The sequence below is a fragment of the Lissotriton vulgaris genome, chromosome 1_1, assembly GCF_964263255.1.
Source record: "Lissotriton vulgaris chromosome 1_1, aLisVul1.2, whole genome shotgun sequence".
In the NCBI taxonomy this organism is placed as follows: Eukaryota; Metazoa; Chordata; class Amphibia; order Caudata; family Salamandridae; genus Lissotriton; species Lissotriton vulgaris.
The window spans coordinates 1,368,411,946-1,368,484,034 of NC_141685.1; the positions used below are offsets into that span (position 1 = coordinate 1,368,411,946).

The window sequence follows — 72,089 nt, forward strand, 5'->3', positions numbered from 1 at the left end:
GGTAGATCCGTGCACATTTTTTTCCCCCGGTGGTAAGCGATAGAACAATTGGAGAATGATCAGAGATTCCCCTGGGCAGGACGTCCACCTTATCAACCATTTCCAGCCCCAACCCCAGGGCCATGAAGTAGTCTATACGGGATAAACTATTATGTACAGCTGAGTAATAAGTGTATTGAGTAGCCTCGGTATGCAATTGTCGCCAGATGTCTACAAGGCCCAGGGCTTCTACAAAATCCGAGAGTGGTGCAGTTCCTCGTGGTCAGGCCCTAGAGGGAAAGGTGTCCTTAAGTGGATCCATGATTGCATTAAAGTCCCCCCCAACAATCGTATCCCCCTCGGGGAGGTCAAGGAGGAATTTGCCTAGTGCAGGTAGGGCCACGGAGTGTAGTGCTGGGGGGATAAATACCGATATTACATTAAGAGATCTGCCCTCCCATTGACCATGAACTGCAGCAAAACGACCCTGGTCGTCCGCCACGCGACGTGTTATGATAAAGGGGGATGATTTTTTCACCAGTATTCCCGTTCCCCTGGAGCCGGTAGTGAATTCTGCGTGTATTGCCATGGTATAGCCGCGCCTATCAAGTGCTTTGCAGGTGGACCCCGTGAGGTGGGTTTCCTGTAGGAGGACCAAATCCGGGCTATGTCGCGTTATGGCCTGCAGTACCAAGCCTCGTTTAATTTTGTCGCCCAGGCCTCTGACATTCCAGGTTAGCATGCGCAGTGGGGGTATCCCCGTAGTTACAGGGGAGCCCTCAGCGGGCGTTTTGTTAAGTGGCCTGGCCATTGAGTCGGTGAGAGAGCCTTGCACTCAGCGTGTCCTTAGGACTAACACATGTGTCGCTTCGTGCCATGCTGTGTAGGAGACATACAAATGTCGGGGTGGCAGTACAATGTAAGTGCTGAATGATGACTATGAACAAAAACATGAATTCTAACAAGAAAACTTCAGTTCCATCCCCCCACCCTGCTACCCTGCTCCACGGACCAACCCCCGCCCGTTTCCCCAACTTTGCAGAGTGCTTTAGTCCTTCCCCAGTCATCTTACTTGCTCGTGGGGTTGGTGAGTCCCTTACGGGCACTGCCTGTGCCCACCTTACTCAGCCACGCCAGATCCATGGCCCTTGCGGCACATTCAGTCCCATACGAATATAGTCCGGCTTCAGACCGGAGCCAATTGTCCAGAGTCCAGCGGGTCCCTTTCAAGATCTGATTCCGTTTCTTCCGCGCCTTCCTGACGGGGTGATTGGGAGTTCTGATTGCTCACTCTCTTTTCGGTACGATGTGTCGGCCGGTCTCGATGCGGGCGATGTCGCTGTCCCACTGGTCTCCAGCCCTCCAGCCATTCCTGTGCCACCTCCGGCGTGTCAAAAAACCAAGTCTTTCCTTCGGCCACAATTCGCAGTTTAGCGGGGAATAGCATGGAGTACGGCAATTCCCTATCCCGTAGTGCTTTTTTTACCTCCGTGAAGGACTTACGACGCCTGGCCACCTCTGCCGTGTAGTCTGGGAAGAAGGCTAAGGTTGCATTTTGGATCCGCACCGGCGGTGAGGTTCTTGCCGCCTGTAGGATCGCATCCCTGTCCCTGAAATTGAAGAGCCGGGCCAGCACAGGCCTTGGTGCCGCTCCAGTCTTGGGCGGGCCTCCCGGGACTCTGTGCGCCCTCTCCACAGAGAAGAAGTGGGACAGGCCTTTGGGCTGCAGTTTGTTTTTGATGAGATCTTCCACATAGAGGTCCAGGGCCCCCTTCCCCTCCATCTCTGGAAGTCCAAGGATGCGCACGGTGTTGCGTCGCGAACGCCCTTCTGGGTCGTCCAGCTTGTCGTGTAGGAGCTTGGTTACTTTCTGCATTCTTTCCATGGCCACTTGTAGTTCCGAGGTGTCTTCCATAAGCGATTTCGTGACCACCTCTACCTGCGACACCCTCTCTGCCATTTTGTGAAAGTCCGCTCGCAGCAAGGAGACTTCAGAGGAGATGGCGCCCACTGTTGTTTTTACCTCTGAGAGTGTTTTCATAATGTCTTCCAGCGTTATTTTCTTCGTTCCTTCTGCGTCTTGAGTGTTACCCGTGGAGGTTCGTCCTACATTTTGAGGCTGACCTTGTTGTCCGTATGCAAATTTGTCTAATTTGGCCTGTGTGGATCCACTCCTAGTGCCTTTGCCCGCCATGGTGCTGGGGCTCGCGAAATCCGGAGTCTTGCCTTGTTTAGTCGCGATCAGCGCCTCGACCTGTTTCGCAGTTTGTAGGCACCAGCCAGGGAGCAGTAGGCTGGTGTGCGTTAGACAGAGTATCACCTTCCGCCCTCTGTGCAGGCCTCACTGGCCGTTGTGGTGGTGCAGGAGAGTCCCGGCGGTTGCTGTATGAGTTTCAGGTTGAGTCGCTGTAGGTCGCACCCCGTGATCTGTGCTCTCGCCCCTCGATAATCCCACTTTGAGCAGGAACGGTCCCAGCGGCCTCCAGTTGGGGTCCTCTGGGCAAGCCTACCACACTCGGGTACTCCGGATGGCGCAGGGTCTGGTTCCGGGCAGCTGTACCCCATAGGCCATGCAGGCCTCAAGCTCACCCGCTCAGTGCACCGGATCTATGTCTCTACTATGCCAGGGCTGCTGATGCTACCGGGCAGTATGTGGGCCCCGAGGCCCCTTCGCTAGTTCCTGCGTGGATCCTCAGTATGACGCCGTCCCCCGGGGGCACCGATGTCTCTCACCTCTGATCGGGGCTAATGTGTGCTTCCACTTCGACCCTGCGGCCAAGCGAGGCGCGAAGATCGCCTCAACCGTTCCCCGCAGCCCGCCAGGCCCCCGAGGGGGGGGGGGGAGTGTCGAGATCTCAGCGCCGCTCAGCGCGCCCAAGGCCAGATCGGCACGTTTCTGAGTGTTGCGCCAGTCCCGTACAGGGGGCGTGTTTGTACGTGTGCCGTAGGGCGATGCCACTAAATGTTCCAGGCAGGTTGTGTGTTGTCAGGCGGGTGCCGGGATGCGTCCACCCCTCCCGGCCGGCTTGGTCGCACTTCCGCCGGGGCCTGGGTGCTACGCAAGGCCGGTGCTGTTCTTCCGCTGGTAGGCCCAGACTTGTCGCCTGGAATTCGCTTGGCTCCGCTCCTCCGAATTGCTTGAAAGTCGGACCGGTGACACCGCTTCCGTCCCGGACCCGAACGCCGCCGCTTCAGGTGAGCAGGGTAGCGGATAAGTGTGTCGGATTTAGAATAAGGCCACAGTGCCCTCAGGAGCTCTCACGCTATGCGGCCGCCATGCTTGGCTGCTAGCCACGCCCCCCTGCAATGCACTTTTTAAAAATAATGTTTTTTTCAGCAGGCACATTCTCTCCTAAAAACAAAAATTGCATGTGTATATCTCTAGTTTGGAATACCATAGGCTTGCATGCATACTCTCATGGGTCACTCAAGTTTTTAGGACCCTATTGCACTCTGTTTTCGTGCTGCTTTTAGTATATGGCCCATATTACAGAAGTCTACCATCTTTGAGTATTTGAGGCTCCTTTGTAAGTGCTTTATATTTTTTCCTTGAAGAGCTATATAATAAAGGGGTCCGGGAAAGATTGCATTTATGGAAGATAAAAGAAGGCCCACTTGTCTCACCAAATGCTGTAGAGAAACCTGATGTTTTACTCATGTTATCCTTAGTTCGTTTTTGTTAGACCTTGAATTCTTAAGGAGGTCCGAACCCCACCTTATTGCTTTTCACCTCCGCATTTTGCTGTATCTTTTTGTTGGCCTTAGGACTCTGATCACTTTATCGCTACTAATCAGTGCTGAAGTGCACATGCTTCTTCCCTAATCATGTGTATAATTGGAGTATACCTGACTGACAGATTTAATTTACTTGAAAGCCCCTTGTAAAGTGGTATACCATATACCCAGGGACTGATTGTGCCGCCCAAAGAAATAGCATTTCAAACCTGTCTCAAGCCTGCTACTGCAGTGCCTGTGCTGCAGTGTACTGCTACTACGACTTGGCATTTAAAACTACTTGCCAAGCCTTAAACTTCAATTTTATTACATATCAGTAACCCCTAAGGTAGGCCCTAGGTAGTCCTAGGGGCATCATGCTATGTAAGTAAAAGGTAAGACATGTACCTTGGTAGTTTGGATGTCCTAGTAGTATCAAACAGTCTATTACATTTTTCACTACTGTGAGGTCTGCCCCTCTCATAGGTTAGCATTGGGTATTCCCTTATACTTTTTGGGGGGTAATTCCATATCAGAGAGGAGAAGCTTTATTTATTTATTGATAAATCCTATCTACTGGTGAGGTTGGATTTAATCTTACTATTGTATAAATGCCATTTTTAGAGAGTGAGCATTTCTCTGCACTTACTGCTCTATTTGCATTGAAACCTGTCTTCAATTGACGTCTGGATTGGGCTGCGAGACAGCTGCATATGTGTATTCCCTGTAGACAGCCAAAACACAGCTCACTCAACTGCAACTGCATTCATCTGCATTCTGATTGGCCTGGGGGAGAGCTCCACTCCCTTTACCGCAAATATGTTCAAGAACGATAATTTATGTCAGTAAGTACAGTATACCTACATCTTATAATCATGTGTGTTTAAATAATTTGTCTTTAGATCGTTTAAATATTGAAAAGGATCTGTTTTTAATAGACATTTTACAAAAACAACTGGTACATTTGGGAATTCTGTAAAGGAAAAACCCAACTGCCCTGACATTGCCAACCACAATGCCGTGACTCGGATTCGAACCGAGGTTGCTGCGGCCACAACGCAGAGTACTAACCACTATACGATCACGGCGAGATACTTGGGCTCAATAACGTACAGTGACATGAAGAAATTATAATTCGGAACACTCATGGCTACTCCTGTGATAGGCTGAATGTGTTCATTGCTTCCTCATTCCTTATACAAAGGCTTTATCTCCTCAGTGGTTGATAGGCTGAAACCGTTTCCTGGCCGCCTGCTTGTGAACTGGCAGGAGTCAAAGATCACACATACACTGGTGGGCCTGTGATGGGACACCAATGCAGAGAAACACACCTGGCGCAGATATTCTATTCTGTTTATTAGACCTGCATCTCCCCTGTACCTCCTCAAGCCATCTGTATGTGAAGCAAGAAAGAGTTAAGGAACGGTCCATCTACACTTTTATTGGGAGGATGCTGCCGTGAGCTCCTCCCAGCTAATCACACAAACAGCAGTAAAGCAAGATAACTACACAGTTAGGGGGGACTGCATGGTTAGGTTTTTGAGGAATTATTGAAACTGACCTCAGTGACCCATAATCAGAGCTGTGGCTAATGACTGCATGCCTAATTATGATGAAGGAAGCACCATGGCTCGTAGGGGCCCCACAAGACACTTTTCTTAGCTCATTGAATTAAAGTATAAACTCCTGCCATGTGTGAGTGGTAAAGGCTTGTTAATTTTGTTGCTTTTCAAATTCACGTCTGACAACAAGACGAAGGAACATTGGGGCATCAGACGCTTTGGAAAGTAGCCACCAACTGCAGAGAAAGAGAGAAAGAGGGAAAAGGCAGTATGAGGTGTGGAGAAAACAGCAGCAGGTACAAGGAGCTCAAATGAGATTAATGGCGCCTAAATAGAGCACGTAAAGGAACAGTTACAAATCTAAGAAAAGGGAAAGAAAAGACTAGGAAAAATACAGAAAGAGCTTGTAGATGAAATTCTCTTCCAGGAACAGCAGGTTAAGAGAAATTACACAGGGAGCAGTTAAGCTTGTAACACGGGGGAGAATAAAAAAGAAAATGCAGTTTTATGAAGTGTGTTTGCCTAATCCAGCTAGCACTTTTATTTTATTTCTCTATTTGCTTCTTTTATTGGTAAAGTAAGTTTCAAGTGCATGCACAAGTACGACCGAGAGAGCCAGGGTATAATAATTTGAAGCGTTTGCCCCAGCGCTAATGAAGGACGAGAGTTATAGATAAGATATGAAACGGGGAGCGATAATAAATATGTGATATGGCAATAGTGACACCAAAATAAGCCACCTATTTATAAAACTGACATGGAAGAAATACTAAAGGTTAACTTCTGAAATTGTAGCCGATGTTAAAAAGATTCTCGTTGTCGGCAGGATTCGAACCTGCGCGGGGAGACCCCAATGGATTTCTAGTCCATCGCCTTAACCACTCGGCCACAACAACTGACTGTAAGGTGTGTGCACATAATCTGTATGCAAGTTTTCAAGGTGTCCCACAGCCAATTCCTGATATTCTGCAATGGACTTTTTAAAAAAAATGTTTTTTTCAGCAGGCACATTCTCTCCTAAAAACAAAAATTGCATGCGTGTATCTCTAGTTTGGAATACCATAGGCTTGCATGCATACTCTCATGGGTCACTCAAGTTTTTTGGACCCTATTGCACTCTGTTTTCGTGCTGCTTTTAGTATATGGCCCATATTACAGAAGTCTACCATCTTTGAGTATTTGAGGCTCCTTTGTAGGTGCTTTATATTTTTTCCTTGAAGAGCTATATAATAAAGGGGTCCGGGAAAGATTGCATTTATGGAAGATAAAAGAAGGCCCACTTGTCTCACCAAATGCTGTAGAGAAATCTGATGTTTTACTCATGTTATCCTTAGTTCGTTTTTGTTAGACCTTGCATTCTTAAGGTGGTCCCAACCCCACCTTATTGCTTTTCACCTCCGCATTTTGCTGTATCTTTTTGTTGGCCTTAGGACTCTGATCACTTTATCCCTACTAATAAGTGCTGAAGTGCACGTGCTTCTTCCCTAATCATGTGTATAATTGGAGTATACCTGACTGACAGATTTAATTTACTTGAAAGCCCCTTGTAAAGTGGTATACGATATACCCAGGGACTGATTGTGCCGCCCAAAGAAATAGCATTTCAAACCTGTCTCAAGCCTGCTACTGCAGTGCCAGTGCTGCAGTGTACTGCCACTTCGACTTGGCATTTAAAACTACTTGCCAAGCCTTAAACTCCAATTTTATTACATATCAGTAACCCCTAAGGTAGGCCCTAAGTAGTCCTAGGGGCCTCATGCTATGTAAGTAAAAGGTAAGACATGTACTGTGGTAGTTTGTATGTCCTAGTAGTATCAAACAGTCTATTACATTTTTCACTACTGTGAGGTCTGCCCCTCTCATAGGTTAGAATTGGGTATTCCCTTATACTTTTTGGGGGGTAATTCCATATCAGAGAGGAGAAGCCTTATTTATTTATTGATAAATCCTGTCTACTGGTGAGGTTGGATTTAATCTTACTATTGTATAAATGCCATTTTTAGAGAGTGAGCATTTCTCTGCACTTACTGCTCTATTTGCATGAAAACCTGTCTTCAATTGACGTCTGGATTGGGCTGCGAGACAGCTACATATATGCATTCCCTGTAGACAGCCACAACACAGGTCACTCAACTGCAACTGCATTCATCTGCATTCTGATTGGCCTGGGGGAGAGCTCCGCTCCCCTTACCGCAAATATGTTCAAGAACGATAATTTATGTCAGTAAGTACAGTATACCTACATCTTATAATCATGTGTGTTTAAATAATTTGTCGTTAGATCGTTTAAATATTGAAAAGGATCTGTTTTTAATAGACATTTTACAAAAACAACTGGTACATTTGGGAATTCTGTAAAGGAAAAACCCAACTGCAGTGACATTGCCAACCACAATGCCGTGACTCGGATTCGAACCGAGGTTGCTGCGGCGACAACGCAGAGTACTAACCACTATACGATCACTGCGAGCTACTTGGGCTCAATAACGTACAGTGACATGAAGAAATTATAATTCGGAACACTCAGGGCTACTCCTGTGATAGGCTGAATGTGTTAATTGCTTCCTCATTCCTTATACAAAGGCTTTATCTCCTCAGTGGTTGATAGGCTGAAACCGTTTCCTGGCCGCCTGCTTGTGAACTGGCAGGAGTCAAAGATCACACATACACTGGTGGGCCTGTGATGGGACACCAATGCAGAGAAACACACCTGGCGCAGATATTCTATTCTGTTTATTAGACCTGCATCTCCCCTGTACCTCCTCAAGCCATCTGTATGTGAAGCAAGAAAGAGTTAAGGAACGGTCCATCTACACTTTTATTGGGAGGATGCTGCCGTGAGCTCCTCCCAGCTAATCACACAAACAGCAGTAAAGCAAGATAACTACAAAGTTAGGGGGGACTGCATGGTTAGGTTTTTGAGGAATTATTGAAACTGACCTCAGTGACCCATAATCAGAGCTGTGGCTAATGACTGCATGCCTAATTATGATGAAGCAAGCACCATGGCTCGTAGGGGCCCCACAACACACTTTTCTTAGCTCATTGAATTAAAGTATAAACTTCTGCCATGTGTGAGTGGTAAAGGCTTGTTAATTTTGTTGCTTTTCAAATTCACGTCTGACAACAAGACGAAGGAACATTGGGGCATCAGACGCTTTGGAAAGTAGCCACCAACCGCAGAGAAAGAGAGAAAGAGGGAAAAGGCAGTATGAGGTGTGGAGAAAACAGCAGCAGGTACAAGGAGCTCAAATGAGATTAATGGCGCCTAAATAGAGCACGTAAAGGAACAGTTACAAATCTAAGAAAAGGGAAAGAAAAGACTAGGAAAAAATACAGAAAGAGCTTGTAGATGAAATTCTCTTCCAGGAACAACAGGTTAAGAGAAATTACACAGGGAGCAGTTAAGCTTGTAACACGGGGGAGAATAGAAAAGAAAATGCAGTTTTATGAAGTGTGTTTGCCTAATCCAGCTAGCACTTTTATTTTATTTCTCTATTTGCTTCTTTTATTGGTAAAGTAAGTTTCAAGTGCATGCACAGGTACGACCGAGAGAGCCAGGGTATAATAATTTGAAGCGTTTGCACCAGCGCTAATGAAGGACGAGAGTTATAGCAAAGATATGAAAGGGGGAGCGATAATAAATATGTGATATGGCAATAGTGACACCAAAATAAGCCACCTATTTATAAAACTGACATGGAAGAAATACTAAAGGTTAACTTCTGAAATTGTAGCCGATGTTAAAAAGATTCTCGTTGTCGGCAGGATTCGAACCTGCGCGGGGAGACCCCAATGGATTTCTAGTCCATCGCCTTAACCACTCGGCCACAACAACTGACTGTAAGGCGTGTGCACATAATCTGTATGCAAGTTTTCAAGGTGTCCCACAGCAAATTCCTGATATTCTGCAATGGACTTTTTAAAAAAAATGTTTTTTTCAGCAGGCACATTCACTCCTAAAAACAAAAATTGCATGCGTGTATCTCTAGTTTGGAATACCATAGGCTTGCATGCATACTCTCATGGGTCACTCAAGTTTTTTGGACCCTATTGCACTCTGTTTTCGTGCTGCTTTTAGTATATGGCCCATATTACAGAAGTCTACCATCTTTGAATATTTGAGGCTCCTTTGTAAGTGCTTTATATTTTTTCCTTGAAGAGCTATATAATAAAGGGGTCCGGTAAAGATTGCATTTATGGAAGATAAAAGAAGGCCCACTTGTCTCACCAAATGCTGTAGAGAAACCTGATGTTTTACTCATGTTATCCTTAATTCGTTTTTGTTAGACCTTGCATTCTTAAGGTGGTCCCAACCCCACCTTATTGCTTTTCACCTCCGCATTTTGCTGTATCTTTTTGTTGGCCTTAGGACTCTGATCACTTTATTGCTACTAATCAGTGCTGAAGTGCACATGCTTCTTCCCTAATCATGTGTATAATTGGAGTATACCTGACTGACAGATTTAATTTACTTGAAAGCCCCTTGTAAAGTGGTATACCATATACCCAGGGACTGATTGTGCCGCCCAAAGAAATAGCATTTCAAACATGTCTCAAGCCTGCTACTGCAGTGCCTGTGCTGCAGTGTACTGCCACTTCGACTTGGCATTTAAAACTACTTGCCAAGCCTTAAACTTCAATTTTATTACATATCAGTAACCCCTAAGGTAGGCCCTAGGTAGTCCTAGGGGCATCATGCTATGTAAGTAAAAGGTAAGACATGTACCTTGGTAGTTTGGATGTCCTAGTAGTATCAAACAGTCTATTACATTTTTCACTACTGTGAGGTCTGCCCCTCTCATAGGTTAGCATTGGGTATTCCCTTATACTTTTTGGGGGGTAATTCCATATCAGAGAGGAGAAGCTTTATTTATTTATTGATAAATCCTATCTACTGGTGAGGTTGGATTTAATCTTACTATTGTATAAATGCCATTTTTAGAGAGTGAGCATTTCTCTGCACTTACTGCTCTATTTGCATTGAAACCTGTCTTCAATTGACGTCTGGATTGGGCTGCGAGACAGCTGCATATGTGTATTCCCTGTAGACAGCCAAAACACAGGTCACTCAACTGCAACTGCATTCATCTTCATTCTGATTGGCCTGGGGGAGAGCTCCACTCCCTTTACCGCAAATATGTTCAAGAACGATAATTTATGTCAGTAAGTACAGTATACCTACATCTTATAATCATGTGTGTTTAAATAATTTGTCGTTAGATCGTTTAAATATTGAAAAGGATCTGTTTTTAATAGACATTTTACAAAAACAACTGGTACATTTGGGAATTCTGTAAAGGAAAAACCCAACTGCCCTGACATTGCCAACCACAATGCCGTGACTCGGATTCGAACCGAGGTTGCTGCGGCCACAACGCAGAGTACTAACCACTATACGATCACGGCGAGATACTTGGGCTCAATAACGTACAGTGACATGAAGAAATTATAATTCGGAACACTCATGGCTACTCCTGTGATAGGCTGAATGTGTTCATTGCTTCCTCATTCCTTATACAAAGGCTTTATCTCCTCAGTGGTTGATAGGCTGAAACCGTTTCCTGGCCGCCTGCTTGTGAACTGGCAGGAGTCAAAGATCACACATACACTGGTGGGCCTGTGATGGGACACCAATGCAGAGAAACACACCTGGCGCAGATATTCTATTCTGTTTATTAGACCTGCATCTCCCCTGTACCTCCTCAAGCAATCTGTATGTGAAGCAAGAAAGAGTTAAGGAACGGTCCATCTACACTTTTATTGGGAGGATGCTGCCGTGAGCTCCTCCCAGCTAATCACACAAACAGCAGTAAAGCAAGATAACTACAAAGTTAGGGGGGACTGCATGGTTAGGTTTTTGAGGAATTATTGAAACTGACCTCAGTGGCCCATAATCAGAGCTGTGGCTAATGACTGCATGCCTAATTATGATGAAGCAAGCACCATGGCTCGTAGGGGCCCCACAACACACTTTTCTTAGCTCATTGAATTAAAGTATAAACTCCTGCCATGTGTGAGTGGTAAAGGCTTGTTAATTTTGTTGCTTTTCAAATTCACATCTGACAACAAGACGAAGGAACATTGGGGCATCAGACGCTTTGGAAAGTAGCCACCAACTGCAGAGAAAGAGAGAAAAGAGGGAAAAGGCAGTATGAGGTGTGGAGAAAACAGCAGCAGGTACAAGGAGCTCAAATGAGATTAATGGCGCCTAAATAGAGCACGTAAAGGAACAGTTACAAATCTAAGAAAAGGGAAAGAAAAGACTAGGAAAAAATACAGAAAGAGCTTGTAGATGAAATTCTCTTACAGGAACAGCAGGTTAAGAGAAATTACACAGGGAGCAGTTAAGCTTGTAACACGGGGGAGAATAGAAAAGAAAATGCAGGGTTATGAAGTGTGTTTGCCTAATCCAGCTAGCACTTTTATTTTATTTCTCTATTTGCTTCTTTTATTGGTAAAGTAAGTTTCAAGTGCATGCACAGGTACGACCGAGAGAGCCAGGGTATAATAATTTGAAGCGTTTGCCCCAGCGCTAATGAAGGACGAGAGTTATAGCAAAGATATGAAACGGGGAGCGATAATAAATATGTGATATGGCAATAGTGACACCAAAATAAGCCACCTATTTATAAAACTGACATGGAAGAAATACTAAAGGTTAACTTCTGAAATTGTAGCCGATGTTAAAAAGATTCTCGTTGTCGGCAGGATTCGAACCTGCGCGGGGAGACCCCAATGGATTTCTAGTCCATTGCCTTAACCACTCGGCCACAACAACTGACTGTAAGGTGTGTGCACATAATCTGTATGCAAGTTTTCAAGGTGTCCCACAGCAAATTCCTGATATTCTGCAATGGACTTTTTAAAAAAAATGTTTTTTTCAGCAGGCACATTCTCTCCTAAAAACAAAAATTGCATGCGTGTATCTCTAGTTTGGAATACCATAGGCTTGCATGCATACTCTCATGGGTCACTCAAGTTTTTTGGACCCTATTGCACTCTGTTTTCGTGCTGCTTTTAGTATATGGCCCATATAACAGAAGTCTACCATCTTTGAGTATTTGAGGCTCCTTTGTAGGTGCTTTATATTTTTTCCTTGAAGAGCTATATAATAAAGGGGTCCGGGAAAGATTGCATTTATGGAAGATAAAAGAAGGCCCACTTGTCTCACCAAATGCTGTAGAGAAATCTGATGTTTTACTCATGTTATCCTTAGTTCGTTTTTGTTAGACCTTGCATTCTTAAGGTGGTCCCAATCCCACCTTATTGCTTTTCACCTCCGCATTTTGCTGTATCTTTTTGTTGGCCTTAGGACTCTGATCACTTTATTGCTACTAATCAGTGCTGAAGTGCACGTGCTTCTTCCTTAATCATGTGTATAATTGGAGTATACCTGACTGACAGATTTAATTTACTTGAAAGCCCCTTGTAAAGTGGTATACCATATACCCAGGGACTGATTGTGCCGCCCAAAGAAATAGCATTTCAAACCTGTCTCAAGCCTGCTACTGCAGTGCCTGTGCTGCAGTGTACTGCCACTTCGACTTGGCATTTAAAACTACTTGCCAAGCCTTAAACTCCAATTTTATTACATATCAGTAACCCTTAAGGTAGGCCCTAGGTAGTCCTAGGGGCATCATGCTATGTAAGTAAAAGGTAAGACATGTACTGTGGTAGTTTGTATGTCCTAGTAGTATCAAACAGTCTATTACATTTTTCACTACTGTGAGGTCTGCCCCTCTCATAGGTTAGAATTGGGTATTCCCTTATACTTTTTGGGGGGTAATTCCATATCAGAGAGGAGAAGCCTTATTTATTTATTGATAAATCCTGTCGACTGGTGAGGTTGGATTTAATCTTACTATTGTATAAATGCCATTTTTAGAGAGTGAGCATTTCTCTGCACTTACTGCTCTATTTGCATGAAAACCTGTCTTCAATTGACGTCTGGATTGGGCTGCGAGACAGCTACATATGTGCATTTCCTGTAGACAGCCACAACACAGGTCACTCAACTGCAACTGCATTCATCTGCATTCTGATTGGCCTGGGGGAGAGCTCCGCTCCCCTTACCGCAAATATGTTCAAGAACGATAATTTATGTCAGTAAGTACAGTATACCTACATCTTATAATCATGTGTGTTTAAATAATTTGTCGTTAGATCGTTTAAATATTGAAAAGGATCTGTTTTTAATAGACATTTTACAAAAACAAACTGGTACATTTGGGAATTCTGTAAAGGAAAAACCCAACTGCAGTGACATTGCCAACCACAATGCCGTGACTCGGATTCGAACCGAGGTTGCTGCGGCCACAACGCAGAGTACTAACCACTATACGATCACGGCGATCTACTTGGGCTCAATTACTTACAGTGACATGAAGAAATTATAATTCGGAACACTCAGGGCTACTCCTGAGATAGGCTGAATGTGTTCATTGCTTCCTCATTCCTTATACAAAGGCTTTATCTCCTCAGTGGTTGATAGGCTGAAACCGTTTCCTGGCCGCCTGCTTGTGAACTGGCAGGAGTCAAAGATCACACATACACTGGTGGGCCTGTGATGGGACACCAATGCAGAGAAACACACCTGGCGCAGATATTCTATTCTGTTTATTAGACCTGCATCTCCCCTGTACCTCCTCAAGCCATCTGTATGTGAAGCAAGAAAGAGTTAAGGAACGGTCCATCTACACTTTTATTGGGAGGATGCTGCCGTGAGCTCCTCCCAGCTAATCACACAAACAGCAGTAAAGCAAGATAACTACAAAGTTAGGGGGGACTGCATGGTTAGGTTTTTGAGGAATTATTGAAACTGACCTCAGTGACCCATAATCAGAGCTGTGGCTAATGACTGCATGCCTAATTATGATGAAGCAAGCACCATGGCTCGTAGGGACCCCACAACACACTTTTCTTAGCTCATTGAATTAAAGTATAAACTCCTGCCATGTGTGAGTGGTAAAGGCTTGTTAATTTTGTTGCTTTTCAAATTCACGTCTGACAACAAGACGAAGGAACATTGGGGCATCAGACGCTTTGGAAAGTAGCCACCAACCGCAGAGAAAGAGAGAAAGAGGGAAAAGGCAGTATGAGGTGTGGAGAAAACAGCAGCAGGTACAAGGAGCTCAAATGAGATTAATGGCGCCTAAATAGAGCACGTAAAGGAACAGTTACAAATCTAAGAAAAGGGAAAGAAAAGACTAGGAAAAAATACAGAAAGAGCTTGTAGATGAAATTCTCTTCCAGGAACAACAGGTTAAGAGAAATTACACAGGGAGCAGTTAAGCTTGTAACACGGGGGAGAATAGAAAAGAAAATGCAGTTTTATGAAGTGTGTTTGCCTAATCCAGCTAGCACTTTTATTTTATTTCTTTATTTGCTTCTTTTATTGGTAAAGTAAGTTTCAAGTGCATGCACAGGTACGACCGAGAGAGCCAGGGTATAATAATTTGAAGCGTTTGCACCAGCGCTAATGAAAGACGAGAGTTATAGCAAAGATATGAAAGGGGGAGCGATAATAAATATGTGATATGGCAATAGTGACACCAAAATAAGCCACCTATTTATAAAACTGACATGGAAGAAATACTAAAGGTTAACTTCTGAAATTGTAGCCGATGTTAAAAAGATTCTCGTTGTCGGCAGGATTCGAACCTGCGCGGGTAGACCCCAATGGATTTCTAGTCCATCGCCTTAACCACTCGGCCACAACAACTGACTGTAAGGCGTATGCACATAATCTGTATGCAAGTTTTCAAGGTGTCCCACAGCAAATTCCTGATATTCTGCAATGGACTTTTTAAAAAAAATGTTTTTTTCAGCAGGCACATTCACTCCTAAAAACAAAAATTGCATGTGTGTATCTCTAGTTTGGAATACCATAGGCTTGCATGCATACTCTCATGGGTCACTCAAGTTTTTTGGACCCTATTGCACTCTGTTTTCGTGCTGCTTTTAGTATATGGCCCATATTACAGAAGTCTACCATCTTTGAGTATTTGAGGCTCCTTTGTAAGTGCTTTATATTTTTTCCTTGAAGAGCTATATAATAAAGGGGTCCGGGAAAGATTGCATTTATGGAAGATAAAAGAAGGCCCACTTGTCTCACCAAATGCTGTAGCGAAACCTGATGTTTTACTCATGTTATCCTTAGTTCGTTTTTGTTAGACCTTGCATTCTTAAGGTGGTCCCAACCCCACCTTATTGCTTTTCACCTCCGCATTTTGCTGTATCTTTTTGTTGGCCTTAGGACTCTGATCACTTTATTGCTACTAATCAGTGCTGAAGTGCACGTGCTTCTTCCTTAATCATGTGTATAATTGGAGTATACCTGACTGACAGATTTAATTTACTTGAAAGCCCCTTGTAAAGTGGTATACCATATACCCAGGGACTGATTGTGCAGCCCAAAGAAATAGCATTTCAAACCTGTCTCAAGCCTGCTACTGCAGTGCCTGTGCTGCAGTGTACTGCCACTTCGACTTGGCATTTAAAACTACTTGCCAAGCCTTAAACTCCAATTTTATTACATATCAGTAACCCCTAAGGTGGGCCCTAAGTAGTCCTAGGGGCATCATGCTATGTAAGTAAAAGGTAAGACATGTACTGTGGTAGTTTGTATGTCCTAGTAGTATCAAACAGTCTATTACATTTTTCACTACTGTGAGGTCTGCCCCTCTCGTAGGTTAGCATTGGGTATTCCCTTATACTTTATGGGGGGTAATTCCATATCAGAGAGGAGAAGCTTTATTTATTTATTGATAAATCCTATCTACTGGTGAGGTTGAATTTAATCTTACTATTGTATAAATGCCATTTTTAGAGAGTGAGCATTTCTCTGGACTTACTGCTCTATTTGCATGAAAACCTGTCTTCAATTGACGTCTGGATTGGGCTGCGAGACAGCTACATATGTGCATTCCCTGTAGACAGCCACAACACAGGTCACTCAACTGAAACTGCATTCATATGCATTCTGATTGGCCTGGGGGAGAGCCCAGCTCCCCTTACCGCAAATATGTTCAAGAACGATAATTTATGTCAGTAAGTACAGTATACCTACATCTTATAATCATTTGTTTTTAAATAATTTGTCGTTAGATCGTTTGAATATTGAAAAGGATCTGTTTTTAATAAACATTTTACAAAAACAACTGGTACATTTGGGAATTCTGTAAAGGAAAAACCCAACTGCCGTGACATTGCCAACCACAATGCCGTGACTCGGATTCGAACCGAGGTTGCTGCGGCCACAACGCAGAGTACTAACCACTATACGATCACGGCGAGCTTCTTGGGCTCAATAACGTACAGTGACATGAAGAAATTATAATTCGGAACACTCAGGGCTACTCCTGTGATAGGCTGAATGTGTTCATTGCTTCCTCATTCCTTATACAAAGGCTTTATCTCCTCAGTGGTTGATAGGCTGAAACCGTTTCCTGGCCGCCTGCTTGTGAACTGGCAGGAGTCAAAGATCACACATACACTGGTGGGCCTGTGATGGGACACCAATGCAGAGAAACACACCTGGCGCAGATATTCTATTCTGTTTATTAGACCTGCATCTCCCCTGTACCTCCTCAAGCCATCTGTATGTGAAGCAAGAAAGAGTTAAGGAACGGTCCATCTACACTTTTATTGGGAGGATGCTGCCGTGAGCTCCTCCCAGCTAATCACACAAACAGCAGTAAAGCAAGATAACTACAAAGTTAGGGGGGACTGCATGGTTAGGTTTTTGAGGAATTATTGAAACTGACCTCAGTGACCCATAATCAGAGCTGTGGCTAATGACTGCATGCCTAATTATGATGAAGCAAGCACCATGGCTCGTAGGGGCCCCACAACACACTTTTCTTAGCTCATTGAATTAAAGTATAAACTCCTGCCATGTGTGAGTGGTAAAGGCTTGTTAATTTTGTTGCTTTTCAAATTCACGTCTGACAACAAGACGAAGGAACATTGGGGAGTCAGACGCTTTAGAAAGTAGCCACCAACTGCAGAGAAAGAGAGAAAGAGGGAAAAGGCAGTATGAGGTGTGGAGAAAACAGCAGTAGGTACAAGGAGCTCAAATGAGATTAATGGCGCCTAAATAGAGCACGTAAAGGAACAGTTACAAATCTAAGAAAAGGGAAAGAAAAGACTAGGAAAAAATACAGAAAGAGCTTGTAGATGAAATTCTCTTCCAGGAACAGCAGGTTAAGAAAAATTACACAGGGAGCAGTTAAGCTTGTAACACGGGGGAGAATAGAAAAGAAAATGCAGTTTTATGAAGTGTGTTTGACTAATCCAGCAAGCACTTTTATTTTATTTCTCTATTTGCTTCTTTTATTGGTAAAGTAAGTTTCAAGTGCATGCACAGGTACGACCGAGAGAGCCAGTGTATAATAATTTGAAGCGTTTGCCCCAGCGCTAATGAAGGACGAGAGTTATAGCAAAGATATGAAACGGGGAGCGATAATAAATATGTGATATGGCAATAGTGACACCAAAATAAGCCACCTATTTATAAAACTGACATGGAAGAAATACTAAAGGTTAACTTCTGAAATTGTAGCCGATGTTAAAAAGATTCTTGTTGTCGGCAGGATTCGAACCTGCCCCGGGAGACCCCAATGGATTTCTTTGTCCATCGCCTTAACCACTCGGCCACAACAATTGACTGTAAGGTGTGTGCACATAATCTGTATGCAAGTTTTCAAGGTGTCCCACAGCAAATTCCTGATATTCTGCAATGGACCTTTTAAAAAAAATGTTTTTTTCAGCAGGCACATTCTCTCCTAAAAACAAAAATTGCATGCGTGTATCTCTAGTTTGGAATACCATAGGCTTGCATGCATACTCTCATGGGTCACTCAAGTTTTTTGGACCCTATTGCACTCTGTTTTCGTGCTGCTTTTAGTATATGGCCCATATTACAGAAGTCTACCATCTTTGAGTATTTGAGGCTCCTTTGTAGGTGCTTTATATTTTTTCCTTGAAGAGCTATATAATAAAGGGGTCCGGGAAAGATTGCATTTATGGAAGATAAAAGAAGGCCCACTTGTCTCACCAAATGCTGTAGAGAAATCTGATGTTTTACTCATGTTATCCTTAGTTCGTTTTTGTTACACCTTGCATTCTTAAGGTGGTCCCAACCCCACCTTATTGCTTTTCACCTCCGCATTTTGCTGTATCTTTTTGTTGGCCTTAGGACTCTGATCACTTTATTGCTACTAATCAGTGCTGAAGTGCACGTGCTTCTTCCTTAATCATGTGTATAATTGGAGTATACCTGACTGACAGATTTAATTTACTTGAAAGCCCCTTGTAAAGTGGTATACCATATACCCAGGGACTGATTGTGCCGCCCAAAGAAATAGCATTTCAAACCTGTCTCAAGCCTGCTACTGCAGTGCCTGTGCTGCAGTGTACTGCCACTTCGACTTGGCATTTAAAACTACTTGCCAAGCCTTAAACTCCAATTTTATTACATATCAGTAACCCCTAAGGTAGGCCCTAAGTAGTCCTAGGGGCATCATGCTATGTAAGTAAAAGGTAAGACATGTACTTTGGTAGTTTGTATGTCCTAGTAGTATCAAACAGTCTATTACATTTTTCACTACTGTGAGGTCTGCCCCTCTCATAGGTTAGCATTGGGTATTCCCTTATACTTTTTGGGGGGTAATTCCATATCAGAGAGGAGAAGCCTTATTTATTTATTGATAAATCCTGTCTACTGGTGAGGTTGGATTTAATCTTACTATTGTATAAATGCCATTTTTAGAGAGTGAGCATTTCTCTGCACTTACTGCTCTATTTGCATGAAAACCTGTCTTCAATTGACGTCTGGATTGGGCTGCGAGACAGCTACATATGTGCATTCCCTGTAGACAGCCACAACACAGGTCACTCAACTGCAACTGCATTCATCTGCATTGTGATTGGCCTGGGGGAGAGCTCCGCTCCCCTTACCGCAAATATGTTCAAGAACGATAATTTATGTCAGTAAGTACAGTATACCTACATCTTATAATCATGTGTGTTTAAATAATTTGTCGTTAGATCGTTTGAATATTGAAAAGGATCTGTTTTTAATAGACATTTTACAAAAACAACTGGTACATTTGGGAATTCTGTAAAGGAAAAACCCAACTGCCGTGACATTGCCAACCACAATGCCGTGACTCGGATTCGAACCGAGGTTGCTGCGGCCACAACGCAGAGTACTAACCACTATACGATCACGGCGAGATACTTGGGCTCAATAACGTACGGTGACATGAATAAATTATAATTCGGAACACTCAGGGCTACTCCTGTGATAGGCTGAATGTGTTCATTGCTTCCTCATTCCTTATACAAAGGCTTTATCTCCTCAGTGGTTGATAGGCTGAAACCGTTTCCTGGCCGCCTGCTTGTGAACTGGCAGGAGTCAAAGATCACACATACACTGGTGGGCCTGTGATGGGACACCAATGCAGAGAAACACACCTGGCGCAGATATTCTATTCTGTTTATTAGACCTGCATCTCCCCTGTACCTCCTCAAGCCATCTGTATGTGAAGCAAGAAAGAGTTAAGGAACGGTCCATCTACACTTTTATTGGGAGGATGCTGCTGTGAGCTCCTCCCAGCTAATCACACAAACAGCAGTAAAGCAAGATAACTACAAAGTTAGGGGGGACTGCATGGTTAGGTTTTTGAGGAATTATTGAAACTGACCTCAGTGACCCATAATCAGAGCTGTGGCTAATGACTGCATGCCTAATTATGATGAAGCAAGCACCATGGCTCGTAGGGGCCCCACAACATACTTTTCTTAGCTCATTGAATTAAAGTATAAACTCCTGCCATGTGTGAGTGGTAAAGGCTTGTTAATTTTGTTGCTTTTCAAATTCACGTCTGACAACAAGACGAAGGAACATTGGGGCATCAGACGCTTTGGAAATAGCCACCAACTGCAGAGAAAGAGAGAAAGAGGGAAAAGGCAGTATGAGGTGTGGAGAAAACAGCAGCAGGTACAAGGAGCTCAAATGAGATTAATGGCGCCTAAATAGAGCACGTAAAGGAACAGTTACAAATCTAAGAAAAGGGAAAGAAAAGACTAGGAAAAAGTACAGAAAGAGCTTGTAGATGAAATTCTCTTCCAGGAACAGCAGTGGAGTTCTGGACTTTTTGGTTCCGTCCAGAGGTGTCAGGGGACAACACCCGAAGACCCCGGAGTTCTACCTGCCTCGGTGCACGAATAAACAGAAACACGGGCTTCTCGATGGTGGCGTCAAAGACCAAAGGTTTATTACTGCAGGGAAACAGAAGTCACAGAAACTACACACGGGCAGTATCTAGGAGCCTGTTCAATTTGTACAAAGAGGGTTGCTCCTTATATACTAACATTTGAGCTTGAGGCAAATTCTTTACATGAAATACATTCCCAGAACCTTTGTGTCCTAAACAATAAATATTTGGCGTTACACAGGAATCGTCGATAATATCTGATGCCAAACATTACGAAGAGGGGTTCCCACTAGTTCATCACAATCCCTTGTCAATATTGCATTCAAGAGCCGGACCGCCTCATCGTAAATTTCGTTACCTCCCCCTAATAAAGATTCAGAAAGAAAGGAACGGAGCCAGGTGTGGAAGATAGGAAAGTAGGATAAGGGATGTTTGTGGGTTGTAAATGGGCAAGGCTACCAGCTTCGGCCGCCTAATCGTGATCAGGCCAACGGACACGAGAACCAGTATAGCAGGACTGGCCTCGGGCAGAAGAGGCAGCTTTTGTCGAGTCATGCAGCTACAGCGTGTTCTGGTCTAAGGTGCACATGTCACTAGAGAGGTGAATCTCCGGCTAAGCCTACGTGTCCTTAATTGAAATGGAGAAATCAGAGGTTATTGCGTATGTGAGGGCAAGAAACACAAAATGGCTGCCATGATCTAAGATGGATGCCATGGGTAGATCGGAAATGTGTTTGTAACAGGAGTACTCTTACTCGTAGCATAGCGAAAACACCAGGATATGCTAAATGGATCATTTGCGGTTCGCTGATACCAATATGATGTATTTCCGACAATATTGAAAACACGGGTTCAAATTGTCACGGAACCTCAGACCCTCCTTTTGCCCTTACATAGGCAATTACTCAGTCTATGTCAGAGTCTAATTCTATGCTCATCAAGTCAGTGACATGCTGTTGTATCATCATCCTCTCTCGTGCCTTTTCTCCAAACGCAGGTGGTTTTCTAAAACAGGTTGCAGCACAAAGACTACACAGAGCTGGACCACACTGGATAATCAGGCAACACGAGAACAGGAATACTAAGATGACACCAATGACCATCAGAACCTTCCATCCCCACGCTGATATCAGAGTCCACAACCACTCCATGAAGGACCAGTTTCCCTTGTCTACATGAATAGAGTCGGAAATCTTGTGTAGCTTAGAGATCGCCTCATAGACTGTTGGAGCATTATTGGGAATAAAGACACAGCAGCTCGATTGGATCATTCTGCATACCCCACCTCGATCTGCAAGAATTACGTCTAGAACCATACGGTTCTACAACATCATGAGTCTATCCGCCTGAAGCTCAGCTGTCAAGTTGCTAAGGGCACCAGCAGTTTCGGTAATAGTAGATTCAACTATCCGTGTTAGCTGACGTATGTTTCTACTATTGGCCATAGGCCCCCAGAACGGAAGGAAACCTTTGAAGAAGTCTCCAGCTTCCTGACCAGCGGTATCTTCCTTGCTGAAGACACCTCTTGCTACTCTGGTCTTGTGATAATCAGATGAAGCAGTGTATGTTGGAGGCAATAATCGAGCAATATAACATGATCCTGAAAAGTCAGCAGGCAACCATGTATACGCTCTTTCTTGACAGATGAAGTAGGTACCCCTAGCAGTAAGAAAAGCAGGGGAAGAGTTAGACGGAAACACGTAAGTCTCTACGCACTCACTCCTCCCTAGCTGAGCTCTTGGATTTCTCCCATTACCTTGCAAACAGACCTGACCTCGGTGAGGTACGACCCAGATTGGAGTTGAGCTTTTACGCTTGCTTTCTCCCAAACTAAGGCGATACTCTGAAGAATTCCAACTCAAATATACTCTTAATTCGTCTCTAGGGTAAGATGGAGTGTTATTGACGTCCTTGATCATATCAATAATACCCTGAACTAGAGCTTTGTTGGCAGAGTTATATTTAGTGGAACGTGGTGGACGCGGAGGATAGGTTTCAAGGGCATAAGCAAAAATGGTCTGAAGGGCCTGAAATGATCCATTATAGCTGAAAGGCAAAACCAGATAGGGAATACCTTTATCCATAGTGTGGGGTATCAAGCCACACACCCAGCAGTCTGTAGTGTTAACTACCAGTTGGTGTTGGTGCAAGAGCTGTACAAAAGTGTTATTGATGAATTATGAGCGTCGAGCTTGCTCATGTTCAGGAAACGAGTGAAAAGAGTGTATAGAAGAAACAGTAGAAGTAGCAGGATCAAGGGGAGGTACTGTAGTTACTGGCATAAAAATCAAATTCACACCAAAGATGATTCCACCCACCAACGTTATCAAAACAATCAAAAATGTAATGGCACATTGCATCAGAAAGCATTTGCCGTGAAGAATTCTGTAAAGTCTGTTTCTGCGAATATAAATCACATTTTCTCGTTGCAGCGCAGGAAGCTCCATCTTCTACAATCCGCTCGCGGCCACTGATGATGTGTACGTAGATGAAAATGCCTCTATTAGCTCTGGGAGTTCCCAGAACCAACAGAAAGATCGACCTTGTGTATGACCCCTGCAGATTCAACTAGGCACACAGCCACGACCCTACGGCTACCCAGACGGCAAGGCAATTTTTTAAAACAATAAAACAATAGCAAACTTCCTGGCTGATGGCAAAAGTTTCAAAATTCAAAATATCACAATAGGCAGTTTCCTGCTTTATTTGTCCATATTACGAGATCGTAAGTTGTATCTTAGTTTTGCAGGAACTGTTTGATCGGAAAATAACGTATCATTAGTAGCTGTTGCAGTGTGCAGGTTCGCAGATGACAGAGTTTTTTCTGATGCAGAGGACAAATGTTCAGAGTTCAAAGGAATCTTTTCAGGAGGAGAGTCAGAGTTTGAAGTGTCAGTTATCAATTCAGCATCACTAAAAGGGGCAAACTTGGGTGTTTGCTCGAATTCAGAGGCACCAATTCCCTTCTTAACCCAGTCGTCATAAGGAAGTGGCAGAGGTACACATTTGACGTGTGTCGCATGGATCCAATGCTTGCGACCAGCCACACGAACGGCAGTTCTTGTTGCAAGCAGCACCTGGAAGGGGCCAACAAATCTGGGTTGAAGGTTCTTCGTCCTTGCGAAATTTCGTACCACAACGTGGTCACCTGGTTTCAGTTGATGACCTGGACTCTCCGGTGGCTTTGGCAATGCATCAAAAACCTGTTGGTGAATAAGACTCAATTTAGCAGTCAAGTCGTAAAGGTAATCAATCAACATTGGATATTCTAGAGAACAAAACTCCTTTGGCCTCGGTACTCCCCAAATATTAGCGGGACGGCGAAAGACAATTTCATATGGACTAAGCCCTACTCTAGAATGTACAGTCGCTCTCGTTGATAACAAAGCCAAAGGTAGTGCGTCTGGCCAGGATAAACCCGTGGATGCCTGTATTTTAGCTAGTTTTAGTTTGAGGGTGCCATTGTAACCCTCAACCAAACCAGCAGACTGGGTATGGTTTGCACTGTGGAACTTCTGTTTAATGCCCAAACCGGCACACACACTCTGCATAACTTTCCCTATAAACTCACTTCCGTTATCTGACCATACAATCCGTGGCATTCCATATGCTTTTCGTACTGCACTAGGGCAGAACCTTGAGGAAGTATAAAAGAATCTAACTGACTTTTTAATGCCTGACTGTAAATGGACGGACTCTCACAATAGCCTTGTGGAGCGCGTTTAAACCTGAAGCTTCGACCTCCTAGACAGAAGCCGAAAATATCTCTGCTTTCTTCGGCTATCGGAATGCTGAAAAAGGCATTCTTCAAGTCGATGACTGAAAACCATGTGGCTGTAGCAGGAATCAATGTTAACAAGGCAGTAATGTCTGGAACTACAGGGAACTGCGGAACCACAATCTTATTAACCTCTCTGAGATCGATAACAAACCTATATACTGGAGGCTTTGTCGGATCAGTACGTTTCAAAATCGGTAATACAGGACTGTTACAGACATTTCCTCTAGTTTCTTCAACCACACCTTTCTTAATCAAATCTTGTACAATCAATAAAAGTGCACGTTCACCTTCACTAGATATTTTGTATTGAGGAATTCGTGGAAATTTGACATTTGCTTTCAAAGTGACTACATATGGTGGTATTTCCAAAAGGCCTACATCGTTAGGACCAGTCGCCCAAAGAGTATCAGGGAGTGAACGCAGCTCTGGCGGGAGTGCATCCATTGACAAGTACATCGGAGAGGTGATTCTTTTGCCCAATGTAAGCTGTACTCCTTCCGGAGAACAGTACAATGTCGCATATAGGCGTTTTAACAAGTCTAAACCAAGCAGATTTTCATTACAACCTGTCGTCAAAATCAAGGGTGCTTTCAATTGACACGGTCCAACAGAAATAGACAAAGGACCAGATATGGGGTTGTAAACAGGGGCGCCTGAAAAACCTACAGAAACATTTGTTAAGCCGGACAAAGGTGCGCCAGGGAGTTTCGCATGAATGATAGAACTTTTTGCCGCACCAGTATCCAACAGAAACGGTTCGACTACACCTGATGTTGCTACTGCGACATAAGGCCCACTCTGATCCACTGGAACTGATACTACTCCCTCTCTCTGTCCATGGCTGTCCTAGTACCCATTTTGCTGAAATCCCTCATCCACTTCACAATAGTCTTCAACATGATACTGTTGAGATCTATTTTGCTGGGCAGACTGTCCATTTCGTTGATCAAAGTGATTGGAAGGGCGATCATTCGTCTGTGGAGGCATAGCACCTCGTCCTCGACCTCTAGAATTCTGCACAAAACCACCACGACCTCTCTGAGCTGCTGCTGCATTATTTTGCGCTAAGACTGGACAGTCATTTTTGTAGTGACCCTCTTTCTTACAGTACGCACACTGGTTCCACTGATATTGAGGCCTCGGTGAACTATAATCTGTCCTTTGATATGACCCTTGCTGCGTATTAGTCTGATTCATGCGAGGCGGATACGCCTGTTGCAAGAGAACTTTAGTCTTTAAATCTTTCGTTTTCTTATCTGATTTCTCTTTCTCCTCTTTATCCCTATTTTCATAATACTGCGCAGTTGCAAGTATTTGCGCAGTTGTAGAGACAGCCCACGCACTCTCGGAATCTTTCAATTTGTTGCAGAGCTCTGGTAGCAAATTGTGTACAAATTTATCGACAAACAATCTCTGTCCTCCTTCTGTACTCATATCCTGACCACTATGATCTACAAAAGTCTCTTCGAACCTCGTAAAGAAGTCGGAGACACTTTCGTCTTTCTTCTGCCTGCATGCGGACAACTTGTCCCAGTTAACACGCAATGCTGGCATCAGAGTCTTCATTAAGTCAATTATCCTACCTGGAAGATTAGCAATTAGAGGTTCGGGTTTGGAACCACCTATTTGCTGACCATCTGCTGCAATGATAGCTGCCCAATCACCACCTAGGGCAACTGGATGATTCTCTTTACGTATTTTAGCCCAAATTGGTTGTGGTACTACATTTCCAAATAACATGTCGATGTCCGCTAGATTCATTACACAAGCCTCTACTGTCTGCGCTAACTCCTTATAGTATCCAGCAGGATTCTTACGCGGATCTGGCAAGGCCTGTTTCACTGCTAACACTTCGGCTCGCTTCCATGGAATGTGTATCCATACTCTCTGGAATTGCGCCGGAGCGGCTACAATACCATTAATGGCATCAGCTTGCACAGCTTCGCGCCAAATTGGAGGAACCTCCCTCATTGGATATTGGCCAGTCTGCTTCATACTACTTTTCTCTAAGTCTCTCGGTGAACGAAGTGATGGATCATTTCTATAACTTAAAATCAGTTCCATCGCTTCTTTTATATTCGGACCTACTATCATTCCTGTAGTAAACTCTTTCTGAACTTTAATTAAGTCTTCTAAATTCGATTCAGAGTCATCTTCTTCTAGTTCCTCACGTAAAAGAGAGCACATCTCGTCAAAAACATATCGTTGCGTTGGTTCATTCCATTGCATAAATGTATCTAGTACATCTCTCGTACTATATCTCCTACTCTTCGAAATCCATCTAAGAGCTGTGGAATCCAAGATTCCCCGTTCCTCAGTACTTGGAAGCTGACTGCGTCTCTGTACAGAGCCAGAGGCAGGAGTCTTAATTAAGGTTTTATAGAAAGGAGACAGAATATTAGAGACGGAATCAGTGATTCTTCGACGAACAGTAAGCGGAGTCATAATACTAGCAGATGTAGAGAACACAGAAGCAGTAGGAATAGATAGCACAGGAATAGTAGGAGTATCAGGCAAGGCAGCTTGTGAAACAGTAGGTGTAAGCGATACAGGTATAGGTAAAGAAGCCGGCAACCCAGGAAGAGGAGGTGCCGAAGGAATATTCACATTAATTATAGGAGGTACAGGAGCTTGATTCTGGGGGACAGGAGCAGGAATACCAGGTTGTACAGCAACCGGCAATTGAACATTCGGTACAGGTGGAGCCGTAGCACCTTGTGCATACGGTGGAGGTGACTGTAACAGGTAAGACAATAGAGGATCGTTTTCGGGGTCCTCCAGTATCTTAGTTGTTTTCGATGGCAAGGCAGGATAGCACTTGTCGATCGCTAAATTATGCTCTCTAATGGCCACCTCTATGGCCTTCTCAGACTCGTTGACTTGCAGCTGCTTAACAGCCTGTTCTAAAGTCAACTCTTGCTCTTTCTGTTCTTTCTTCAACCTTTTAATTTCTCTCTGTTTGGATTCTTTTCGCCAGTAACGGAAAGAATCAAACATTGCCGGCCGGGCTTTTTTCCTAAATAATTTCGCTTCTAAATTATCAAGGATTTCGGGTTCAAAACTACCTTGCAGTGGCCAACTAAGGACACCATCCTTTTCCGTATAGCGGATCCATACCTCATTATAAGATATAGGACCCACGCCATGTTTACAATACAGATCATATAGAGGAGTCCCAATCGGAGGAACCAGACATGAGTCCTCCAATCGTGAATCACTGTTGCAACCAAAACAAGACAACATACAATTTTTCCGACTTACCATTTTGCAATCCGGAACACAGAACGAACAAAACAAGAAACAGATATGTGCACCTGAACCAAGAACTTAGGCCTACCAAAAGCGAACTGATGTATCGATACCCAAACTAAACCAATAGATTATCGTAACCAGAACAACAACCAGTGATAATCTCACAAAACCAAACCAAACCAAGAACCAAAAAGGATTTTAACAACCCTCACGAAGTAACCAACTAGCAACCACTAAAAACTGAGGTACTGAAGACGTCACCAAGGAGAAACCCGTCTTGTCTCGCCGTACTAAGGACTGCACCTCGGGTCCAAGACAGGGCGACGGTCAAGGCAACGGCCCACTGCAGCCGTCTTGAACGGGAATCCTCGTGGAAGAGAACTTCGGGCCACTTTTGCGATATGCCGGGATCGATGAAGTGGGGCGCCTCCCTCAGGAATCTTCACACGAAGCTCCTCGAACTCTTCAGGCTTTTGGACCGGTACCGAATGATGTCGCCCTACGTTGGGCGCCAATTGGAGTTCTGGACTTTTGGGTTCCGTCCAGAGGTGTCAGGGGACAACACCCGAAGACCCCGGAGTTCTACCTGTCTCGGTGCACGAATAAACAGAAACACGGGCTTCTCGATGGTGGCGTCAAAGACCAAAGGTTTATTACTGCAGGGACACAGAAGTCACAGAAACTAAACACGGGCAGTATCTAGGAGCCTGTTCAATTTGTACAAAGAGGGCTGCTCCTTATATACAAAAATTTGAGCTTGAGGCAAATTCTTTACATGAAATACATTCCCAGAACCTTTGTGTCCTAAACAATAAATATTTGGCGTTACACAGGAATCGTCGATAATATCTGATGCCAAACATTACGAAGAGGGGTTCCCACTAGTTCATCACAATCCCTTGTCAATATTGCATTCAAGAGCCGGACCGCCTCATCGTAAATTTCGTTACCTCCCCCTAATAAAGATTCAGAAAGAAAGGAACGGAGCCAGGTGTGGAAGATAGGAAAGTAAGATAAGGGATGTTTGTGGGTTGTAAATGGGCAAGGCTACCAGCTTCGGCCGCCTAATCGTGATCAGGCCAACGGACACGAGAACCAGTATAGCAGGACTGGCCTCGGGCAGAAGAGGCAGCTTTTGTCGAGTCATGCAGCTACAGCGTGTTCTGGTCTAAGGTGCACGTGTCACTAGAGAGGTGAATCTCCGGCTAAGCCTACGTGTCCTTAATTGAAATGGAGAAATCAGAGGTTATTGCGTATGTGAGGGCAAGAAACACAAAATGGCTGCCATGATCTAAGATGGATGCCATGGGTAGATCGGAAATGTGTTTGTAACAGGAGTACTCTTACTCGTAGCATAGCGAAAACACCAGGATATGCTAAATGGATCATTTGCGGTTCGCTGATACCAATATGATGTATTTCCGACAATATTGAAAACACGGGTTCAAATTGTCACGGAACCTCAGCAGGTTAAGAGAAATCACACAGGGAGCAGTTAAGCTTGTAACACGGGGGAGAATAGAAAAGAAAATTCAGTTTTATGAAGTGTGTTTGCCTAATCCAGCTAGCACTTTTATTTTATTTCTCTATTTGCTTCTTTTATTGGTAAAGTAAGTTTCAAGTGCATGCACAGGTACGACCGAGAGAGCCAGGGTATAATAATTTGAAGCGTTTGCCCCAGCGCTAATGAAGGACGAGAGTTATAGCAAAGATATGAAACGGGGAGCGATAATAAATATGTGATATGGCAATAGTGACACCAAAATAAGCCACCTATTTATAAAACTGACATGGAAGAAATACTAAAGGTTAACTTCTGAAATTGTAGCCGATGTTAAAAAGATTCTCGTTGTCGGCAGGATTCGAACCTGCGCGGGGAGACCCCAATGGATTTCTAGTCCATCGCCTTAACCACTCGGCCACAACAACTGACTGTAAGGTGTGTGCACATAATCTGTATGCAAGTTTTCAAGGTGTCCCACAGCAAATTCCTGATATTCTGCAATGGACTTTTTAAAAAAAATGTTTTTTTCAGCAGGCACATTCTCTCCTAAAAACAAAAATTGCATGCATGTATCTCTAGTTTGGAATACCATAGGCTTGCATGCATACTCTCATGGGTCACTCAAGTTTTTTGGACCCTATTGCACTCTGTTTTCGTGCTGCTTTTAGTATATGGCCCATATTACAGAAGTCTACCATCTTTGAGTATTTGAGGCTCCTTTGTAGGTGCTTTATATTTTTTCCTTGAAGAGCTATAGAATAAAGGGGTCCGGGAAAGATTGCATTTATGGAAGATAAAAGAAGGCCCACTTGTCTCACCAAATGCTGTAGAGAAATCTGATGTTTTACTCATGTTATCCTTAGTTCGTTTTTGTTAGACCTTGCATTCTTAAGGTGGTCCCAACCCCACCTTATTGCTTTTCACCTCCGCATTTTGCTGTATCTTTTTGTTGGCCTTAGGACTCTGATCACTTTATTGCTACTAATCAGTGCTGAAGTGCACGTGCTTCTTCCTTAATCATGTGTATAATTGGAGTATACCTGACTGACAGATTTAATTTACTTGAAAGCCCCTTGTAAAGTGGTATACCATATACCCAGGGACTGATTGTGCCGCCCAAAGAAATAGCATTTCAAACCTGTCTCAAGCCTGCTACTGCAGTGCCTGTGCTGCAGTGTACTGCCACTTCGACTTGGCATTTAAAACTACTTGCCAAGCCTTAAACTCCAATTTTATTACATATCAGTAACCCCTAAGGTAGGCCCTAAGTAGTCCTAGGGGCATCATGCTATGTAAGTAAAAGGTAAGACATGTACTGTGGTAGTTTGTATGTCCTAGTAGTATCAAACAGTCTATTACATTTTTCACTACTGTGAGGTCTGCCCCTCTCATAGGTTAGAATTGGGTATTCCCTTATACTTTTTGGGGGGTAATTCCATATCAGAGAGGAGAAGCCTTATTTATTTATTGATAAATCCTGTCTACTGGTGAGGTTGGATTTAATCTTACTATTGTATAAATGCCATTTTTAGAGAGTGAGCATTTCTCTGCACTTACTGCTCTATTTGCATGAAAACCTGTCTTCAATTGACGTCTGGATTGGGCTGCGAGACAGCTACATATGTGCATTCCCTGTAGACAGCCACAACACAGGTCACTCAACTGCAACTGCATTCATCTGCATTCTGATTGGCCTGGGGGAGAGCTCCGCTCCCCTTACCGCAAATATGTTCAAGAACGATAATTTATGTCAGTAAGTACAGTATACCTACATCTTATAATCATGTGTGTTTAAATAATTTGTCGTTAGATCGTTTAAATATTGAAAAGGATCTGTTTTTAATAGACATTTTACAAAAAAAAACTGGTACATTTGGAAATTCTGTAAAGGAAAAACCCAACTGCAGTGACATTGCCAACCACAATGCCGTGACTCGGATTCGAACCGAGGTTGCTGCGGCCACAACGCAGAGTACTAACCACTATACGATCACGGCGAGCTACTTGGGCTCGATAACGTGCAGTGACATGAAGAAATTATAATTCGGAACACTCAGGGCTACTCCTGTGATAGGCTGAATGTGTTCATTGCTTCCTCATTCCTTATACAAAGGCTTTATCTCCTCAGTGGTTGATAGGCTGAAACCGTTTCCTGGCCGCCTGCTTGTGAACTGGCAGGAGTCAAAGATCACACATACACTGGTGGGCCTGTGATGGGACACCAATGCAAAGAAACACACCTGGCGCAGATATTCTATTCTGTTTATTAGACCTGCATCTCCCCTGTACCTCCTCAAGCCATCTGTATGTGAAGCAAGAAAGAGTTAAGGAACGGTCCATCTACACTTTTATTGGGAGGATGCTGCCGTGAGCTCCTCCCAGCTAATCACACAAACAGCAGTAAAGCAAGATAACTACAAAGTTAGGGGGGACTGCATGGTTAGGTTTTTGAGGAATTATTGAAACTGACCTCAGTGACCCATAATCAGAGCTGTGGCTAATGACTGCATGCCTAATTATGATGAAGCAAGCACCATGGCTAGTAGGGGCCCCACAACACACTTTTCTTAGCTCATTGAATTAAAGTATAAACTCCTGCCATGTGTGAGTGGTAAAGGCTTGTTAATTTTGTTGCTTTTCAAATTCACGTCTGACAACAAGACGAAGGAACATTGGGGCATCAGACGCTTTGGAAAGTAGCCACCAACCGCAGAGAAAGAGAGAAAGAGGGAAAAGGCAGTATGAGGTGTGGAGAAAACAGCAGCAGGTACAAGGAGCTCAAATGAGATTAATGGCGCCTAAATAGAGCACGTAAAGGAACAGTTACAAATCTAAGAAAAGGGAAAGAAAAGACTAGGAAAAAATACAGAAAGAGCTTGTAGATGAAATTCTCTTCCAGGAACAACAGGTTAAGAGAAATTACACAGGGAGCAGTTAAGCTTGTAACACGGGGGAGAATAGAAAAGAAAATGCAGTTTTATGAAGTGTGTTTGCCTAATCCAGCTAGCACTTTTATTTTATTTCTCTATTTGCTACTTTTATTGGTAAAGTAAGTTTCAAGTGCATGCACAGGTATGACCGAGAGAGCCAGGGTATAATAATTTGAAGCGTTTGCACCAGCGCTAATGAAGGACGAGAGTTATAGCAAAGATATGAAAGGGGGAGCGATAATATATATGTGATATGGCAATAGTGACACCAAAATAAGCCACCTATTTATAAAACTGACATGGGAGAAATACTAAAGGTTAACTTCTGAAATTGTAGCCGATGTTAAAAAGATTCTCGTTGTCGGCAGGATTCGAAACTGCGCTGGGAGACCCCAATGGATTTCTAGTCCATCGCCTTAACCACTCGGCCACAACAACTGACTGTAAGGCATGTGCACATAATCTGTATGCAAGTTTTCAAGGTGTCCCACAGCAAATTTCTGATATTCTGCAATGCACTTTTTAAAAATAATGTTTTTTTCAGCAGGCACATTCTCTCCTAAAAACAAAAATTGCATGCGTATATCTCTAGTTTGGAATACCATAGGCTTGCATGCATACTCTCATGGGTCACTCAAGTATTTTGGACCCTATTGCTCTCTGTTTTCGTGCTGCTTTTAGTATATGGCCCATATTACAGAAGTCTACCATCTTTGAGTATTTGAGGCTCCTTTGTAAGTGCTTTATATTTTTTCCTTGAAGAGCTATATAATAAAGGGGTCCGGGAAAGATTTCATTTATGGAAGATAAAAGAAGGCCCACTTGTCTCACCAAATGCTGTAGAGAAACCTGATGTTTTACTCATGTTATCCTTAGTTCATTTTTGTTAGACCTTGCATTGTTAAGGTGGTCCCAACCCCACCTTATTGCTTTTCACCTCTGCATTTTGCTGTATCTTTTTGTTGGCCTCAGGACTCTGATCACTTTATTGCTACTAATCAGTGCTGAAGTGCATGTGCTTCTTCCTTAATCATGTGTATAATTGGAGTATACCTGACTGACAGATTTAATTTACTTGAAAGCCCCTTGTAAAGTGGTATACCATATACCCAGGGACTGATTGTGCCGCCCAAAGAAATAGCATTTCAAACCTGTCTCAAGCCTGCTACTGCAGTGCCTGTGCTGCAGTGTACTGCCACTTCGACTTGGCATTTAAAACTACTTGCCAAGCCTTAAACTCCAATTTTATTACATATCAGTAACCCCTAAGGTAGGCCCTAAGTAGTCCTAGGGGCATCATGCTATGTAAGTAAAAGGTAAGACATGGACTGTGGTAGTTTGTATGTCCTAGTAGTATCAAACAGTCTATTACATTTTTCACTACTGTGAGGTCTGCCCCTCTCATAGATTAAAATTGGGTATTCCCTTATACTTTTTGGGGGGTAATTCCATATCAGAGAGGAGAAGCTTTATTTATTGATAAATCCTATCTACTGGTGAGGTTGGATTTAATCTTACTTTTGTATAAATGCCATTTTTAGAGAGTGAGCATTTCTCTGCACTTACTGCTCTATTTGCATCAAAACCTGTCTTCAATTGACATCTGGATTGGGCTGCGAGACAGCTACATATGTGCATTCCCTGTAGACAGCCACAACACAGGTCACTCAACTGCAACTGCATTCATCTGCATTCTGATTGGCCTGCTGGAGAGCTCCGCTCCCCTTACCGCAAATATGTTCAAGAACGATAATTTATGTCAGTAAGTAAAAGGATTTGTTTTTAATAGACATTTTACAAAAACAACTGGTACATTTGGGAATTCTGTAAAGGAAAAACCCAACTGCCGTGACATTGCCAACCACAATGCCGTGACTCGGATTCGAACCAAGGTTGCTGCGGCCACAACGCAGAGTACTAGCCACTATACGATCACGGCAAGCTACTTGGGCTCAATAACGTACAGTGACATGAAGAAATTATAATTCGGAACACTCAGGGGTACTCCTGTGATAGGCTGAATGTGTTCATTGCTTCCTCATTCCTTATACAAAGGCTTTATCTCCTCAGTGGTTGATAGGCTGAAACCGTTTCCTGGCCGCCTGCTTGTGAACTGGCAGGAGTCAAAGATCACACATACACTGGTGGGCCTGTGATGGGACACCAATGCAGAGAAACACACCTGACGCAGATATTCTATTCTGTTTATTAGACCTGCATCTCCCCTGTACCTCCTCAAGCCATCTGTATGTGAAGCAAGAAAGAGTTAAGGAGCGGTCCATCTACACTTTTATTGGGAGGATGCTGCCGTGAGCTCCTCCCAGCTAATCACACAAACAGCAGTAAAGCAAGATAACTACACAGTTAGGGGGGGACTGCATGGTTAGGTTTTTGAGGAATTATTGAAACTGACCTCAGTGACCCATAATCAGAGCTGTGGCTAATGACTGCATGCCTAATTATGATGAAGCAAGCACCATGGCTCGTAGGGGCCTAACAACACACTTTTCTTAGCTCATTGAATTAAAGTATAAACTTCTGCCATGTGTGAGTGGTAAAGGCTTGTTAATTTTGTTGCTTTTCAAATTCACGTCTGACAACAAGACGAAGGAACATTGGGGCATCAGACGCTTTGGAAAGTAGCCACCAACCGCAGAGAAAGAGAGAAAGAGGGAAAAGACAGTATGAGGTGTGGAGAAAACAGCAGCAGGTACAAGGAGCTCAAATGAGATTAATGGCGCCTAAATAGAGCACGTAGAGGGACAGTTACAAATCTAAGAAAAGGGAAAGAAAAGACTAGGAAAAAACACAGAAAGAGCTTGTAGATGAAATTCTCTTCCAGGAACAGCAGGTTAAGAGAAATTACACAGGGAGCAGTTAAGCTTGTAACACGGGGGAGAATAGAAAAGAAAATGCAGTTTTATGAAGTGTGTTTGCCTAATCCAGCTAACACTTTTATTTTATTTCTCTATTTGCTTCTTTTATTGGTAAAGTAAGTTTCAAGTGCATGCACAGGTATGACCGAGAGAGCCAGGGTATAATAATTTGAAGCGTTTGCACAAGCGCTAATGAAGGACGAGAGTTATAGCAAAGATATGAAAGGGGGAGCGATAATAAATATGTGATATGGCAATAGTGACACCAAAATAAGCCACCTATTTATAAAACTGACATGGAAGAAATACTAAAGGTTAACTTCTAAAATTGTAGTCGATGTTAAAAAGATTCTCGTTGTCGGCAGGATTCGAACCTGCGCGGTGAGACCCCAATGGATTTCTAGTTCATTGCCTTAACCACTCGGCCACAACAACTGACTGTAAGGTGTGTGCACATAATCTGTATGCAAGTTTTCAAGGTGTCCCACAGCAAATTCCTGATATTTTGCAATGCACTTTTTAAAAATAATGTTTTTTTCAGCAGGCACATTCTCTCCTAAAAACAAAAATTGCATGCGTATATCTCTAGTTTGGAATACCATAGGCTTGCATGCATACTCTCATGGGTCACTCAAGTTTTTTGGACCCTATTGCACTCTGTTTTTGTGCTGCTTTTAGTATATGGCCCATATTACAGAAGTCAACCATCTTTGAGTATTTGAGGCTCCTTTGTAAGTGCTTTATATTTTTTCCTTGAAGAGCTATATAATAAAGGGGTCCGGGAAAGATTGCATTTATGGAAGATAAAAGAAGGCCCACTTGTCTCACCAAATGCTGTAGAGAAACCTGATGTTTTACTCATGTTATCCTTAGTTCGTTTTTGTTAGACCTTGCATTCTTAAGGTGGTCCCAACCCCACCTTATTGCTTTTCACCTCCTCATTTTGCTGTATCTTTTTGTGGGCCTTAGGACTCTGATCACTTTATCGCTACTAATCAGTGCTGAAGTGCACGTGCTTCTTCCCTAATCATGTGTATAATTGGAGTATACCTGACTGACAGATTTAATTTACTTGAAAGCCCCTTGTAAAGTGGTATACCATATACCCAGGGACTGATTGTGCCGCCCAAAGAAATAGCATTTCAAACCTGTCTCAAGCCTGCTACTGCAGTGCCTGTGCTGCAGTGTACTGCCACTTCGACTTGGCATTTAAAACTACTTGCCAAGCCTTAAACTCCAATTTTATTACATATCAGTAACCCCTAAGGTAGGCCCTAGGTAGTCCTAGGGGCATCATGCTATGTAAGTAAAAGGTAAGACATGTACTGTGGTAGTTTGTATGTCCTAGTAGTATCAAACAGTCTATTACATTTTTCACTACTGTGAGGTCTGCCCCTCTCATAGGTTAGCATTGGGTATTCCCTTATACTTTTTGGGGGGTAATTCCATATCAGAGAGGAGAGGCTTTATTTATTTATTGATAAATCCTATCTACTCGTGAGGTTGGATTTAATCTTACTATTGTATAAATGCCATTTTTAGAGAGTGAGCATTTCTCTGCACTTACTGCTCTATTTGCATGAAAACCTGTCTTCAATTGACGTCTAGATTGGGCTGCGAGACAGCTACATATGTGCATTCCCTGTAGACAGCCACAACACAGGTCACTCAACTGCAACTGCATTCCTCTGCATTCTGATTGGCCTGGGGGAGAGCTCCGCTCCCCTTACCGCAAATATGTTCAAGAACGATAATTTATGTCAGTAAGTACAGTATACCTACATCTTATAATCATGTGTGTTTAAATAATTTGTTGTTAGATCGTTTAAATATTGAAAAGGATCTGTTTTTAATAGACATTTTACAAAAACAACTGGTACATTTGGGAATTCTGTAAAGGAAAAACCCAATTGCCGTGACATTGCCAACCACAATGCCGTGACTCGGATTAAAACCGAGGTTGCTGCGGCCACAACGCAGAGTACTAACCACTATACGATCACGGCGAGCTACTTGGGCTCAATAACGTACAGTGACATGAAGAAATTATAATTCGGAACACTCAGGGCTACTCCTGTGATAGGTTGAATGTGTTCATTGCTTCCTCATTCCTTATACAAAGGCTTTATCTCCTCAGTGGTTGATAGGCTGAAACCGTTTCCTGGCCGACTGCTTGTGAACTGGCAGGAGTCAAAGATCACACATACACTGGTGGGCCTGTGATGGGACACCAATGCAGAGAAACACACCTGGCGCAGATATTCTACTCTGTTTATTAGACCTGCATCTCCCCTGTACCTCCTCAAGCCATCTGTATTTGAAGCAAGAAAGAGTTAAGGAACGGTCCATCTACACTTTTATTTGGAGGATGCTGCCGTGAGCTCCTCCCAGCTAATCACACAAACAGCAGTAAAGCAAAATAACTACACAGTTAGGGGGGACTGCATGGTTAGGTTTTTGAGGAATTATTGAAACTGACCTCAGTGACCCATAATCAGAGCTGTGGCTAATGACTGCATGCCTAATTATGATGAAGCAAGCACCATGGCTCGTAGGGGCCCCGCAACACACGTTTCTTAGCTCATTGAATTAAAGTATAAACTCCGGCCATGTGTGAGTGGTAAAGGCTTGTTAATTTTGTTGCTTTTCAAATTCACGTCTGACAACAAGACGAAGGAACATTGGGGCATCAGACGCTTTGGAAAGTAGCCACCAACCGCAGAGAAAGAGAGAAAGAGGGAAAAGGCAGTATGAGGTGTGGAGAAAACAGCAGCAGGTACAAGGAGCTCAAATGAGATTAATGGCGCCTAAATAGAGCACGTAAAGGAACAGTTACAAATCTAAGAAAAGGGAAAGAAAAGACTAGGAAAAAACACAGAAAGAGCTTGTAGATGAAATTCTCTTCCAGGAACAGCAGGTTAAGAGAAATTACACAGGGAGCAGTTAAGCTTGTAACACGGGGGAGAATAGAAAAGAAAATGCAGTTTTATGAAGTGTGTTTGCCTAATCCAGCTAGCACTTTTATTTTATTTCTCTATCTGCTTCTTTTATTGGTAAAGTAAGTTTCGAGTGCATGCGCAGGTATGACCGAGCGAGCCAGGGTATAATAATTTGAAGCGTTTGCACCAGCGCTAATGAAGGACGAGAGTTATAGCAAAGATATGAAATGGGGAGCGATAATAAATATGTGATATGGCAATAGTGACACCAAAATAAGCCACCTATTTATAAAACTGACATGGAAGAAATACTAAAGGTTATCTTCTGAAATTGTAGCCGATGGTAAAAAGATTCTCGTTGTCGGTTGGATTCGAACCTGCGCGGGGAGACCCCAATGGATTTCTAGTCCATCGCCTTAACCACCCGGCCACAACAACTGACTGTAAGGCATGTGCACATAATCTGTATGCAAGTTTTCAAGGTGTCCCACAGCAAATTCCTGATATTCTGCAATACACTTTTTAAAAATAATGTTTTTTTCAGCAGGCACATTCTCTCCTAAAAACAAAAATTGCATGCGTATATCTCTAGTTTGGAATACCATAGGCTTGCATGCATACTCTCATGGGTCACTCAAGTTTTTTGGACCCTATTGCACTCTGTTTTCGTGCTGCTTTTAGTATATGGCCCGTATTACAGAAGTCTACCATCTTTGAGTATTTGAGGCTCCTTTGTAAGTGCTTTATATTTTTTCCTTGAAGAGCTATATAATAAAGGGGTCCGGGAAAGATCGCATTTATGGAAGATAAAAGAAGGCCCACTTGTCTCACCAAATGCTGTAGAGAAACCTGATGTTTTACTCATGTTATCCTTAGTTCGTTTTTGTTAGACCTTGCATTCTTAAGGTGGTCCCAACCCCACCTTATTGCTTTTCACCTCCGCATTTTGCTGTATCTTTATGTTGGCCTTAGGACTCTGATCACTTTATCGCTACTAATCAGTGCTGAAGTGCACGTGCTTCTTCCTTAATCATGTGTATAATTGGAGTATACCTGACTGACAGATTTAATTTACTTGAAAGCCCCTTGTAAAGTGGTATACCATATACCCAGGGACTGATTGTGCCGCCCAAAGAAATAGCATTTCAAACCTGTCTCAAGCCTGCTACTGCAGCGCCTGTGCTGCAGTGTACTGCCACTTCGACTTGGCATTTAAAACTACTTGCCAAGCCTTAAACTCCAATTTTATTACATATCAGTAACCCCTAAGGTAGGCCCTAAGAAGTCCTAGGGGCATCATTGAAATGATGCTGTCTGGACACAGAGGGTAAGTTCTTGAAGCGTAGTTTATTGAGGATAGGGAGAGCCGTCCCAGCAGGCAGGTCGATGACAAGATAATAACCGCCTGTGCTGGAACCCTGTACCTGGAACATTCCCAGTGACATGGGATGGTTCCAAGTTGCACAATACATATCACCACACCTCCCCTCTTTGGAAAAAGAACCACAAAAGCATCAATTACAATGAAAGCAAAACACAGATCATGTAAAAGTAAAAAAGGGAAAAGATAGGGTTGAACATAACTACGCGGCCTGTTGAATTCAAGTGAAAGGTACAGCAAGGTTAAACATAATCCCGCAGCTTGCTAGGTCTGACAGACATTCTGGTACTTTTCCTAACCCCATCCCCCTCTGAAACATTTTTAAAGTTGACATTACTTGAAAAACCAGAGGGATCTTTTGCGATTTGGGAAGTACACCACCAATTGCCATTGGTCAATCTGACCGCATTTTTGCGAGTATCCACTACTTGCTGAGAATCTAAAAACTTTGAAAGTCCTTTCCTAACTGAAACGGGATTTTTAACTTTGACCCAATCCCCAATCTGGATGTTATGAGACATTTTCCTTCCAGGTCTGACCTGTTTAGGACACACATCAGAGGATTTCCTATGAGCAGCATCCCACATACTGCCTATGTCACCACTCTGATGAAAATCTCTCACCATCCAGAAAGGATATACTTGTGAACAAGCTTTCCTCCCTCTCATGAGTTCAAAGGGAGTATAATTGGTAGCAGAATGAGGAGAAGTGCGGTAGGACCATACAAGATCATTAACTGCTTTAAATACACAACTTCTAGATTTGAAAGCAGATTGAACACACTCCACGATGACTCTGTTGAACCTTTCAGTTTTACCATTGCTTTGCGGATGATAGAGAGGAGTTCTGGTGTGTTTGATACCACATGATCTCAGAAAGGAGTTCATTTCATGAGAGATGAACTGGACTCCGTTATCGGTTAATATTTCCTCTGGATAACCTTCTCTCAAAAAGATATTATTCAAACAATCAATGACACTTTTAGAATTTGGTATACTGATTGGTTCCACTTCGACCCACCTTGACAAATGATCAATGAGGACCAAAAAGTATTTGGAGTTGTTGGGAAGAACATGGAATGGTCCCAAAAAGTCCATTCCTAACTTCTGCCAAGCACGACCTGGAACAGAAACCTTAGATTCAACAAGGCCTTCCAACACCAATACCTTGTCACTAGCACTGCAACGTGGACATAGTCTGACAATCTCATCTATCTGAGAGTCCATTTTTGGCCACCAGAAATCAGATCTCACTTTTCTTTTAGTAATAGTGGCACCGAGATGGCCAGAGTGTGCTGCTAAAATGATTTTCTCTCTAAAACATGATGGAGGAACCAACTTGTCACCACGGACAATTACATCATTTTCCATTGAGAGCTCAGTGTTGATTTTCCAAAACATTTGGAGATCGGGAGAAAGACATTTCTCTTTCGGCCACCCTTTTCTGATAAGAGAGGAAACTTCTTTAAGAATTACATCATTACTCAATGCTTTGATCCAATCATCTTCTAGAAAAGAGATAGGTTCTTGACAAACATTAGCAACAAAGCACTCTTCCACCTCTGTCTCCCAATCTTGTTCATCACTGTCGGTTATGGGAAGCCTGGAAAGGCAGTCAGCTCTGCTGTTTCTTCCCCCAGGTATGTATTCGACGCTAAAAGAGAATTCAAGTAATTTCGTGGACAACCTTGCTAAACGAGCTGTTGTGCGTTTGACATTTTTTCCATTTAAGATATCAACTAAAGGTCGATGATCTGTTCTGAGAACAAAAGACCTGCCCCACAGATATGATTTAAATTTTTCCACACTCCATGTGCATGCCAGAAGTTCTTTTTCAATGACGGAATATTTCCGTTCCACAGGACGAAGAGTACGGGAGGCAAAGCCGACCGTATACTCCTTCCCGCCAGAACATTGGGAAAGAACTGCACCCAAACCATACTCACACGCATCAACCGTGACAAAAGTTTGTTTTCCTTCAACAAATGCCTGTAAAGCTGGAGCTGAAAGTATATGATCTTTGATAATCTGGAAACCTTTTTTACATTCTTCTGACCACTCAAAAACAGCTCCTTTCTTCAGTAAGGTCCTGAAACATTCAGTAGTTTTTGCGAAGTCTTTCATGAATTTTGCATAAAATTCACACAAACCGAGGAAAGACAACAGTTGTTCTCTGTTTTGAGGAGCTGGAGCCTCAATAATACTCTTAACTAAACCAGGCCTAGGCTTGATGCCTTTTTCTGAAATAATATGTCCTAAATACTCTATTTCTTTGGCCTTGAAAATGCACTTAGCTTTCTGCAGGGTCAGAACTCTATTCTCGAGAACTTCGAAAACTTCATTAATCGCTTGATCGTGCTCACTCTCTGTTTTGGAAAAGATGAGAATGTCATCCTGAAAGACAACTACATTGGGATTATGGGCAAACATCTCCGACATAAGTCTTTGAAAGACAGCTGCGGCTGACGCCAGTCCAAAGGGAAGACGACAAAATTGGAAAACACCATCAGGGGTGACGAAGGCAGTGAGATGTCTAGATTGAGGATTTAATTCTACCTGATGATAGGCAGCCTTGAGATCGAGTTTCGTAAACCACGAAGATGACCCCACTTTGGCAATAAGGTCTTCAATTCGTGGCAAAGGAAACCCATCAACCCAAATGGCTTCATTTAGGGTGCGTAAGTCAACACACATTCTCAAATCTCCTGACCTCTTCTTGGCTAAGACAATGGGGGAAAGCCACAGAGTAGATTCGACTTTTTCAATGATTCCTTGATCACACAGAGCTTTCAAGTGTTTAGACAGATCGCTTCTGATGCTCAAAGGAACATTGCGTAATTTGTGCTTGGTGGGAACAACATTGTCCTTCACTCTGATGGTATGCTGAAAGTTAGTGATTTTTCCAAGACGGTTCTCGAAAATTCTACTAAACTTTTTTTCCCAAATGTCGTGCGCATGAGTGCATAGTGTATTATTGTTAATCGTGGTAACGGGAGTGTCTTTAAACTGTTTGTCAATGAAGACTGGATTAGCTAATCCTGGCTTGATAGTTAGACCTATTTCAGCCTGGTGAATAAGACCAAGAACATTAATTCCTTTCTTGGCCACATATACTTTCCCCTTGATAGTTACTCCTAATACATTGATGTCGGCCCAGAAAAATCCAAGTAAATTAATCCTACTGCCTTCAAAGGCCACAGTAAGGATGTCTGGGGGTAATAAACTCTTGTCATGCCAAAATTTGGTGTATTTATCTTGTGAAATAATGGTTATGCGTGCACCAGTGTCAACTAGTAGTTGAACGTTATCTTTCCCAATGATAACATCAACTTCGGGATCAGGAATGTCATGGGAAATACTCTTGTCATGAGAATCCATAACTACTACTACATATTCTTGATGCATAACGTCTTCATGAGAAAAATCACCCTCATACGAAATATTGTCATCATTTTCGTTCATACTTTCATCATTGATGACACATCGAACATTTCCTCTTGTGCCTCCTCTCCTGCCCCTCATGCATATCTTAGCAAAATGCCCCATTTTGCCGCACTGTCCACATTGTTGGTTTGCTGCAGGACAGTTCCTAAAAGAAGAAACATGAGAGGAAGAACCACATCTATAGCAAAACATTCTAGAGTCAGACTGTCTGAATCTACCACCCCTAGAAGAATAGGGTCTTCTGAAATTGCCACGCAGCATGAAAGGAGTTCTGGTGGCAGGAGAATTAGATGTAGCACCTGAGATCGTGGTGCTGGATACGGCACCAGAAATTGCAGTACTAGACAAGGCTGTTTCTAGTTGTTTGACATCATCCATAGAGGTTTCTATGCTTTTAGCTATGTCTACTGCCTTATCTAATGAAGGGTCTTTACACGTAAGTAATTTCTTTTGGATTTCTTTACAATAGCAACGTGCAACAAGCTGATCTCTAATAAGCTGTGATGTAAAATTGTCAAATTCACAATTTGCAGCTAGCATTTTTAAGGCAGTTATAAATGTGTCAATATTTTCATCACTCTTTTGTGTCCTTGTGAAAAACTTATACCTATGTACAACTAAGTTTTTTGTTTTGGTGAAATATTTTTCTAATTTCGCCTTAGCTAATTCAAATTCATCAGGATCTTGACCATCAGGTGGATCATATGGAGGTAAATGGTCAAAAACATTTTGACCTTCGACTCCGAGATGGTAGTACATGAGGTTCTTTTTCCTTTCCGGTCTATATCTTTGACCATCAATGGCACCCAAGTAAGCCATGAATGACCTGACCCATAATTTCCATTCTAATGGAGGATCACCAGGTACCTGCAAGAACGGAGCTGGTGGAGTGACACTTTGCATATTCAAATGGAATAGTTACAGACAAAATGTAAATAATTTCTGTAGTTTGGATTAAAAGTTATTTGCAAATTAGAACATGTTATATGTGCACTGGCCGTTAAAAATGTGCTTTAAAACCCCCAGGATTTACTTCCACACACAATATATCACAGAAGTAGTATGCCGTAAAAATTGTGTACACAGTAATAATTGTGTGTGTATCACAGAAGCAAAAAGTTGTGTTGAGAGAGAGAAAAAAAAAATATTATGTTCATAAGTTCCAACTTCTGCCACTAGATGCCAGTAGAACTCTCTTAAATCTTGTATTTTCTCTGTTCTAGATGGTGCGTGACGAACACAGTATATGTAAATAGTAAAGTTGTCTAACAAGCACAGAAATAAGCTGTGCGTGTCAGCGTTGTAGTTGTTGTTAGAAGCTGAACACTTTCAAGGTGTTTAGCGAGTAGTCAGCAATAAGACGTGCGAAAATATCCAATTCCGGCTTCAGTCGGTAGGAAATTGGTTGCTATGGCGATGAACACAAGACGCAATGTGGAAACAATCCTGTAATTGGTTGATAGTGGACGCGTCATTCATGCAAGATTCCTCGACGTCATCATTATTGTGCGCGCAGCGTAGAGAGACGATCTCGTTAGGGCGCAGCGTCGAGGGACGGTTTCGTTGATGAAGTGAGACACGGTAAGGCCAATTGCGCATTTAAATGAAATAGAGACCATAAGTTCAGCAGTCGCGTGTGGGTATGCGCTCAGAAACTGGCTCTTCTGGATGAGAGAAGGTTTTAGAAGGAAGCGGAGAGGGCTCCTTCGTGCTATTCTTTACGTATTTGTTGTGTGTTTTTAAAAAGAGTCTGAATGGGTACGGCTCTCCCGTGCGGTGCCGAGTGAGTGCCAGTGTGTTGAAATTTTTTAAATGTACTCACTGTTTTGCGTTAGATGATAGTGGAAGTTTTCTAAAAAAAACTGTGAAAGTTGGAGATTCTTCCTGGTGAGCTGGCAAGGTCGCTGGGTTGATCCCGTCCTAAGTCGCCAGTGAAATGATGCTGTCTGGACACAGAGGGTAAGTTCTTGAAGCGTAGTTTATTGAGGATAGGGAGAGCCGTCCCAGCAGGCAGGTCGATGACAAGATAATAACCGCCTGTGCTGGAACCCTGTACCTGGAACATTCCCAGTGACATGGGATGGTTCCAAGTTGCACAATACATATCACCACAATCATGCTATGTAAGTAAATGGTAAGACATTTACTGTGGTAGTTTGTATGTCCTAGTAGTATCAAACAGTCTATTACATTTTTCACTACTGTGAGGTCTGCCCCTCTCATTGGTTAGCATTGGGTATTCCCTTATACTTTTTGGGGGGTAATTCCATATCAGAGAGGAGAAGCTTTATTTATTTATTGATAAATCCTATCTACTGGTGAGGTTGGATTTAATCTTACTATTGTATAAATGACATTTTTAGAGAGTGAGCATTTCTCTGCACTTACTGCTACATTTGAATGAAAACCTGTCTTCAATTGATGTCTGGATTGGGCTGCGAGACAGCTATATATGTGCTTTCCCTGTAGACAGCCACAACACAGGTCACTCAACTGCAACTGCATTCATCTGCATTCTGATTGGCCTAGGGGAGAGCTCCGCTCCCCTTACCGCAAATATGTTCAAGAACGATAATTTATGTCAGTAAGTACAGTATACCTACATCTTATAATCATGTGTGTTTAAATAATTTGTCGTTAGATCGTTTAAATATTGAAAAGGATCTGTTTTTAATAGACATTTTACAAAAACAACTGGTACATTTGGGAATTCTGTAAAGGAAAAACCCAACTGCCGTGACATTGCCAACCACAATGCCGTAACTCGAATTCGAACCGAGGTTGCTGCGGCCACAACGCAGAGTACTAACCACTATACGATCACGGCGAGCTACTTGGGCTCAATAACGTACAGTGACATGAAGAAATTATAATTCGGAACACTCAGGGCTACTCCTGTGATAGGCTGAATGTGTTCATTGCTTCCTCATTCCTTATACAAAGGCTTTATCTCCTCAGTGGTTGATAGGCTGAAACCGTTTCCTGGCCGCCTGCTTGTGAACTGGCAGGAGTCAAAGATCACACATACACTGGTGGGCCTGTGATGGGACACCAATGCAGAGAAACACACCTGGCGCAGATATTCTATTCTGTTTATTAGACCTGCATCTCCCCTGTACCTCCTCAAGCCATCTGTATGTGAAGCAAGAAAGAGTTAAGGAACGGTCCATCTACACTTTTATTGGGAGGATGCTGCCGTGAGCTCCTCCCAGCTAATCACACAAACAGCAGTAAAGCAAGATAACTACACAGTTAGGGGGGACTGCATGGTTAGGTTTTTGAGGAATTATTGAAACTGACCTCAGTGACCCATAATCAGAGCTGTGGCTAATGACTGCATGCCTAATTATGATGAAGAAGGCACCATGGCTCGTAGGGGCCCCACAACACACTTTTCTTAGCTCATTGAATTAAAGTATAAACTCCTGCCATGTGTGAGTGGTAAAGGCTTGTTAATTTTGTTGCTTTTCAAATTCACGTCTGACAACAAGACGAAGGAACATTGGGGCATCAGACGCTTTGGAAAGTAGCCACCAACCGCAGAGAAAGAGAGAAAGAGGGAAAAGACAGTATGAGGTGTGGAGAAAACAGCAGCAGGTACAAGGAGCTCAAATGAGATTAATGGCGCATAAATAGAGCACGTAAAGGAACAGTTCAAATCTAAGAAAAGGGAAAGAAAAGACTAGGAAAAAACAAAGAAAGAGCTTGTAGATGAAATTCTCTTCCAGGGACAGCAGGTTAAGAGAAATTACACAGGGAGCAGTTAAGCTTGTAACACGGGGGAGAATAGAAAAGAAAATGCAGTTTTATGAAGTGTGTTTGCCTAATCCAGCTAGCACTTTTATTTTATTTCTCTATTTGCTTCTTTTATTGGTAAAGTAAGTTTCAAGTGCATGCACAGGTATGACCGAGAGAGCCAGGGTATAATAATTTGAAGCGTTTGCACCAGCGCTAATGAAGGACGAGAGTTATAGCAAAGATATGAAAGGGGGAGCGATAATAAATATGTGATATGGCAATAGTGACACCAAAATAAGCCACCTATTTATAAAACTGACATCAAAGAAATACTAAAGGTTAACTTCTGAAATTGTAGCCGATGTTAAAAAGATTCTCGTTGTCGGCAGGATTTGAACCTGCGCGGGGAGACCCCAATGGATTTCTAGTCCATCGCCTTAACCACTCGGCCACAAAAACTGACTGTAAGGCGTGTGCACATAATCTGTATGCAAGTTTTCAAGGTGTCCCACAGCACATTCCTGATATTCTGCAATGCACTTTTTAAAAATAATGTTTTTTTCATCAGGCACATTCTCTCCTAAAAACAAAAATTGCATGCGTATATCTCTAGTTTGGAATACCATAGGCTTGCATGCATACTCTCATGGGTCACTCAAGTTTTTTGGACCCTATTGCACTCTGTTTTCGTGCTGCTTTTAGTATATGGCCCATATTACAGAAGTCTACCATCTTTGAGTATTTGAGGCTCCTTTGTAAGTGCTTTATATTTTACCTTGAAGAGCTATATAATAAAGGGGTCCGGGAAAGATTGCATTTATGGAAGATAAAAGAAGGCCCACTTGTCTCACCAAATGCTGTAGAGAAACCTGATGTTTTACTCATGTTATCCTTAGTTCGTTTTTGTTAGACCTTGCATTCTTAAGGTGGTCCCAACCCCACCGTATTGCTTTTCACCTCCGCATTTTGCTGTATCTTTTTGTTGGCCTTAGGACTCTGATCACTTTATCGCTGCTAATCAGTGCTGAAGTGCACGTGCTTCTTCCCTAATCATGTGTATAATTGGAGTATACCTGACTGACAGATTTAATTTACTTGAAAGCCCCTTGTAAAGTGGTATACCATATACCCAGGGACTGATTGTGCCGCCCGAAGAAATAGCATTTCAAACCTGTCTCAAGCCTGCTACTGCAGTGCCTGTGCTGCAGTGTACTGCCACTTCGACTTGGCATTTAAAACTACTTGCCAAGCCTTAAACTCCAATTTTATTACATATCAGTAACCCCTAAGGTAGGCCCTAAGTAGTCCTAGGGGCATCATGCTATGTAAGTAAAAGGTAAGACATGTACTGTGGTAGTTTGTATGTCCTAGTAGTATCAAACAGTCTATTACATTTTTCACTACTGTGAGGTCTGCCCCTCTCATAGGTTAGCATTGGGTATTCCCTTATACTTTTTGGGGGGTAATTCCATATCAGAGAGGAGAAGCTTTATTTATTTATTGATAAATCCTATCTACTGGTGAGGTTGGATTTAATCTTACTATTGTATAAATGCCATTTTTAGAGAGTGAGCATTTCTCTGCACTTACTGCTCTATTTGCATGAAAACCTGTCTTCAATTGACGTCTGGATTGGGCTGCGAGACAGCTACATATGTGCATTCCCTGTAGACAGTCACAACACAGGTCACTCAACTGCAACTGCATTCATCTGCATTCTGATTGGCCTGGGGGAGAGCCCAGCTCCCCTTACCGCAAATATGTTCAAGAAGGGATAATTTATGTCAGTAAGTACAGTATACCTACATCTTATAATCATGTGTGTTTAAATAATTTGTCGTTAGATCGTTTAAATATTGAAAAGGATCTGTTTTTAATAGACATTTTACAAAAACAACTGGTACATTTGGGAATTCTGTAAAGGAAAAACCCAACTGCCGTGACATTGCCAACCACAATGCCGTGACTCGGATTCGAACCAAGGTTGCTGCGGCCACAACGCAGAGTACTAACCACTATACGATCACGGTGAGCTACTTGGGCTCAACAACGTACAGTGACATGAAGAAATTATCATTCGGAACACTCAGGGCTACTCCTGTGATAGGCTGAATGTGTTCATTGCTTCCTCATTCCTTATACAAAGGCTTTATCTCCTCAGTGGTTGATAGGCTGAAACTGTTTCCTGGCCGCCTGCTTGTGAACTGGTAGGAGTCAAAGATCACACATACACTTGTGGGCCTGTGATGGGACACCAATGCAGAGAAACACACCTGGCGCAGATATTCTATTCTGTTTATTAGACCTGCATCTCCCCTGTACCTCCTCAAGCCATCTGTATGTGAAGCAAGAAAGAGTTAAGGAACGGTCCATCTACACTTTTATTGGGAGGATGCTGCCGTGAGCTCCTCCCAGCTAATCACACAAACAGCAGTGAAGCAAGATAACTACACAGTTAGGGGGGACTGCATGGTTAGGTTTTTGAGGAATTATTGAAACTGACCTCAGTGACCCATAATCAGAGCTGTGGCTAATGACTGCATGCCTAATTATGATGAAGCAAGCACCATGGCTCGTAGGGGCCCCACAACACACTTTTCTTAGCTCATTGAATTAAAGTATAAACTCCTGCCATGTGTGAGTGGTAAAGGCTTGTTAATTTTGTTGCTTTTCAAATTCACGTCTGACAACAAGACGAAGGAACATTGGGGCATCAGACGCTTTGAAAAGTAGCCACCAACCGCAGAGAAAGAGAGAAAGAGGGAAAAGGCAGTATGAGGTGTGGAGAAAACAGCAGCAGGTACAAGGAGCTCAAATGAGATTAATGGCGCCTAAATAGAGCATGTAAAGGAACAGTTACAAATCTAAGAAAAGGGAAAGAAAAGACTAGGAAAAAATACAGAAAGAGCTTGTAGATGAAATTCTCTTCCAGGAACAGCAGGTTAAGAGAAATTACACAGGGAGCAGTTAAGCTTGTAACACGGGGGAGAATAGAAAAGAAAATGCAGTTTTATGAAGTGTGTTTGCCTAATCCAGCTAGCACTTTTATTTTATTTCTCTATTTGCTTCTTTTATTGGTAAAGTAAGTTTCAAGTGCATGCACAGGTATGACCGAGAGAGTCAGGGTATAATAATTTGAAGCGTTTGCACCAGCGCTAATGAAGGACGAGAGTTATAGCAAAGATATGAAAGGGGGAGCGATAATAAATATGTGATATGGCAATAGTGACACCAAAATAAGCCACCTATTTATAAAACTGACATGGAAGAAATACTAAAGGTTAACCTCTGAAATTGTAGCCGATGTTAAAAAGATTCTCGTTGTCGGCAGGATTCCAACCTGCGCGGGGAGACCCCAATGGATTTCTAGTTCATCGGCTTAACCACTCGGCCACAACAACTGACTGTAAGGTGTGTGCACATAATCTGTATGCAAGTTTTCAAGGTGTCCCACAGCAAATTCCTGATATTTTGCAATGCACTTTTTAAAAATAATGTTTTTTTCAGCAGGCACATTCTCTCCTAAAAACAAAAATTGCATGCGTGTATCTCTAGTTTGGAATACCATAGGCTTGCATGCATACTCTCATGGGTCACTCAAGTTTTTTGGACCCTATTGCACTCTGTTTTCGTGCTGCTTTTAGTATATGGCCCATATTACAGAAGTCTACCATCTTTGAGTATTTGAGGCTCCTTTGTAAGTGCTTTATATTTTTTCCTTGAAGAGCTATATAATAAAGGGGTCCGGGAAAGATTGCATTTATGGAAGATAAAAGAAGGCCCACTTGTCTCACCAAATGCTGTAGAGAAACCTGATGTTTTACTCATGTTATCCTTAGTTCATTTTTGTTAGACCTTGCATTCTTAAGGTGGTCCCAACCCCACCTTATTGCTTTTCACCTCCGCATTTTGCTGTATCTTTTTGTGGGCCTTAGGACTCTGATCACTTTATCGCTACTAATCAGTGCTGAAGTGCACGTGCTTCTTCCCTAATCATGTGTATAATTGGAGTATACCTGACTGACAGATTTAATTTACTTGAAAGCCCCTTGTAAAGTGGTATACCATATACCCAGGGACTGATTGTGCCGCCCAAAGAAATAGCATTTCAAACCTGTCTCAAGCCTGCTACTGCAGTGCCTGTGCTGCAGTGTACTGCCACTTCGACTTGGCATTTAAAACTACTTGCCAAACCTTAAACTCCAATTTTATTACATATCAGTAACCCCAAAGGTAGGCCCTAGGTAGTCCTAGTGGCATCATGCTATGTAAGTAAAAGGTAAGACATGTACTGTGGTAGTTTGTATGTCCTAGTAGTATCAAACAGTCTATTACATTTTTCACTACTGTGAGGTCTGCCCCTCTCATAGGTTAGCATTGGGTATTCCCTTATACTTTTTGGGGGGTAATTCCATATCAGAGAGGAGAGGCTTTATTTATTTATTGATAAATCCTATCTACTCGTGAGGTTGGATTTAATCTTACTATTGTATAAATGCCATTTTTAGAGAGTGAGCATTTCTCTGCACTTACTGCTCTATTTGCATGAAAACCTGTCTTCAATTGACGTCTGGATTGGGCTGCGAGACAGCTACATATGTGCATTCCCTGTAGACAGCCACAACACAGGTCACTCAACTGCAACTGCATTCATCTGCATTCTGATTGGCCTGGGGGAGAGCTCCGCTCCCCTTACCGCAAATATTTTCAAGAACGATAATTTACGTCAGTAAGTACAGTATACCTACATCTTATAATCATGTGTGTTTAAATAATTTGTTGTTAGATCGTTTAAATATTGAAAAGGATCGGTTTTTAATAGACATTTTACAAAAACAACTGGTACATTTGGGAATTCTGTAAAGGAAATACCGAACTGCCGTGACATTGCCAAGACTCGGATTCAAACCGAGGTTGCTGCGGCCACAACGCAGAGTACTAACCACTATACGATCACGGCGAGCTACTTGGGCTCGATAACGTACAGGGACATGAAGAAATTATAATTAGGAACACTCAGGGCTACTCCTGTGATAGGCTGAATGTGTTCATTGCTTCCTCATTCCTTATACAAAGGCTTTATCTCCTCAGTGGTTGATAGGTTGAAACCGTTTCCTGGCCGCCTGCTTGTGAACTGGCAGGAGTCAAAGATCACACATACACTGGTGGGCCTGTGATGGGACACCAATGCAGAGAAACACACCTGGCGCAGATATTCTATTCTGTTTATTAGACCTGCATCTCCCCTGTACCTCCTCAAGCCATCTGTATGTGAAGCAAGAAAGAGTTAAGGAACGGTCCATCTGCACTTTTATTGGGAGGATGCTGCCGTGAGCTCATCCCAGCTAATCACACAAACAGCAGTAAAGCAAGATAACTACACAGTTAGGGGGGACTGCATGGTTAGGGTTTTGAGGAATTATTGAAACTGACCTCAGTGACCCATAATCAGAGCTGTGGCTAATGACTGCATGCCTAATTATGATGAAGCAAGCACCATGGCTCGTAGGGGCCCCACAACACACTTTTCTTAGGTCATTGAATTAAAGTATAAACTTCTGCCATGTGTGAGTGGTAAAGGTTTGTTAATTTTGCTGCTTTTCAAATTCACGTCTGACAACAAGACGAAGGAACATTGGGGCATCAGACGCTTTGGAAAGTAGCCACCAACCGCAGAGAAAGAGAGAAAGAGGGAAAAGACAGTATGAGGTGTGGAGAAAACTGCAGCAGGTACAAGGAGCTCAAATGAGATTAATGGCGCCTAAATAGAGCACGTAAAGGAACAGTTACAAATCTAAGAAAAGGGAAAGAAAAGGCTAGGAAAAAACACAGAAAGAGCCTGTAGATGAAATTCTCTTCTGTGACAGCAGGTTAAGAGAAATTACACAGGGAGCAGTTAAGCTTGTAACACGGGGGAGGATAGAAAAGAAAATGCAGTTTTATGAAATGTGTTTGCCTAATCCAGCTAGCACTTTTATTTTATTTCTCTATTTGCTTCTTTTATTGGTAAAGTAAGTTTCAAGTGCATGCACAGGTATGACCGAGAGAGCCAGGGTATAATAATTTGAAGCGTTTGCACCAGCGCTAATGAAGGACGAGAGTTATAGCAAAGATATGAAAGGGGGAGCGATAATAAATATGTGATATGGCAATAGTGACACCAAAATAAGCCACCTATTTATAAAACTGACATGGAAGAAATACTAAAGGTTAACTTCTGAAATTGTAGCCGATGTTAAAAAGATTCTCGTTGTCAGCAGGATTCGAACCTGCGCAGGGAGACCCCAATGGAATTCTAGTCCATCACCTTAACCACTCAGCCACAACAACTGACTGTAAGTCTTGTGCACATAATCTGTATGCAAGTTTTCAAGGTGTCCCACAGCAAATTCCTGATATTCTGCAATGCACTTTTTAAAAATAATGTTTTTTTCAGCAGGCACATTCTCTCCTAAAAACAAAAATTGCATGCGTATATCTCTAGTTTGGAATACCATAGGCTTGCATGCATACTCTCATGGGTCACTCTAGTTTTTTGGACCCTATTGCACTCTGCTTTCGTGCTGCTTTTAGTATATGGCCCGTATTACAGAAGTCTACCATCTTTGAGTATTTGATGCTCCTTTGTAAGTGCTTTATATTTTTTCCTTGAAGAGCTATATAATAAAGGGGTCCAGTAAAGATTGCATTTATGGAAGATAATAGAAGGCCCACTTGTCTCACCAAATGCTGTAGAGAAACCTGATGTTTTACTCATGTTATCCTTAGTTCATTTTTGTTAGACCTTGCATTCTTAAGGTGGTCCCAACCCCACCTTATTGCTTTTCACCTCCGCATTTTGCTGTATCTTTTTGTTGGCCTTAGGACTCTGATCACTTTATCGCTACTAATCAGTGCTGAAGTGCACGTGCTTCTTCCCTAATCATGTGTATAATTGGAGTATGCCTGACTGACAGATTTAATTTACTTGAAAGCCCCTTGTAAAGTGGTATACCATATACCCAGGGACTGATTGTGCCGCCCAAAGAAATAGCATTTCAAACCTGTCTCAAGCCTGCTACTGCAGTGCCTGTGCTGCAGTGTACTGCCACTTTGACTTGGCATTTAAAACTACTTGCCAAGCCTTAAACTCCAATTTTATTACATATCAGTAACCCCTAAGGTAGGCCCTAGGTAGTCCTAGGGGCATCATGCTATGTATGTAAAAGGTAAGACATGTACTGTGGTAGTTTGTATGTCCTAGTAGTATCAAACAGTCTATTACATTTTTCACTACTGTGAGGTCTGCCCCTCTCATAGGTTAGCATTGGGTATTCCCTTATACTTTTTGGGGGGTTATTCCATATCAGAGAGGAGAAGCTTTATTTATTTATTGATAAATCCTATCTACTGGTGAGGTTGAATTTAATCTTACTATTGTATAAATGCCATTTTTAGATAGTGAGCATTTCTCTGCACTTACTGCTCTATTTGCATGAAAACCTGTCTTCAATTGACGTCTGGATTGGGCTGCGAGACAGCTACATATGTGCATTCCCTGTAGACAGCCACAACACAGGTCACTCAACTGCAACTGCATTCATCTGCTTTCCGATTGGCCTGGGGGAGAGCTCCGCTCCCCTTACCGCAAATATGTTCAAGAACGATAATTTATGTCAGTAAGTACAGTATACCTACATCTTATAATCATGTGTGTTTAAATAATTTGTCGTTAGATCGTTTAAATATTGAAAAGGATCTGTTTTTAATAGACATTTTACAAAATCAACTGGTACATTTGGGAATTCTGTAAAGGAAAAACCCAACTGCCATGACATTGCCAACCACAATGCCGTGACTCGGATTCGAACCGAGGTTGCTGCGGCCACAGCGCAGAGTACTAACCACTATACGATCACGGCGAGCTACTTGGGCTCAATAAAGTACATTGACATGAAGAAATTATAATTCGGAACACTCAGGGCTACTCCTGTGATAGGCTGAATGTGTTTGTTGCTTCCTCATTCCTTATACAAAGGCTTTATCTCCTCAGTGGTTGATAGGCTGAAACCGTTTCCTGGCCGCCTGCTTGTGAACTGGCAGGAGTCAAAGATCACACATACACTGGTGGGCCTGTGATGGGACACCAATGCAGAGAAACACACCTGGCGCAGATATTCTATTCTGTTTATTAGACCTGCATCTCCCCTGTACCTCCTCAAGCCATCTGTATGTGAAGCAAGAAAGAGTTAAGGAACGGTCCATCTACACTTTTATTGGGAGGATGCTGCCTTGAGCTCCTCCCAGCTAATCACACAAACAGCAGTAAAGCAAGATAACTACACAGTTAGGGGGGACTGCATGGTTTGGTTTTTGATGAATTATTGAAACTGACCTCAGTGACCCATAATCAGAGCTGTGGCTAATGACTACATGCCTAATTATGATGAAGAAGGCACCATGGCTCGTAGGGGCCCCACAACACACTTTTCTTAGCTCATTGAATTAAAGTATAAACTTCTGCCATGTGTGAGTGGTAAAGGCTTGTTAATTTTGATTCTTTTCAAATTCATGTCTGACAACAAGACGAAGGAACATTGGGCATCAGACGCTTTGGAAAGTAGCCACCAACCGCAGAGAAAGAGAGAAAGAGGGAAAAGACAGTATGAGGTGTGGAGAAAACAGCAGCAGGTACAAGGAGCTCAAATGCGATTAATGGCGCCTAAATAGAGCACGTAAAGGAACAGTTACAAATCTAAGAAAAGGGAAAGAAAAGACTAGGAAAAAACACAGAAAGAGCTTGTAGATGAAATTCTCTTCCAGGAACAGCAGGTTAAGAGAAATTACACAGGGAGCAGTTAAGCTTGTAACACGGGGGAGAATAGAAAAGAAAATGCAGTTTTATGAAGTGTGTTTGCCTAATCCAGCTAGCACTTTTATTTTATTTCTCTATTTGCTTCTTTTATTGGTAAAGTAAGTTTCAAGTGCATGCACATAAATGACCGAGAGAGCCAGGGTATAATATTTGAAGCGTTTGCACCAGCGCTAATGAAGGATGAGAGTTATAGCAAAGATATGAAAGGGGGAGCGATAATATATATGTGATATGGCAATAGTGACACCAAAATAAGCCACCTATTTATAAAACTGACATGGAAGAAATATTAAGGTTATCTTCTGAAATTGTAGCCGATGTTAAAAAGATTCTCGTTGTTGACAGGATTCAAACCTGCGTGGGGAGACCCCAATGGATTTCTAGTCCATCGCCTTAACCACTCGGCCACAACAACTGACTGTGAGGCATGTGCACATAATCTGTATGCAAGTTTTCAAGGTATCCCACAGCAAATTCCTGATATTCTGCAATGCACTTTTTACAAATAATGTTTTTTTCAGCAGGCACATTCTCTCCTAAAAACAAAAATTGCATGCGTATATCTCTAGTTTGGAATACCATAGGCTTGCATGCATACTCTCATGGGTCACTCAAATTTTTTGGACCCTATTGCACTCTGTTTTCCTGCTGCTTTTAGTATATTGCAAACACAACAAGTGATGGACAGAATGTGGATCAATGTCACACACTCACCCCAGTCCAAGGATCTGGGCCTAAATCCATCGTTATTTTGCACTCCACACCACCCTGGGTTAGACAATGGCGATATGCAAATCAGCTCTGACCCTGAGCCTCATGGGAACAGTCCAGTCTGAACTACAAAAGCCATGTCCTTCCCAGAACGGAATCAAGCTTCCGAGGACCGGACCGGTTTCGAGGTAACACCTCTCATCAGCCCGGCTAGCTTGACTCCAGTGGTGTGGAGTGCCTGGGACCCACGTCTGGGCATCCCCAGCGCACTTAGGGCGGAAATTGCAAACACAACAAGTGATGGACAGAATGTGGATCAATGTCACACACTCACCCCAGTCCAAGGATCTGGGCCTAAATCCATCGTTATTTTGCACTCCACACCACCCTGGGTTAGACAATGGCGATATGCAAATCAGCTCTGACCCTGAGCCTCATGGGAACAGTCCAGTCCGAACTACAAAAGCCATGTCCTTCCCAGAACGGAATCAAGCATCCGAGGACCGGACCGGTTTCGAGGTAACACCTCTCATCAGCCCGGCTAGCTTGACTCCAGTGGTGTGGAGTGCCTGGGACCCACGTCTGGGCATCCCCAGCACACTTAGGGCGGAAATTGCAAACACAACAAGTGATGGACAGAATGTGGATCAATGTCACACACTCACCCCGTCCAAGGATCTGGGCCTAAATCCATCGTTATTTTGCACTCCACACCACCCTGGGTTATACAATGGCGATATGCAAATCAGCTCTGACCCTGAGCCTCATGGGAACAGTCCAGTCCGAACTACAAAAGCCATGTCCTTCCCAGAACGGAATCAAGCATCCGAGGACCGGACCGGTTTCGAGGTAACACCTCTCATCAGCCCGGCTAGCTTGACTCCAAGTGGTGTGGAGTGCCGGGGACCCACGTCTGGGCATCCCCAGCGCACTTAGGGCGGCAATTGCAAAAACAACAAGTGATGGACCGAATGTGGATCAATGTCACACATTCCCCCAGTCAAAAGATCTGGGTCAAAATCCATCGTTTTTTTGCACTCCACACCACCCTGGGTTAGACAATGGCGATATGCAAATCAGCTCTGACCCTGTTGCCCCATGGGAACAGTCCAGTCCGAACTACAAAAGCCATGTCCTTCCCAGAACGGAATCAAGCATCCGAGGACCGGACCGGTTTCGAGGTAACACCTCTCATCAGCCCGGCTAGCTTGACTCCAAGTGGTGTGGAGTGCCTGGGACCCACGCCTGGGCATCCCCAGCGCACTTAGGGCGGCAATTGCAAAAACAACAAGTGATGGACCGAATGTGGATCAATGTCACACATTCCCCCAGTCAAAAGATCTGGGCCCAAATCCATCGTTTTTTTGCACTCCACACCACCCTGGGTTAGACAATGGCGATATGCAAATCAGCTCAGACCCTGTTGCCCCATGGGAACAGTCCAGTCCGAACTACAAAAGCCATGTCCTTCCCAGAACGGAATCAAGCATCCGAGGACCGGACCGGTTTCGAGGTAACACCTCTCATCAGCCCGGCTAGCTTGACTCCAAGTGGTGTGGAGTGCCTGGGACCCACGTCTGGGCATCCCCAGCGCACTTAGGGCGGCAATTGCAAAAACAACAAGTGATGGACCGAATGTGGATCAATGTCACACATTCCCCCAGTCAAAAGATCTGGGTCAAAATCCATCGTTTTTTTGCACTCCACACCACCCTGGGTTAGACAATGGCGATATGCAAATCAGCTCTGACCCTGTTGCCCCATGGGAACAGTCCAGTCCGAACTACAAAAGCCATGTCCTTCCCAGAACGGAATCAAGCATCCGAGGACCGGACCGGTTTCGAGGTAACACCTCTCATCAGCCCGGCTAGCTTGACTCCAAGTGGTGTGGAGTGCCTGGGACCCACGCCTGGGCATCCCCAGCGCACTTAGGGCGGCAATTGCAAAAACAACAAGTGATGGACCGAATGTGGATCAATGTCACACATTCCCCCAGTCAAAAGATCTGGGCCCAAATCCATCGTTTTTTTGCACTCCACACCACCCTGGGTTAGACAATGGCGATATGCAAATCAGCTCAGACCCTGTTGCCCCATGGGAACAGTCCAGTCCGAACTACAAAAGCCATGTCCTTCCCAGAACGGAATCAAGCATCCGAGGACCGGACCGGTTTCGAGGTAACACCTCTCATCAGCCCGGCTAGCTTGACTCCAAGTGGTGTGGAGTGCCTGGGACCCACGTCTGGGCATCCCCAGCGCACTTAGGGCGGCAATTGCAAAAACAACAAGTGATGGACCGAATGTGGATCAATGTCACACATTCCCCCAGTCAAAAGATCTGGGCCCAAATCCATCGTTTTTTTGCACTCCACACCACCCTGGGTTAGACAATGGCGATATGCAAATCAGCTCTGACCCTGTTGCCCCATGGGAACAGTCCAGTCCGAACTACAAAAGCCATGTCCTTCCCAGAATGGAATCAAGCATCCGAGGAACGGACCGGTTTCGAGGTAACACCTCTCATCAGCCCGGCTAGCTTGACTCCAAGTGGTGTGGAGTGCCTGGGACCCACGTCTGGGCATCCCCAGCGCACTTAGGGCGGCAATTGCAAAAACAACAAGTGATGGACCGAATGTGGATCAATGTCACACATTCCCCCAGTCAAAAGATCTGGGCCCAAATCCATCGTTTTTTTGCACTCCACACCACCCTGGGTTAGACAATGGCGATATGCAAATCAGCTCTGACCCTGTTGCCCCATGGGAACAGTCCAGTCCGAACTACAAAAGCCATGTCCTTCCCAGAACGGAATCAAGCATCCGAGGACCGGACCGGTTTCGAGGTAACACCTCTCATCAGCCCGGCTAGCTTGACTCCAAGTGGTATGGAGTGCCTGGGACCCACGTCTGGGCATCCCCAGCGCACTTAGGGCAGCAATTGCAAAAACAACAAGTGATGGACCGAATGTGGATCAATGTCACACATTCCCCCAGTCAAAAGATCTGGGCCCAAATCCATCGTTTTTTTGCACTCCACACCACCCTGGGTTAGACAATGGCGATATGCAAATCAGCTCTGACCCTGTTGCCCCATGGGAACAATCCAGTCCGAACTACAAAAGCCATGTCCTTCCCAGAACGGAATCAAGCATCCGAGGACCGGACCGGTTTCGAGGTAACACCTCTCATCAGCCCGGCTAGCTTGACTCCAAGTGGTGTGGAGTGCCTGGGACCCACGTCTGGGCATCCCCAGCGCACTTAGGGCGTCAATTGCAAAAACAACAAGTGATGGACCGAATGTGGATCAATGTCACACATTCCCCCAGTCAAAAGATCTGGGCCCAAATCCATCGTTTTTTTGCACTCCACACCACCCTGGGTTAGACAATGGCGATATGCAAATCAGCTCTGACCCTGTTGCCCCATGGGAACAGTCCAGTCCAAACTACAAAAGCCATGTCCTTCCCAGAACGGAATCAAGCATCCGAGGACCGGACCGGTTTCGAGGTAACACCTCTCATCAGCCCGGCTAGCTTGACTCCAAGTGGTGTGGAGTGCCTGGGACCCACGTCTGGGCATCCCCAGCGCACTTAGGGCGGCAATTGCAAAAACAACAAGTGATGGACCGAATGTGGATCAATGTCACACATTCCCCCAGTCAAAAGATCTGGGCCCAAATCCATCGTTTTTTTGCACTCCACACCACCCTGGGTTAGACAATGGCGATATGCAAATCAGCTCTGACCCTGTTGCCCCATGGGAACAGTCCAGTCCGAACTACAAAAGCCATGTCCTTACCAGGCGGCAATTGCAAAAACAACAAGTGATGGACCGAATGTGGATCAATGTCACACATTCCCCCAGTCAAAAGATCTGGGCCCAAATCCATCATTTTTTTGCACTCCACACCACCCTGGGTTAGACAATGGCGATATGCAAATCAGCTCTGACCCTGTTGCCCTATGGGAACAGACCAGTCCGAACTACAAAAGCCATGTCCTTCCCAGAACGGAATCAAGCATCCGAGGACCGGACCGGTTTCGAGGTAACACCTCTCATCAGCCCGGCTAGCTTGACTCCAAGTGGTGTGGAGTGCCTGGGACCCATGTCTGGGCATGTGATAGGCTGAAACCGTTTCCTGGCCGCCTGCTTGTGAACTGGCAGGAGTCAAAGATCACACATACCCTGGTGGGCCTGTGATGGGACACCAATGCAGAGAAACACACCTGGCGCAGATATTCTATTCTGTTTATTAGACCTGCATCTCCCCTGTACCTCCTCAAGCCATCTGTATGTGAAGCAAGAAAGAGTTAAGGAACGGTCCATCTACACTTTTATTGGGAGGAAGCTGCCGTGAGCTCCTCCCAGCTAATCACACAAACAGCAGTAAAGCAAGATAACTACACAGTTAGGGGGGACTGCATGGTTAGGTTTTTGAGGAATTATTGAAACTGACCTCAGTGACCCATAATCAGAGCTGTGGCTAATGACAGCATGCCTAATTATGATGAAGCAAGCACCATGGCTCGTAGGGGCCCCGCAACACACTTTTCTTAGCTCATTGAATTAAAGTATAAACTCCTGCCATGTGTGAGTGGTAAAGGCTTGTTAATTTTGTTGCTTTTCAAATTCACGTCTGACAACAAGACGAAGGAACATTGGGGCATCAGACGCTTTGGAAAGTAGCCACCAACCGCAGAGAAAGAGAGAAAGAGGGAAAAGACAGGATGAGGTGTGGAGAAAACAGCAGCAGGTACAAGGAGCTCAAATTAGATTAATAATCTGTATGCAAGTTTTCAAGGTGTCCCACAGCAAATTCCTGATATTCTGGAATGGACTTTTTAAAAAAAATGTTTTTTTCAGCAGCCACATTCTCTCCTAAAAACAAAAATTGCATGCGTATATCTCTAGTTTGGAATACCATAGGCTTGCATGCATACTCTCATGGGTCACTCAAGTTTTTTGGACCCTATTGCACTCTATTTTCGTGCTGCTTTTAGTATATGGCCCATAATACAGAAGTCTACCATCTTTGAGTATTTGAGGCTCCTTTGTAAGTGCTTTATATTTTTTCCTTGAAGCGCTATATAATAAAGGGGTCCGGGAAAGATTGCATTTATGGAAGATAAAAGAAGGCCCACTTGTCTCACCAAATGCTGTAGAGAAACCTGATGTTTTACTCATGTTATCCTTAGTTCATTTTTGTTAGACCTTGCATTCTTAAGGTGGTCCAACCCCACCTTATTGCTTTTCACCTCTGCATTTTGCTGTATCTTTTTGTTGGCCTTAGGACTCTGATCACTTTATCGCTACTAATCAGTGCTGAAGTGCACGTGCTTCTTCCCTAATCATGTGTATAATTGGAGTATACCTGACTGACAGATTTAATTTACTTGAAAGCCCCTTGTAAAGTGGTATACCATATACCCAGGGACTGATTGTGCCGCCCAAAGAAATAGCATTTCAAACCTGTCTCAAGCCTGCTACTGCAGTGCCTGTGCTGCAGTGTACTGCCACTTCGACCTGGCATTTAAAACTACTTGCCAAGCCTTAAACTCCAATTTTATTACATATCAGTAACCCCTAAGGTAGGCCCTAAGTAGTCCTAGGGGCAACATGCTATGTAAGTAAAAGGTAAGGCATGTACTGTAGTATTTTGTATGTCCTAGTAGTATCAAACAGTCTATTACATTTTTCACTACTGTGAGGTCTGCCCCTCTCATAGGTTAGCATTGGGTATTCTCTTATACTTTTTGGGTGGTAATTCCATATCAGAGAGGAGAAGCTTTATTTATTTATTGATAAATCCTATCTACTGGTTAGGTTGGATTTAATCTTGCTGTTGTATAAATGCCATTTTTAGAGAGTGAGCATTTCTCTGCACTTACTGCTCTATTTGCATGACAACCTGTCTTCAATTGACGTCTGGATTGGGCTGCGAGACAGCTACATATGTGCATTCCCTGTAGACAGCCACAACACAGGTCACTCAACTGCAACTGCATTCATCTGCATTCTGATTGGCCTGGGGGAGAGCTCCGCTCCCCTTACCGCAAATATGTTCAAGAACGATAATTTATGTCAGTAAGTACAGTATACCTACATCTTATAATCATGTGTTTAAATAATTTGTTGTTAGATCGTTTAAATATTGAAAAGGATCTGTTTTTAATAGACATTTTACAAAAACAACTGGTACATTTGGGAATTCTGTAAAGGAAAAACCCAACTGCCGTGACATTGCCAACCACAATGCCTTCACTCGGATTCGAACCGAGGTTGCTGCGGCCACAGCGCAGAGTACTAACCACTATACGATCACGGCGAGCTACTTGGGCTCAATAACGTACAGTGACATGAAGAAATTATAATTCGGAACACTCAGGGCTACTCCTGTGATAGTCTGAATGTGTTCATTGCTTCCTCATTCCTTATACAGAGGCTTTATCTCCTCAGTGGTTGATAGGCTGAAACCGTTTCCTGGCCGCCTGCTTGTGAACTGGCAGGAGTCAAAGATCACACATACACTGGTGGGCCTGTGATGGGACACCAATGCAGAGAAACACACTTGGCACAGATATTCTATTCTGTTTATTAGACCTGCATCTCCCCTGTACCTCCTCAAGCCATCTGTATGTGAAGCAAGAAAGAGTTAAGGAACGGTCCATCTACACTTTTATTGGGAGGATGCTGCCGTGAGCTCCTCCCAGCTAATCACATAAACAGCAGTAAAGCAAGATAACTACACAGTTAGGGGGGACTGCATGGTTAGGTTTTTGAGGAATTATTGAAACTGACCTCAGTGACCCATAATCAGAGCTGTGGCTAATGACTGCATGCCTAATTATGATGAAGCAAGCACCATGGCTCGTAGGGGCCCCACACACACTTTTCTTAGCTCATTGAATTAAAGTATAAACTTCTGCCATGTGTGAGTGGTAAAGGCTTGTTAATTTTGTTGCTTTTCAAATTCACGTCTGACAACAAGACGAAGGAACATTGGGGCATCAGACGCTTTGGAAAGTAGCCACCAACCGCAGAGAAAGAGAGAAAGAGGGAAAAGACAGTATGAGGTGTGGAGAAAACAGCAGCAAGTACAAGGAGCTCAAATGAGATTAATGGCGCCTAAATAGAGCACGTAAAGGAACAGTTACAAATCTAAGAAAAGGGAAAGAAAAGACGAGGAAAAAACACAGAAAGAGCTTGTAGATGAAATTCTCTTCCAGGAACAGCAGGTTAAGAGAAATTACACAGGGAGCAGTTAAGCTTGTAACACGGGGGAGAATAGAAAAGAAAATGCAGTTTTATGAAGTGTGTTTGCCTAATCCAGCTAGCACTTTTATTGTATTTCTCTATTTGCTTCTTTTATTGGTAAAGTAAGTTTCAAGTGCATGCACAGGTATGACCGAGAGAGCCAGGGTATAATAATTTGAAGCGTTTGCACCAGCGCTAATGAAGGACGAGAGTTATAGCAAAGATATGAAAGGGGGAGCGATAATAAATATGTGATATGGCAATAGTGACACCAATATAAGCCACCTATTTATAAAACTGACATGGAAGAAATACTAAAGGTTAACTTCTGAAATTGTAGGCGATGTTAAAAAGATTCTCGTTGTCGGCAGGATTCGAACCTGCGCGGTGAGACCCCAATGGATTTCTAGTCCATCGCCTTAACCACTCGGCCACAACAACTGACTGTAAGGCGTGTGCACATAATCTGTATGCAAGTTTTCAAGGTGTCCCACAGCAAATTCCTGATATTCTGCAACGCATTTTTTAAAAATAATGTTTTTTTCAGCAGGCACATTCTCTCCTAAAAACAAAAATTGCAGCGTATATCTCTAGTTTGGACTACCATAGGCTTGCATGCATACTCTCATGTATCACTCAAGTTTTTTGGACCCTATTGCACTCTGTTTTCGTGCTGCTTTTAGTATATGGCCCATATTACAGAAGTCTACCATCTTTGAGTATTTGAGGCTCCTTTGTAAGTGCTTTATATTTTTTCCTTGAAGAGCTTTATAATAAAGGGGTCCGGGAAAGATTGCATTTATGGAAGATAAAAGAAGGCCCACTTGTCTCACCAAATGCTGTAGAGAAACCTGATGTTTTACTCATGTTATCCTTAGTTCGTTTTTGTTAGACCTTGGATTCTTAAGGTGGTCCCAACCCCACCTTATTGCTTTTCACCTCCGCATTTTGCGGTATCTTTTTGTTGGCCTTAGGACTCTGATCACTTTATCGCTACTAATCAGTGCTGAAGTGCACGTGCTTCTTCCCTAATCATGTGTATAATTGGAGTATACCTGACTGACAGATTTAATTTACTTGAAAGCCCCTTGTAAAGTGGTATACCATATACCCAGGGACTGATTGTGCCGCCCAAAGAAATAGCATTTGAAACCTGTTTCAAGCCTGCTACTGCAGTGCCTGTGCTGCAGTGTACTGCCACTTCGACTTGGCATTTAAAACTACTTTCCAAGCCTTACACTCCAATTTTATTACATATCAGTAACCCCTAAGGTAGGCCCTAGGTAGTCCTAGGGTCATCATGCTACGTAAGTAAAAGGTAAGACATGTACTGTGGTAGTTTGTATGTCCTAGTAGTATCAAACAGTCTATTACATTTTTCACTACTGTGAGGTCTGCCCCTCTCATAGGTTAGCATTGGGTATTCCCTTATACTTTTTGGGGGGTAATTCCATATCAGAGAGGAGAAGATTTATTTATTTATTGATAAATCCTATCTACTGGTGAGGTTGGATTTAATCTTACTATTGTATAAATGCCATTTTTAGAGAGTGAGCATTTCTCTGCACTTACTGCTCTATTTGCATGAAAACCTGTCTTCAATTGACGTCTGGATTGGGCTGCGAGACAGCTACATATGTGCATTCCCTGTAGACAGCCACAACACAGGTCACTCAACTGCAACTGCATTCATCTGCATTCTGATTGGCCTGGGGGAGAGCTCCGCTCCCCTTACCGCAAATATGTTCAAGAACGATAATTTATGTCAGTAAGTACAGTATACCTACATCTTATAATCATGTGTGTTTAAATAATTTGTCGTTAGATCGTTTAAATATTGAAAAGGATCTGTTTTTAATAGACATTTTACAAAAACAACTGGTACATTTGGGAATTCTGTAAAGGAAAAACACAACTGCCGTGACATTGCCAACCACAATGCCGTGACTCGGATTCGAACCGAGGTTGCTGCGGCCACAACGCAGAGTACTAACCACTATACGATCACGGCGAGCTACTTGGGCTCAATAACGTACAGAGACATGAAGAAATTATAATTCGGAACACTCAGGGCTACTCCTGTGATAGGCTGAATGTGTTCATTGCTTCCTCATTCCTTATACAAAGGCTTTATCTCCTCAGTGGTTGATAGGCTGAAAACGTTTCCTGGCCGCCTGCTTGTGAACTGGCAGGAGTCAAAGATCACACATACACTGGTGGGCCTGTGATGGGACACCAATGCAGAGAAACACACCTGGCGCAGATATTCTATTCTGTTTATTAGACCTGCATCTCCACTGTACCTCCTCAAGCCATCTGTATGTGAAGCAAGAAAGAGTTAAGGAGCGGTCCATCTACACTTTTATTGGGAGGATGCTGCCGTGAGCTCCTCCCAGCTAATCACACAAACAGCAGTAAAGCAAGATAACTACACAGTTAGGGGGGACTGCATGGTTAGGTTTTTGAGGAATTATTGAAACTGACCTCAGTGACCCATAATCAGAGCTGTGGCTAATGACTGCATGCCTAATTATGATGAAGCAAGCACCATGGCTCGTAGGGGCCCCACAACACACTTTTCTTAGCTCATTGAATTAAAGTATAAACTTCTGCCATGTGTGAGTGGTAAAGGCTTGTTAATTTTGTTGCTTTTCAAATTCACGTCTGACAACAAGACGAAGGAACATTGGGGCATCAGACGCTTTGGAAAGTAGCCACCAACCGCAGAGAAAGAGAGAAAGAGGGAAAAGACAGTATGAGGTGTGGAGAAAACAGCAGCAGGTACAAGGAGCTCAAATGAGATTAATGGCGCCTAAATAGAGCACGTAGAGGGACAGTTACAAATCTAAGAAAAGGGAAAGAAAAGACTAGGAAAAAACACAGAAACAGCTTGTAGATGAAATTCTCTTCCAGGAACAGCAGGTTAAGAGAAATTACACAGGGAGCAGTTAAGCTTGTAACACGGGGTAGAATAGAAAAGAAAATGCAGTTTTATGAAGTGTGTTTGCCTAATCCAGCTAGCACTTTTATTTTATTTCTCTATTTGCTTCTTTTATTGGTAAAGTAGGTTTCAAGTGCATGCGCAGGTATGACCGAGAGAGCCAGAGTATAATAATTTGAAGCGTTTGCACCAGCGCTAATGAAGGACGAGAGTTATAGCTAAGATATGAAAGGGGGAGCGATAATAAATATGTGATATGGCAATAGTGACACCAAAATAAGCCACCTATTTATAAAACTGACATGGAAGAAATACTAAAGGTTAACTTCTGAAATTGTAGCCGATGTTAAAAAGATTCTCGTTGTCGACAGGATTCGAACCTGCGTGGGGAGACCCCAATGGATTTCTAGTCTATTGCCTTAACCACTCGGCCACAACAACTGACTGTAAGGCATGTGCACATAATCTGTATGCAAGTTTTCAAGGTGACCCACAGCAAATTCCTGATATTCTGCAATGCACTTTTTAAAAATAATGTTTTTTTCAGCAGGCACATTCTCTCCTAAAAACAAAAATTGCATGTGTATATCTCTAGTTTGGAATACCATAGGCTTGCATGCATACTCTCATGGTTCACTCAAGTTTTTTGGACCCTATTGCACTCTGTTTTCGTGCTGCTTTTAGTATATGGCCCATATTACAGAAGTCTACCATCTTTGAGTATTTGAGGCTCCTTTGTAAGTGCTTTATATTTTTTCCTTGAAGAGCTATATAATAAAGGGGTCCGGGAAAGATTGCATTTATGGAAGATAAAAGAAGGCCCACTTGTCTCACCAAATGCTGTAGAGAAACCTGATGTTTTACTCATGTTATCCTTAGTTCGTTTTTGTTAGACCTTGCATTCTTAAGGTGGTCCCAACCCCACCTTATTGCTTTTCACCTCCTCATTTTGCTGTATCTTTTTGTGGGCCTTAGGACTCTGATCACTTTATCGCTACTAATCAGTGCTGAAGTGCACGTGCTTCTTCCCTAATCATGTGTATAATTGGAGTATACCTGACTGACAGATTTAATTTACTTGAAAGCCCCTTGTAAAGTGGTATACCATATACCCAGGGACTGATTGTGCCGCCCAAAGAAATAGCATTTCAAACCTGTCTCAAGCCTGCTACTGCAGTGCCTGTGCTGCAGTGTACTGCCACTTCGACTTGGCATTTAAAACTACTTGCCAAGCCTTAAACTCCAATTTTATTACATATCAGTAACCCCTAAGGTAGGCCCTAGGTAGTCCTAGGGGCATCATGCTATGTAAGTAAAAGGTAAGACATGTACTGTCCTAGCTTGGAAAACGAAAACAGATCAATCCAGAAACAATATTTTAAACATATATAATCAGGATCAATCAACCGTCTCTTCAGATGATGTCGCAATAAGAAAGGAATTCTTCAATTTCTTCACTTCAATATATAAGGAGGACACAAATCCAACAGAAGAAGAAATTGAAAATTACCTTGAAAAGATCCAACTCCCGCATTTGACGGAGGAAGAGGCGGAGCTTATGAATTCTGAAATAACAGTAGAAGAAGTAAGGAGCGCCATAAGTCAACTAAAGAAAGGAAAAGCGGCAGGTCCAGACGCATTGCCCAACGAATTTTATACCGCGCTGAAAGAAACATTAATCGAACCTCTAACTGAAACGATGAACAAGATATATCTGGAACATGAAATGATCCCAGACTCATGGAACGATGCCACGATAAGCATACTGCTTAAACCAGGAAAAAACCTAAAGATCTGCGCATCATATAGACCAATATCGCTCCTAAATTGCGATTATAAGATCTTCATGAACATAATAGCAAAAAGAGTATCTAAAGTTATGCCTAAATTAATCGATCAGGACCAAAAGGGTTTTATAAAAGGCAGACAGATACAAGAAATCACGCATGAACTAATAGCAACAATCGACATAGCGATACTGGAAAATCTTCCTCTTACACTTATCACATATGATGCCGCCAAAGCTTTCGATCGTGTAAATTGGGCTTTTCTAATCAAAAGCATAGAGAAAAGCAAGTTCGGTTTCAACTTCATCCACATGGTTAGCGAAATTTATTCGAACCCAAGAACAAAGGTAGCTGTCAACGGCAACCTTACAGAAAATATTGAGATCCAAAGAGGCACAAGTCAGGGATGTCCTTTATCTCCATTACTTTTTAATTTATATATTGAACCCTTGGCATGCTCCATTAGAAATAACATCAATATCACACCTTTCAGATATTTACAATGGACAAGGAAAGTAGCGCTCTACGCAGATGACCTAATGGTGTTCACGGATAATTACAATTTCTCTAAAATGGCAATTGATGAAGAAATGAATAAATTTGGAAAAGTTTCAGGATATCTGATAAATACTGACAAAACGGAGATAATGAGCTGGAACTCACAATTAACTTCACCGCTTTTGAAGAATAAAATAAAATATTTAGGAATTACCATAACACAAGATCTTGGGAAACTAGCGGAAATAAACCTCAACCTAATTATGAATGAAACGAGAAGGCTCTTCAAAATCTGGTCAGGTCTACCATTAAGCTTTTTCGGTAAATCTAATATAATTAAAATGTCAATTATTCCAAAATTTACCTATCTTTTCAATAACATTCCATTAGAATTCGAGAAGGATGCCCTAAAAAAAATACAAGGAGAAATATCTAGCTTTATTTGGTCATCAATGAGTGCAAGAATTTCATGGAATAAACTCAGGAGAAAGAAGGAACAAGTGGGCATAGCAAGTCCAGATTTATATGAATATTACAGATCCTTCCAATTCAAAAATGCTAGAGTCTTACTGAAAGCACACCAAGCATATCCAATATACTTGCAATACCTGACAAATGGCGAAGATTATTTCCTCTTCAAGTTTGGCCACCCGAAATTTTTCAAAAAAGTCAAACTAAAAGTTCTGAAGAATGCCGTCAAGATCTGGAATCAAATAAGATCCATTACACAGATTCCATATTATAGTAATATGGCTCCAATTTGGGACTCCCCAGGCACCCCTGACTGTTTAAAAGACTCTTTATCAAAACCACTTAGGAAGCATGGCATTGAAAAATGGGGACAACTTTTATCTGGACACTCCCTGATATCATGGGATCATTTGCAAATAATTACAGACCGCAAAATTTCAAAATTTAAATATTATCAACTGAGCAGTTGGGTAAGCAACATTCCAAAGGGAGCCTCAGATCCGGAAAACCTAGAACCAGAAATGGTGGGTGAAACAGTATTAAAGAAGGAAGTATCAAAATGGTATTGGGCATTAATTGAAACAGAAAAAGAAGAATTAACAACTGCTGAAAAAATATGGAAGAAAGACTTACAATATGAAGCTTCAGACCTTTGTCAATTCTGGAAAAAATCAGTAGAAAAATGTTGGTTATGTGTAAAGGCCGCCCCACTAAAGAGGAATCACCTTTTCTCTATACACAGAGCGTACTGGACCCCCAAAAAGTTATCAAAGTTCAAAGGAACTTCCGTAAAATCATGCAGCAAATGCGGAGAGGAAAAAGCGGATGATATACATATGTTCTGTGGGTGCCCCTCGCTCACACAATATTGGCAAGAAATTGGTAAGACTCTAACCGCAATACTGGCAACTCCAATAACTGTGAGTATTATTTTAATTATTTTTGGGATATATTGCACTACTCAACTGAATCAGATAAAGTTAGACAATCACCAAGAAAACTTATTATTTGTCATGATCTTGTTAGCTCGCAGAGAGATTTGTATTAATTGGACAAAACCGGTTCCCCCAACACATGAAAGCTGGTTAAACACGGCAATAAGAATTAGTAGTCTAGATAGAAAAGGGAAACAAACCAAAAAAATGAAATACTGGGAGATCCTGGAAAATTATATTTAATCTAGACAATAATCAATAATCTCTTCCTGCCAGAGGCCCCTTTGCCGGTTTCCCTTTTTCTTTTCTTTTCTCTTTTTTTCTTTACTTTTTTTTCTTTTTTTTTTTTTTCTAATTCCAATGATTAAGCGGACAATAATTCCTGGCATGACTTGAAGTCTGTCAAACATCCAAAGGGTCACATAACTCCTGAAACAGTGGAATTATTGAGTAAGATGGAGGTGTGCAGAGGAGAACTGATCAGATCAAGAACGAGGCCTACCCCTTGTACCTCCCGATAGACGATCAGGGGCAGTTTTGTGAAACACCTTGTTCAGATGTGTATGATCCCCCAAACGCCTTTCTTTTCTTTTTACTTAACCCGCAAAATGAGGATAAAAAAAAAAAAAAAAGACATGTACTGTGGTAGTTTGTATGTCCTAGTAGTATCAAACAGTCTAGTACATTTTTCACTACTGTGAGGTCTGCCCCTCTCATAGGTTAGCATTGGGTATTCCCTTATACTTTTTGGGGGGTAATTCCATATCAGAGAGGAGAGGCTTTATTTATTTATTGATAAATCCTATCTACTCGTGAGGTTGGATTTAATCTTACTATTGTATAAATGCCATTTTTAGAGAGTGAGCATTTCTCTGCACTTACTGCTCTATTTGCATGAAAACCTGTCTTCAATTGACGTCTGGATTGGGCTGCGAGACAGCTACTTATGTGCATTCCCTGTAGACAGCCACAACACAGGTCACTCAACTGCAACTGCATTCATCTGCATTCTGATTGGCCTGGGGGAGAGCTCCGCTCCCCTTACCGCAAATATTTTCAAGAACGATAATTTATGTCAGTAAGTACAGTATACCTACATCTTATAATCATGTGTGTTTAAATAATTTGTTGTTAGATCGTTTAAATATTGAAAAGGATCTGTTTTTAATAGACATTTTACAAAAACAACTGGTACATTTGGGAATTCTGTAAAGGAAATACCCAACTGCCGTGACATTGCCAACCACAACACCGTGACTCGGATTCGAACCGAGGTTGCTGCGGCCACAACGCAGAGTACTAACCACTATACGATCACGGCGAGCTACTTGGGCTCAATAACGTACAGTGACATGAAGAAATTATAATTAGGAACACTCAGGGCTACTCCTGTGATAGGCTGAATGTGTTCATTGCTTCCTCATTCCTTATACAAAGGCTTTATCTCCTCAGTGGTTGATAGGCTGAAACCGTTTCCTGGCCGCCTGCTTGTGAACTGGCAGGAGTCAAAAATCATACATACACTGGTGGGCCTGTGATGGGACACCAATGCAGAGAAACACACCTGGCGCAGATATTCTATTCTGTTTATTAGACCTGCATCTCCCCTGTACCTCCTCAAGCCATCTGTATGTGAAGCAAGAAAGAGTTAAGGAACGGTCCATCTGCACTTTTATTGGGAGGATGCTGCCGTGAGCTCCTCCCTGCTAATCACACAAACAGCAGTAAAGCAAGATAACTACACAGTTAGGGGGGACTGCATAGTTAGGTTTTTGAGGAATTATTGAAACTGACCTCAGTGACCCATAATCAGAGCTGTGGCTAATGACTGCATGCCTAATTATGATGAAGCAAGCACCATGGCTCGTAGGGGCCCCACAACACACTTTTCTTAGCTCATTGAATTAAAGTATAAACTTCTGCCATGTGTGAGTGGTAAAGGCTTGTTAAATTTGTTGCTTTTCAAATTCACGTCTGACAACAAGACAAAGGAACATTGGAGCATCAGACGCTTTGGAAAGTAGCCACCAACCACAGAGAAAGAGAGAAAGAAGGAAAAGACAGTATGAGGTGTGGAGAAAACAGCAGCAGGTACAAGGAGCTCAAATGAGATTAATGGCTCCTAAATAGAGCACATAAAGGAACAGTTACAAATCTAAGAAAAGGGAAATAAAAGGCTAGGAAAAAACACAGAAAGAGCCTCTAGATGAAATTCTCTTCCAGGGACAGCAGGTTAAGAGAAATTACACAGGGAGCAGTTAAGCTTGTAACACGGGGGAGAATAGAAAAGAAAATGCAGTTTTATGAAGTGTGTTTG

At 42.8% G+C, this 72,089-nt stretch overlaps 15 non-coding genes across 15 annotated transcripts; all 15 read right to left on the bottom strand.

Moving 5' to 3' along the window:
* Positions 1–4,709: 4,709 nt before the first annotated feature.
* On the bottom strand, positions 4,710–4,781 carry TRNAH-GUG (transfer RNA histidin (anticodon GUG)). The gene has a single exon. It is a non-coding gene; the product is annotated as a tRNA-His (tRNA).
* Positions 4,782–6,069: 1,288 nt separating this feature from the next.
* Positions 6,070–6,151, bottom strand: TRNAS-AGA (transfer RNA serine (anticodon AGA)). The gene has a single exon. It is a non-coding gene; the product is annotated as a tRNA-Ser (tRNA).
* Positions 6,152–9,011: 2,860 nt separating this feature from the next.
* Positions 9,012–9,093, bottom strand: TRNAS-AGA (transfer RNA serine (anticodon AGA)). The gene has a single exon. It is a non-coding gene; the product is annotated as a tRNA-Ser (tRNA).
* Positions 9,094–10,592: 1,499 nt separating this feature from the next.
* On the bottom strand, positions 10,593–10,664 carry TRNAH-GUG (transfer RNA histidin (anticodon GUG)). Its single transcript has one exon. It is a non-coding gene; the product is annotated as a tRNA-His (tRNA).
* Positions 10,665–11,954: 1,290 nt separating this feature from the next.
* Positions 11,955–12,036, bottom strand: TRNAS-AGA (transfer RNA serine (anticodon AGA)). Its single transcript has one exon. It is a non-coding gene; the product is annotated as a tRNA-Ser (tRNA).
* Positions 12,037–13,536: 1,500 nt separating this feature from the next.
* On the bottom strand, positions 13,537–13,608 carry TRNAH-GUG (transfer RNA histidin (anticodon GUG)). The gene has a single exon. It is a non-coding gene; the product is annotated as a tRNA-His (tRNA).
* Positions 13,609–14,897: 1,289 nt separating this feature from the next.
* TRNAS-AGA (transfer RNA serine (anticodon AGA)) lies at positions 14,898–14,979 on the bottom strand. Its single transcript has one exon. It is a non-coding gene; the product is annotated as a tRNA-Ser (tRNA).
* Positions 14,980–16,478: 1,499 nt separating this feature from the next.
* Positions 16,479–16,550, bottom strand: TRNAH-GUG (transfer RNA histidin (anticodon GUG)). The gene has a single exon. It is a non-coding gene; the product is annotated as a tRNA-His (tRNA).
* Positions 16,551–19,421: 2,871 nt separating this feature from the next.
* Positions 19,422–19,493, bottom strand: TRNAH-GUG (transfer RNA histidin (anticodon GUG)). The gene has a single exon. It is a non-coding gene; the product is annotated as a tRNA-His (tRNA).
* A 9,866-nt stretch (positions 19,494–29,359) lies between these two features.
* Positions 29,360–29,441, bottom strand: TRNAS-AGA (transfer RNA serine (anticodon AGA)). The gene has a single exon. It is a non-coding gene; the product is annotated as a tRNA-Ser (tRNA).
* A 1,500-nt stretch (positions 29,442–30,941) lies between these two features.
* Positions 30,942–31,013, bottom strand: TRNAH-GUG (transfer RNA histidin (anticodon GUG)). The gene has a single exon. It is a non-coding gene; the product is annotated as a tRNA-His (tRNA).
* A 2,800-nt stretch (positions 31,014–33,813) lies between these two features.
* TRNAH-GUG (transfer RNA histidin (anticodon GUG)) lies at positions 33,814–33,885 on the bottom strand. Its single transcript has one exon. It is a non-coding gene; the product is annotated as a tRNA-His (tRNA).
* A 20,267-nt stretch (positions 33,886–54,152) lies between these two features.
* TRNAH-GUG (transfer RNA histidin (anticodon GUG)) lies at positions 54,153–54,224 on the bottom strand. Its single transcript has one exon. It is a non-coding gene; the product is annotated as a tRNA-His (tRNA).
* A 9,275-nt stretch (positions 54,225–63,499) lies between these two features.
* Positions 63,500–63,581, bottom strand: TRNAS-AGA (transfer RNA serine (anticodon AGA)). Its single transcript has one exon. It is a non-coding gene; the product is annotated as a tRNA-Ser (tRNA).
* A 1,498-nt stretch (positions 63,582–65,079) lies between these two features.
* TRNAH-GUG (transfer RNA histidin (anticodon GUG)) lies at positions 65,080–65,151 on the bottom strand. Its single transcript has one exon. It is a non-coding gene; the product is annotated as a tRNA-His (tRNA).
* Between the last annotated feature and the right edge of the window lie 6,938 nt (positions 65,152–72,089).